Below are 72,089 nucleotides of genomic sequence, written 5' to 3' on the forward strand. Positions count from 1 at the left end.
TTAGGTATTAAAGAAAAGTATAGTGACTGCACCGATAAAGAGATTTATAAAATAGCAGCATCACTGTACAATTCGTCCATACATCAAGCTATTAAAGCGAAACCAATTGAAGTATTCTTTGGGATCAAGGATGGCGATGAACGGCCACTCAGTATTGATTCAATTATAAGAAATAGAGATGTATACGATGTTATCGTAAATCTTAAAAACTATCAAAATAAGTGCAGAGAAAAATCTAACGTTAACAAAGAGGATGAACCCGAATTAAAGGAAAATGAAACCGTGTACAATAAGATTCAAGGCATAAGAAATAAGAAAAGAACTAGGTACAAATAAGTTAAGGTAAAGGAAAACAAAAGAAAGACATTTATAGACCATAAGACTACATAAGATTAAAATTAAAAGAATAAGAAAGCGGCTGTGACTTAGGCAATTAGTTAGAATGATAAGATTAGTTTATCGAACGAGGACGTCCGATCTTTCGCCCCGGAGTAGTTATAGTACGATAGGATACAGCAGACCTATATTAACCTTGATTAATATAGCATCTCGCTGTCAGAAGGATCCGTCAATGGTTAGACGGAAACGATCGGTCTTCTTGTTCGAGCCGTGGAAGAATAAAGACGTGCACCGACAGACGAGACGTAACTTATACATAGATTTGTAGGTAAAATCCCAAATGAACACCCCCCAGCCGAAATCGCTGTTGTGGCTACACCATTTGTGAGCGGATGTACCTTAAAGGTATGCAATTGGTGAAACAAATGCCGTTGTGTGAACCGTTTGAATTGAATTCTCGTTAAATTAAAGATGATGATTATACTGGAAAGGATGTACAACATAAACTCCCTCATGCATTACTTACATGAGTGTATCAAAATTCGGCTACGCCATCAACCTAAGGGTGCGGTATGAGGGGGTCCCACGGGCCCCCCTTATTTCACAAATTTATAACAAACTCCCTTTTTCGGTAGACCTAGCGCAGTCCGCTCGCTGCGCTCGCTGCGGGCGCGCCGCCGTTTCAAACTCATTTCTTCAGTCCAACTCATTGGTTTATGATCTCCATCTTGCTCAGTTTAACCGATTATTTCAAGTCATTACAGCTTCTAACGGAAATTGAACTGTTCAAATATTCAAACTGAATTGATGTGCCTCCTATTGCATACTTTCAGGCGCACATGTGGAAAAAATGACGACGATGCGACGACGGGGGGGCTTCATTTGGGATTATACCAGATTTGTAATATTGCTGTGATTTGTAATATTGCTAGTCTGTTGAATTTCAAACTATCGAGCTCATTCCAAACCGGTTTGAAATTGTATCGAACATACCACGGTGTACTGTCAAGTTCGATGCATTTTTTAAGACAAAAATAAACCTTCAATTGGTTGTTTCTAGATGCATGCTCCGCTAGTAACAAACACTGATGAACAGCAATCCAATAGACCAATAGAATCTGCAATAACCCCGCCAAATTATAGTTTCTATTTGTCCCCTCATGTACGTTTCTCATACACACACACACACACACACACACACCCATACAACAGCATGCGGCCTTCTTCCTCAATCATCTTTTCGTATTTTTTCTAGAATAGTGAACCGTCATTTGACAGATCGCCAAATCGTTGTACTGCGACCGATGAAAAACAATAATTCAACTCCAGCGTCCGTCGGCGCGTTGCATATTCATGTGTAATTAACTACACAGCGGGTGAACGGAACCAATTCGCATTGGTTATCTGTTTTGAGTAATTTTGGATACCGAAAGTGTTAATATGAGTTTATCGTTGCGCGTTGAACTTCTTCAGATCCCGGACATCGTGCAATGGTCGCACCTTCGATTCTCGGTCTATATTGAGGTAATCGAGCCACTCTGTGCTGTTGGAGTGCCGCCATTTTAAAGAAAGGTTTAATGGCACGGAAGATGATAGAACACGTAAAACTCGGAATGCCTACCGTGGCATGTGGTGAATAGTTGGACTAGAAGCATCCAGTATAAAGAAGGTGTTGTAAATACAACCGGTAGAGTCATCGAAAGAAGAAGAGTCATAAATGCTTTGGACGTGATCGACTGATCAGTCAAAATATTAGTTTATTTCCTGCTTCTTACTATTGCGACTGGCGCTTATTTCTTCGGCGCAGCTTTTTGTATAAAGTCCCTCACTAGCGCCCTCTTTTGTCAACGATCCTCTACTTTTTGGGGAACGATCCTTTGCCCGCTGGTGCGCTTGACAAGTCCCCACAAACACTCCCACGCAGGTGTCTCCATACAGCCCAGTCGTTTCTGACAGAAGGTAATAGGGTCGCCGAAATGGTTTGTCATATTGGGAAACTTTTAGAAGTGTTGATACTGTTTGTCTGGGATAATTATTTAGATGAGAAGATCGGATCGTAAGCTTTGGAAAGAATTAGTTTTATCTTAACCACGATGAAATAGAATCGGCATTTTGGATAAACAGAGGGAACCGGGTGTGTTCATGGCTGCCATCTTGAGCGACGTAAATCCTTGCTTGTGTGCGGCTATGAACCGGAAATACCTAACCTAACATTTTCGCCTTTCGTTCAGTTACATGTCATCGCGTAAAGTTAGCCTTTTCGTTCAGTTGTGATCAATGTTATTTTGTGTGTTACACAGATAGTTCATTGTGAGTTTCACAGACAGTATTACAATGCGCCACCACGAATTTATTGGAACCGAATGGGTGTTATCAGTAAAAGGATTAGCTCATAAGATTTTATTATTGCGCAGCGATTGTTCACTTTCGTGATCGTTAAGTCAGCAATGTTGATCGAAAAAAACAAGATGGCGACTGAACGAAAGGAATGCAACACAGTATCTGATGTTTTACGACTCGTGAAAGCGGAAGGATGTCCAATTTGTTTGAGCTGCACTTAGCTACTCCAAGTGGATGTTTTTGTACTTAACTAGTAACAAATAACGGGTGAAAGAAGAAAACTGAGTTTTATATGTGAGTTTAGACAAAGTTTACATACTTTTCTTTACAACGCTGTTTGACGGTACAAGGAAGTGCGTCGAAGTTTGCTTTCATTGCCGGAGCAAACATATTTCTTATTAAACCTTGCCGACATCACACCATTTGGGTACCCGTCGTCCCATGGAAGCCGCCCTTCCGCATTCTGTTACCATTTACCTTCCTTCGAATTGTCAAACGTTTGGGCCATTTTTTGTTGAACGTAGAATTCTGACGTACTCTTCCGCTCGAATCGACCCAAGCGCGTCCGTCGCTGTCATCCTTTTGGTGTGCTGTTGTTTCGCTGGTTTCGCTTGTCTGTCGGGATATTTTCATTTGTGAAAACAGCAGCAAAATCATTTGCGCACCGTCTGAGGGAATTTGATGGTCAGGATTTCCTCCCTCTTACCGACGGCGGTGGTGTATCCAGGCGATTGTTGCTGGAGGAACGTTGACGAGATGTTGTCGCCGCGCGTTTTTTCTTGCTGCAAACCCTTGAGGAGGTGAAGGCATGGTTAGTGTGTTGAGGAGGGACACGACAAGCGTGTGGGCAAGTGGTGCGTGTGGGGTTCGGTGGTTTCATTTAACGGGTTGAATATGAATGGTGCATGGGAACATAAAAACTGAACCGAGCGCTACGATACGACATTACCACACTGTAACGTGATTGTAATCTGATAGTAGACACATTTGCTATTCTTTGCCTGCACTAACCATGCGATGCAGTGGAGGTAAAACAAATCTACAGTTTTCTATTCCTTTTGCTGCTCGTTTTCTTTGTTTTGTCTTTCTGTTGGTTTGCTGGCCATTTCTAAGCATGGAGAAAAAGTACGATTGTAAGCTAAGCAGCAGCTGTTAAGACTGGGGATACGCTTTTGAGGTATTTGACAGTCGGCCATCTTATTATTAATTTGCTTTTCCCTAGGCTCTATTGCCAACCGTACATGCGGAATGGTATCATTTAAGGTTTTTATTACTTTTGCTTTTGGCTTTCTACAGTTCTATTATGTCATGTAAGAACGGTCGAAAGGAATACAAAGCGGCAAATATTTAGAAAGTGAAAAACTTCGTGACAGTTCATGGTTGTTGGAAAAATTTTCATTTTGATCTGAGGGACCGCACCTAACGGTGTTGAGCAAAATAAGGTGATTAGTAATTCGGTATCATGCAGATTAATTCGATCGCAGTAATCCGCGACAGTAATTACCATTTTGCTTGTGTCATGGTTGCGAAAATGTAAATGTTATCGACTGTTGATATTATCAGGATGAATATCATCTCATTATTTGAAAAGAATCCTTTAATATGATTCTGTTGAGCAAAATAAGGTGATTAGTAATTCGGTATCATACAGATTAATTCGATCGCAGTAATCCGCGACAGTAATTACCATTTTGATTGTGTCATGGTTGCGAAAATGTAAATTTTATCGACTGTTGATATTATCAGGATGAATATCATCTCATTATTTGAAAAGAATCCTTTAATATGATTCTGTTTGAGCTACTTAAAATAATATTGGTAAAAATTTGTCGTTGATGCAAATTATTAAGTAAAACTTGTTCATCTTTTAAATTAACTTTTCCTCATAAAGTGTTCCGGCAATATTAGTAAAAAAAAGTATTCTAAAAACTGTTTGTTTTGTTTTTTCAATTCAGAGCGACGGCTCTACCAGCAATAGTTTTGTGAGGTTAGGTTTCAAAATCAACTGCTAGTGCCTGTTCTCTACGCGTGTTATCGAGTGTAGGTTCTATAGTTTAGTTCTTTTTTAAACGTGAATAATTTCTAACTTCAAGCTTTCCACTCCATAACATAGGGATTGCAGATTTTTCTATGGTTCACTCGAACTTATTGGGAGGGCACCCAAAAAGACGTAGTCTTTGCAGCTGCGGCGGATGTTGCTGGCTGATCGTGCCCCGGTTGATTGCTCCCTTTGTCGGTGGTGAGATATATTTCTCGCAATCTACGAGGTACGGAACCAGTTGCGGTGGTGCCCAAACACCACCATCACGGTTGCGGATTTGTCGCTTAATGCACAGGCAACAACCCGTAGTAGATAGCGACAAACTAGGTGTTCAGCATCATCAGCGAAATCGGCGTTTGGTACACCAAAAGGGATCCTGTTCCACAGTTCCAGACTACTTCCGGAAGCGCCAGCAGCGAAGGGTCGGTCACAAGTTTTCGTTAAAGCGAACGGCAACTCCTGAGGTAACGCAACATCTTAAACTCGTTGATTCATTTGAAGAAATACCAGAAAACATTGCCACAATCCAAAGTATCGACACATTATGCGAAATTACAAGGAATATTGTACGATACAGTGGACGATAGGACTGTGGTTTTCGATGTTTCAGGAACGGCTAGAAGAGTTGGAACAAGGTGCCGACTCAACCAAAGAAAGTGGTTACTACTATTCCCCAGAACCAACGCACGATAAGATGGAGGACAAGAAAAGTGGAGACAAAGGAACTCCGAAAAAGGCCTTTGAAGTGTCCGGTGAAAAATGTGTTGTTTCGCCATGTGAAGATGAGACAACCGCAACGAACGGTTCACTTCCGGGGCATAATGAAGAAAATGAAGTTCCTTTGGAGGATGCGTTGACTACTAACCGCACAACACCCCCCTCCACACTGGTTAAAGATACTACGATGGTTGAAGATATTGCTGGCGACGGAGCATTGGAGAAGATTGTGCCGATGGGAATGGTCACACCGCTTTCCACGCCGGGAAAAGAGAGCCAAAAGGATGAGAGTCCGAGGCCATCATACAGCTTACTTCATACATCCAAAAGCGGTGTCCTCGACCCATCCTACACCTGTGATATTGAGCTACAGCACAATATGAATCACAGAACACAATATGAAATGGGCAAATCCATTTTGGATAAACACTTTCACTTCGACTTACCTAACTATTTACGATCCGGTATCATGCATTCATGGATACACAAACGATGGCGATTCGAATCGATTGCTGCTCGGAAATATATCTGTCGTGAATGCAGTGCAACTGATGCAACCAAAACTAGTCATCACTAAACATGCACTTTGCTTTCGTAATGCTGGAAAAACAAAATACCATATCATAAATAATAAAACAATTCGGATGGAACACTTTCACTTCATTGCTTACCAGATTGTTTACATCTCGGCAGGTAGGATTCGTCACCATGATGTTTTTGCACACTCCGGTTAAAATACGTTGCAAATTGCTCTGGATCGTAGGTTGATCGTTTGAGGGTTGATTGAAGATAAGAAATATTGTCCTGTAGCAGCTGAAATGTAAAAACAACATGTAATTATCAGCGAAAAACTTTGGCGAACTTACCGTGCTGCGTTGTTTACTCCGATGTGTCAAAATCACTCTGCGTGTGAGATGCGCTGTGTGATCGGGAAAAAACACCCACACGCACATCGTCGCGCTCGTTCGATCGCACAAAAAGGACGCTCCTTTGCTATCGCGGCATCTGCGGCGGGCTATGTTCGACAGCGGGATCGAAAAATTTGGCTAAGTCCGCGAGTAAACAATCAGGTAAGCCGATGTTTAAGTGTTCTTTATCAGAAATGGATACCCCCATATCAAATTGTATTCCGTGATTTCATCGACAAATCCGGTATTTATCATTTCGGTGACCTGGTTACGTTTCAGACCACTTGTACATACTCCACACGGTATGTGTACTTGGACAAAGGTATCGTGGCATTGAATAACGTACCAAACCAACTTCTTGAAACATGCAGGTGAGTTGTGTTGTGTTTGTTCTTATAAAGTTGCTAATGTTTGATTATTATTGTGTTCTTACAGGTTAACTAATATCGCTGCGCGTCTTTATTCCTAGCAAAATAAAACAGTATTGCGTTAGTTGCCATCCAGCCGGATGTACGGTTGGTGACTAGAAGGAAAACTTAAGTTTGTGCGAGAATGTTTTGCTTCCTCCTTTATCGAAGAAGTAACAAAGAAGGTGAAGTATGAAACATCCTATATAATAATTTTCCTTCCGAGGGTCGACCATGGCCCAACAAACACGCGCGCGAAAAGTAACCCTTATTCGAATGATGCTTGATTCAATGTCGCTACTAATTCAAAATCAGAAAAATGGGCCTGTTAAGCAAAACCGACCCTTCTGTGCGTTGTTGTTGGAATTTTGTGCTGTTAGTGTGTGTAAGAGTGAGATAAAGAAATAGGGAGAGGTAGAACGATAAAATGAGAGAGAAAGAGAGAGACATACAGTAAAGATAGAAGCTGACATAGTGGGAAAAAGAGAGATAAAAATGGAATGTATGACAAGGCGAGAGAGAAAAATAGACAGAGAGAGAGATAATAAGAGAGAGAGAGAGAGAGAGAGAGAGAGAGAGATAAATAGACAGAGAGAGAGATAATGAGAGAGAGCGAGACAGTGTGAATGCGATGGTAGATGTGGTTGGCAAAGTGAGAAAGAGTGGATGGGAGATGGGAGATGGGAGATGAAAAATGGGAGATGGGAGATGGAAGATGGGAGATGGTTGATGGGCTGTTCATGGTGGTTGGTGAAAGGTTGGTCGTGGTTGGTGGGCAGTTGTTGGTGGTTGGTGGGCGGTTCGTGGCGGTTGGTGGGCGGTTCGTGGCGGTTGGTGGGCGGTTGGTGGTGGTTGATGGGCGGTTGGTGGTGGTTGATGGTGGTGGGTGGATGGTCATCAGTGGAGGTAGATGGGTGGTGGGAGGAGGGAGGTAGGAAATGGGCGGTGGAAGGTGAGAGGGTAGAGTTGGGTAAGTAAGGGACATAGAGTGGTGAACAAAGAAAGAGAGGTATTGGGTGAGAAAACGAGAATGAAAGAAAAAGAGAGTGAGAGTGAGAGGAGAGAGGGAGGGAGAGCGAGAATGCGAGCGGCATAGGACGATATGTCCGAGCTGTGCGAGCAGGTAGCTTTACCTTCCAAACGGGTGTATAATACTCCCGCGAATGTCAGTTTTGCTGTCATTTTTTTTGTTTTGTTTCGTATCGACGCTCCTATTCGTGAGCCGATCCAAATGAAAGCGCATTCAGTGTTGATTTGAATGTTTAACTGTAACAAATTACAGAGAGGTAATGTGTTCACCGAAATCTTTTGAACAAACATTAAATATCATCACAAACAACTATTTTCCATCGGCTTGCAAGCAATACCAGTTGCGCAAATTTTTGCAAATCTATTTGTCACTCGACGACCGAAAACACATTTGCGCAGATTTTGACAGTTTATTGACTATCTGACATTTTACCGTTTGCAAAGGTTGCAGTACCCGGTTGCATGTGCTGTGTGGCACAGAAACTGGTACAATATGCTGTACCCACACAACACGAAGTCGTATAAAGTTGAATAAATTGAATCTCATATTAGTATATTTCGAATCGGAATCGCATTATGCATAGACAATGTACGAGCAATGTATATTCTTTGTTGCATATGATGCCGATTAAGAATGTAATACGATTTTCTTTATGCATACGTACAGATATACGAACAATGTACGGCTGATGTATATCGTAAGTCGTATATGATGCCGACTTAGAAAATATACGACTAAACATATACATTTTGAACAATGTACGGTTAGCGCCTCCACTTTTGTACGTTTAGGCATTATTTTAGCATCATTTACGATTCAATCATATTGCATAGAAGTACGATTATTTCAAGTTGATATTCGATTTACATGCATATGTGTTGTGTGGGTAATTCGGTTCAAGTCCCTGTCTTCGAAAAACCTTCTACTAACCGAGCTGTTCGATAGACGCGTTTGGTTTTTTGGTTACATTTTGCGATATAACAGTGCTTTTGCATACATATCGATGGGGGCTTCAATTCAAGGGACACATCTTGCGCGTGAAGATCGGGCGCTGGTCGAACAGAGAGAGGGTCAGATTATTTCATAATTTTTTATCCCGCAATTCGTATTTGTATTTGAACCCACTTATCGCTCGGCAATTGTCAACACAATATACCTTCTGCGGAAAGACCTAGAAACTGTAACGGGGACGGCATGGAACCAACAATGGGACGGTAGGAGAGCCAGGGACTGCTGACGGGCCAGGTACCTGGTAATTGGCCATAATGCTAGACATGGGTGTATGAAATGTACAGTAGTTGGAATCTTTCATCAAACATCTCGGACCGTCACTTTTGTTGGCGTGAACGATCCTTTACCCAGGCAACATTTCGCTATGGAAAATGACCGCTGCTTTTCTGTGGAGTGTTCAGCTGCTTTTCCTTTTAAAGCAGCTCCGTTCATTCCGAAGCAGCACCGCAGTTCATGAAATAATTAAAGTGTCTCGACTGTAGAAAGCCGCTGTAAGCTTTGCCACGAGATGCCGCTGTAAGCTTTGTTTTGAAACTTTGCAAAAAAAAGCCTTTTCCACAACTCTTGTTCCGTTTGTTCTTTTTTCTTCTGTTCTGTTCTGCCTTTCTCGTTCTGCTGCCTCGCTCCCCTCGGCGGTCCTCTTGTAACCTCCTGATGTGTTCTGCTCGCCTGGTAGCAGGTGTTCCGCCGTTGCTTCGGCTTTAGGGGTTGATATGTTGCCTGAGGGTGAAAGATGTATATATTTGTCTTTGTTATTAAAGTTTTTACTTACCATTTGATTCTGCCAGTCCGAAGCGTGTGGGGTGTTAATCTCGAATTGTTCCAGTAGTCCACCGAGATTCTTGTACACTCTCGGGTTCAACTAGGGTTTTCTTTGATCGCTTTGGTGTTTGCGTGACAGTACACGCACGCGTCGCTTGGTACACACACGTGTACAACGCACGCGCGTTGACCTTGTAAATAGAACCGCTAACAAGAACCAGCTGATTCTTGTTTTGCCACACTGGTGTGGCGACAACCGATCGCACCGTATGACTATCTTTGTTTTATTTTTTTGCGCAGCATTAAATATACATATGCGCATGGAATTTATTTGTGTTTTCATTACAGTTGTTCCTCACTTTTTTAACATGTAATAAAAGGTACTAAAATATGACCGCAAAATGTTTGATTTAAATTTCAATACAAACTGGCGCTAGGCGCAGTGTACTGCCGGCGTCATTAACAGCGACCAAGTTGCATGTTTTTTGTGTAACATGTGCTTTATACGTTAAGAACATGCAAAACGAAAGTGGATGCGGAGCAAAGAACAATACGAATGATCAAAGATGTACTTTTTCCTCCACGAGGAACTTTGCTTCATACCTAGCTTGCAATATGTTACAGATAAGTAATCACTTTTACAAAGATAGGCCATGCCAAAATCTGGTTAAAAAGAATTGCACAGCCTACCCACATCCACTACATCCAAGTCACTGCTAGTTGCAATGATTTTTTCTTTCAGATTCCGATGTCGCATCGCATTTTTTCATTGCTTAGCATTTGATTGTTTCATGAGATTACGTCTTTTGGAAACTAGTAAAGATCTACACATAAATCTATAAACCAATTGGAGACAGCATTCGGAAGTAACGGATAAAAATCTAGCTCTTATCAAAAGCTACTTTTGTGTGCAAAATGCGCTCCAACATCTTCTTCTGCCGGAGACATAATCGTTTCCCAGCATAAGGTGAAATCATGTATTGACAGTTTAAAAGAGAGCAGGTTAATGGCACTCCTTAGTCAAAATGCATTCGTTTTTTTAATGCTGGTAACCCTAATATAAATACATAAACTCGTGTAGCAACTGCTCAGGTGGATAGAAAATTAACCACTGCCGGACAAAGATTACCGTTACTTTGTGATTAACCTTTGATCTGAGAAACACGGCCTTAACGTTTCCATTAAAAAATAGACAAATTTTCGTCGACGATCAGAAAAAAATCAACTACGTGTATTGAATAAAGTAAATTTTATTGTAAGATTAAGATTTTAGTACTTTCAAAATAACTTCCGACGGCCAGTTGGCCTTGGCCGAAACTTTGGCATAGCCAACCAAACCAACCATGTAGGAATGTTTTCAGTTGTTGTAAATGTTTTTTTTTCGATTGGTTGTAGTTGATAGGCTTGAGGAAGGTTAGCAGTGTGTGATATTTCAATTATATTTAACCCGTTCAACTCCTCCGATCCTCTTTACATATGATTTACTATGGCTAGGTATGTCCAAACCACTGAATCGTGCTCTTTATCGCGTTTTCTGATAAAGTTGATTTATTCCGGAAGACACTGCACACTATACTCTTCTCCATGCGCCGGAAGTCTAAACAGGAAGAACAGCGACTTTGGGCAAATCCTTCTCGCTGATTTTCATCCACGATATGCCGTTCTATGGGAGTTTAGGGACCACAAAACACTTTAAAAATACTGTAACAAGCTTCAAAAGTAATATAAAGTACTAGGCTTTTTTACCACTTGTCTTCTTCTGGTTTTAAATAATCGTTGGTCACGTGGTCCGCTATTAAGCTGGATGTTAAACACAAAATCAAACGTAGATGGTTGATGTCAAACTTGTTCTAAATTTAAACGAAATGCTACTCTTTAATTTGCTTTTAACAGAAAGTAGCTAACGTGTTCCGCTTTTTCATGAAAAGTCGTTAAAATTTGTCTCATTTTTTAAATGCAAACGTTATTGTAATATTCCCGAAATGCAAACGTTTGTCACTAATCAAGATTTGATCGGTATAAGGACAGTCTATGTCGATTATTAAAAAAATTAAATGCCCCACTTTTGGATATCTTTCACGCCCGAAGATAAAACTCGAAAAAGATTTCTATATTTCAACTATCAAATGGCGAACATGAAACCCTAGCGTCGAACACCTCGCAATAATTGGCGTTCGAGATCATTGATTCAAATGATCAATGTATCGCTGGGATATATTTTTTATGTTTTGAATATAATGGACACACTTTGTGAATAGCCGAACATTTGTTAGTTTGATATGCATTCGTTTATTCACAGGTGTAAAACGTACAGCGGTAGCAATGGTAGCAACTGCGGGAGAAGAGTAAAAATTGAATGCGGGAGGAAAACAATCTCATCCGCCCTTCTTAGAACACAGCTTGAACCGGCAACTAGAAAACTTGTGATTTGTTTTTCTAGCGCTGGAATTGCTAATATGCATGTGCATTTGCATGCGGTAACAGATCGTTCGAATTGAATAATATTTGTCTATTTTCTCGTTGTCATTATAAGTATGTAACACACACACACACGATTTTGTAATAACGTATTACATTCCCACATATAGAAATTCTGTCGAAGGATTCTTTAATCTATCGAGTGTTGCTTTGAAGAGACCGCACGAGAATGCTTCGAATGCTTTTGAAATCATACATCTTTGATCATCTAAAACACAATCATTTCCGAGGCGATTGGGAAGATATAAATATTACTGCATAGGTATTTAGTGAGACTATCTTTTGTCTGAATGATGCAATTGGCTAGGAATAAACATTAAGGAGCTATTTTTGTTTTATTTCTTATCTTGTGTGGGCATCGACAACAAATTTGAAAGCGTAAATGTTGTTTACGGTTAGAATGTTCTACCGTTGGTGGCAGCGCCGCTGCCATCCAAAGTTCAAAAATACGCTTTCCGTTCAAACTGTAACGGTTTATGCTTTCCATCCGTCGCTTTATTTCATTTTTCATGCAAAGTTTCACTCAAGAGCGGGATGAAAAATTTCGGCGCTGCAGCGCGAATGCGACGGAGCATAAGTCAGTCGCTGCGTCTCGCTCCGATCCACGGGGATAGGCCAGGGTTCATTCAAAATTGGTAGTAGGGTAAGAACCGATGCTGCATTTCGCGAGGGGGCGTATGAGCTTCATTACAAAGTTCGTTCGCCCTTGTTGGATTTACAAGGATTCAACATAGTAGAAGACGTCATTGTTGGTGACCGTCTTCACCTCATAGATTTAGGAGTGATGAGAAAATTGTTGTATGGATGGGCGTATGGAAAGTGGGGTGCTGAAAAATGGTCGGAGGGAACCTATGGGGTTATTTCCGATCATCTGACTCGCATAAACTTGCCATCGGAAATCCATCGCAAATTTAGAACTTTGGATGATTTGAAGCATTGGAAGGGTTCTGAATATGCATCTTTTCTTCATTATGGTAGTGTTGTTATTCTGAATGAAAAAATAAGTCCAGTTGCATATGAACACTTTATGCTTCTTTATTGTGCGGTTACTCTTTTATCATCAAGCGTGTACCAGTGCTATTGGGATGAAGCTAATGAAATGTTAAAGAAGTTTGTTTCCGATTATAAAGTAGTATATGGGGATGGTTACGTAAGCAGTAACATACATAACTTGTTACATGTTGCTGATGAGGTTCAAAGACTCGGTCCGTTGCATTCTTTAAATGCATACCCATTTGAAAATGAGCTGCAGCACATGAAAAAACTTTTGAGAAATGGACGATCAAACCTGGAGCAATTTATTAATCGCCTTTCTGAACTGGATAGCTTCAACATCCCCAAACAGCTTATGAGCCCTGCCAATGTATTTTTAAAAGAGAACCAAAACAATGTTAACCGCCGTTTAAACACGCCTGGAATTCCAGGTGGCGGGAACGGGAAAAAGTAGCCCAGATTCGACAAAATATCCAGCGGGAACGAGCTTATTCGCCCGATCTGTCAAAGTGAAGCTTTGTTTACGTTTTAGTTTGTTTACGTGATCTAAATTGGCGGCAGGTAAAAGTGGAATTGTGAGTCATTATCAAATATAAAGTTTATGAATGGTGTTGTTGAGTTCCTCCTCCAAAATTTTGCGTCGAAGACTACTCGCATTTTGGTTTCTCTCCAACAACATCGGCCGCATCCATATACGTTGCCCATACCGACGTTGTTGTAGCAAGCGAATGAAACTTTTCATGAAACGTTTCAATTAAGCAAATGCGTCCGTTCCCGCCGGGTCGTAGTTTCGCGTTTTTTAAACATAGCGGGAACGAAATCCGTTTTTTTCATATGGAGTTTCCCGTCGTCCAGCGGTATTCCCGCGGGACGGCGGGAATATTCGTGCGAATACCGCTGTGTCTAGCCGTCGCTTTACGTTGTATGTGAGAGATTTTATGTTGACTAAAGGTAATCGTGATGGTTGGTTTCGTAGCACACAAAATGATATTATTCAGTATTGGACAGCTACAAAACCATCACCTTCGGTAGTCTCAATCTATGGGAAAAAAATAAAACAACGTCAACCAGCTTATACAGCACCATTTGCGGCTGAACTAATGTTAAATTTTAAAGGGAATATAACAAATGTTTCGAATAATATGTCAGTATATCGTCCATGCCAGGTAAAATGCAAACTTGTGGTTGTTCCGTTTAACCAAACCGGAGACACATTATTTGTACCATTACTACACACATTGATAAATGGAGGAGTCTTATAATGAATTTATAAATTAAATAAAAAAAAAAAATATTTTTTACTGTTTTCCATAATCGATTTTACATCAATAAAATGTTCGGAATTAAATTTTAAAATCAACACACACGTGGTTAATTTAAGCTTCTTGCTTTGAATTCAAGTATATTTCATGATAACATAATCAAATAGCTTAGTCCTGCTTCGCCATATCTATTTCTACTGGGAGTATCTCCCTTGCTTTTGCCCGACTGACCGGCCGCCGTAGCCCTTGGAGGTTCAATCGCCATTTGGCAAATCGAAGCTTCCTCATAAAAAACTGCTCCATAAAACGATCGGTTAAAAAGCCGCTGTTTTCAGAACCCAACTCGCGGAACAGGTTTATAACATTGAGGCTTTTCATCAATGGTATCTTTGAAAACGGACGGCCTACACCTGTCCAGCTGCATTCAGCAAACAAATGCTTTGAAAATACAATATCTATTCCGTCATGCATTAGCATGTTTCCATGCACTGCACCGGAACAAACACGCATATAGTTCAGCATATTCAGCCGGAACTGCTCGTCGCTACCTAGGCGAGTGTCAAACGCCTCGAGTTCAGCCTGGGTTTGAAGAGGGCTGAATTTGAAAGGTACTTTCACACCTCTTGAGGGCCCAACACCAAGTACTTCAACTGCGAACTCAAAAGAGGTACGCATGCGCTTTTGTTCCGCTAGAACAGCGTCAAGCTTCTTTTCCAGCGCTTGCGTGTTACACGATCTTGAATGGTGGATGCTCGGTGGAGATGCCTCGCGATCTGTGGTTCGTACAGATGGTAAATCGGGTTGTATATCGGGTGTGTGGATAGCTGGTGTACATTCTTCTTCTGTGTCGAGTTCAAGGTGTGTAATTATTTATACCGGTGAGGTGGAAGAAGTGGGTGCTACTATGGCTGGTGTACTATTATCGGCATTGGCAATGTATCCTGTTGGTATCCTATTGGTATTAGCCGGGTGTATTATTGTGCTCACTGCGTTAAAATTGGAATTGGTATAAAGATCAATAACGATTGGAGCTGGTGTTTGAGAACAAGTAACTGTTATGCCTCGATTCTGCATATGTTCTTGAAGAGAGTGAAACTGAAAAGAAGTAGTATGTCATAAATATGCTATAAAAACTCTCTTGTTTCTTCTTCTTCTTACCGTATCCATCTTCTTGCTAAAAATAGTCAATATATGCAATAAGTATGTCCGAAAAAGTTGGTCGCAAAAGTAATACTTTAAATTTCACTGTCTGTGAACAAGCAGTAGCTACTCCAGTCACCTCTGCAAAACTGAGCCTTCAAGCAACCAAAAACGTTTGTGCCGCCAGTCTGGCTTGCATAATTATTTCAGAGAATTTCATATTATAGGAAAAATTCAAGGAAGTAAAACAGTGCAGAGAAACAGTGTTGTGTCAAGCTGCTTCTAAACCCCAACATGGCGTCATTGTCCATCAATCAATAAGTTTTAACGATCTCTTCATAGGAGACTCCGAATGATACGAGTTCGTGGTTGATAAAAAGTGACTTTTTAGCTACAGATCTCAGGAGGTGTCGGTGGCCGAGCATGATTTGTTCTATACTTTCAGTTTGACGAGACTCTACACGATCGTGGAATCGAATCCAAGCAGAACCACACCGGATTGCAGAAGTGTTACACGCATGAGAACGAAAAGGAGGGCAGAAACGTTCAACGGATAAGTAGGAAAAAACCTGACCCTGACCCTGACTGACCACAGACAAGACTTCAGTACGCCTTAGAACGGACAAACCCAATTGAACACGAGAACAGGTGCGAGCGAGCGAGAAGTAGAAGCATCAAGAAGATGGTGAGGGTTGAGGTGGTAACGAAGAGCGAAAGGTGAACAATAAAAAACAACTTTTTTCCATTCGAAAAAATGCGCGCTACTGGGTGAATTGATATTTTGCTGGAGTGAATTCTCGATGAATTTTCATGAACACCGGATGTGTATAGCAAAGGCTAGTGCAACTGCTACAGCAATTCTTATAGATACTTCGTTTTATGGGTGTATGCGGGTGAATTGCGTTCATTTTGGCTGGCTGGGATGGGCTATTCGAAAATATAAACCGTACTTACTAGGCAATGAATTTATATTGTATACGGATCACTAACCACTACCCCACCAACATTTCGCTATGGAAAATGACCGCTGCTTTTCTGTGAAGTGTTCGGCTACTTTTCCTATTAAAGCAGCTCCGTTCATTTCTGATGCAGCACCGGAGTTCATGAAATAATTGAAGCGTATGAAATAATTAATGAAATAATTCAACAAATTTAAGCATTGTTTTGAACCTTTGCAAAAAAATGTGAAAAAATTCAAAAAACATTTCACAACTCTTGTTCCGGTTGTTTCTCTTTCTTCTGTTCTGTTCTGCCTTTCTCGTTCTGCTGCCTCGCTCCCCTCTGCGGTCCTCTTGTAACCTCCTGATGTGTTCTGCTCGCCTGGTAGCAGGTGTTCCGCCGTTCCTTCGGCTTTGGGAGTTGATATGTTGCCTGAGGGTGAAAGATGTATATATTTGTCTTTGTTATTAAAGTTTTTACTTACCATTTGATTCTGCCAGTCCGAAGCGTGTGGGGTATTAATCTCGAATTGTTCCAGTAGTCCACCGAGATTCTTGTACACCCTCGGGTTTAACTAGGGTTTTCTTTGACTGCTTTGGTGTTTGCGTGACAGTACACGGACGCGTCGCTTGATACACACATGTGTATAACGCACGCGCGTTGACCTTGTAAATAGAACCGCTAACAAGAACCAGCTGATTCTTGTTTTGCCACACTCGTGTGGCGACAACCGATCGCACCGTATGATTATTTTTGTTATATTTTCGCGCAGCATTAAATATACATATGCGCATGGAATTTCTTTGTGTTATCATTACAGTTGTTCGTCACATTTTTAACATGTAATAAAAGGTACTAAAATATGACCGCAAAATGTTTGATTTAAATTTCAATACAAACTGACGCTAGGCCCAGTGTACTGCCGGCGTCATTAACAGTGACCAAGCGCTTAAGTTGCATGTTTTTTATGTAACATGTGCTTTATACGTTAAGAACATGCAAACCAAAAGTGGATGCGGAGCAAGAACAGTACGAATGATGAAAGATGTACTTTTTCCTCTACGAGGAACTTTGCTTCATGCTTGATCGCAAAATACGAGGAACTTTTTCCTCTACGAGGAACTGTGCTTCATATCTAGCTTGAAATATATTACAGATAAGAAATTACTTTTACAAAGATAGGCCATGCCAAAATCTGGTTAAAAACTAACTGCACAGCTTACCTACATCCACTACATCCAACTGCAAGTTGCAATGATTTTTTTTTTCAGATTTCGATGTCGCCTCGCATTTTTCATTGCTTAGCATTTGATTGTTTCATGAGATTACGTCTTTTGGAAACTAGTAAAGATCTACACATAAATCTATAAACCAATTGGAGACAGCATTCGGAAGTAACGGATAAAAATCTAGTTCTTATCAAAAGCTACTTTTGTGTGCAAAATGCGCTCCAACATCATCTTCTTCTGCCGGAGACATAATCGTTTCCCAGCATAAGGTGAAATCATGTATTGACAGTTTAAAAGAGAGCAGGTTGATGGCACTCCTTAGTCAAAATGCATTCGTTTTTTTAATGCTGGTAACCCTAATATAAATACATAAACTCGTGTAGCAACTGCTCAGCTGGATAGAAAATTAACCACTACCGGACAAAGATTACCGTTACTTTGTAATTAACCTTTGAACTGAGAAACACGGCCTTAACGTTTGCATAAAAAAATAGACAAATTTCGTCGACGATAAGAAAAAAGTCAACCCAGTATATGGAATAAAGTAAATTTTATTGTAAGATTAAGATTTTAGTACTTTCAAAATAACTTCCGACGGCCAGTTGGCCTTGGCCGAAACTTTGGCATAGCCAACCAAACCAACCATGTAGGAATGTTTTCAGTTGTTGTAAATGTTTTTTTTTCGATTGGTTGTAGTTGATAGGCTTGAGGAAGGTTAGCAGTGTGTGATATTTCAATTATATTTAACCCGTTCAACTCCTCCGATCCTCTTTACGCATGATTTACTGTGGCTATGTATGTCCAAACCACTGAATTGTCGTTATCGTGTTTTCTGATAAAGTGGATTTATTCCGGAAGACACTGCACACTATAACTTCTCCATACGCCGGAAGTCTTGACAGGAAGAACAGCGACTTTGGGCAAATCCTTCTCGCTGATTTTCAGCCACGATATGCCGTTCTATGGGAGTTTAGCGACCACAAAACACTTTTAATATACTGTAACAAGCTTCAAAAGTAATATAAAATACTAGGCTTTTTTACCACTTGTCGCCATCCGGATTTAAATAATCGTTTGTCACGTGGTCCGCTATTAAGCTGGATGTTTAACACACAATCAAACGTAGATGGTTGTTGTCAGACTTGTTTTAAATTTAAACGAAATGCTACTCTTTAATTTGCTTTTAACAGAAAGTAGCTAACGTGTTCCGTTTTTTCATGAAAAGTGGTTAAAATTTGTCTCATATTTTAAATGCCAACGTTATTGTAATATTCCCGAAATGCAAACGTTCGTCACTAATCAAGATTTAATCGGTATAAGGACAGTCTATGTCGATTATTTTAAAAATAAAACGCCCCACTGTTGGACCTCTTTCACGCCCGAAGATAAAACTCGAAAAAGAATTCTATATTTCAAATATCAAATTGCGAACATGAATCTTTAACATCAAACACCTAGCAATAGTTGGCGTTCGAGATCCATGATTCAAATGATCAATGTATCGCTGGGATATATTTTTGATGTTTTGAATATAATGGACACACTTTGTGAATAGCCGATCATATGTTAGTTTGATATGCATTCGTTTATTCACAGGTGTGAAACGTGCAGCGGTAGCAATGGTAGCAACTGCGGGAGAAGAGTAAAAATTGATTGCGGGAGAAAAAAATATCGCATCCACCCTCCTTAGAACATAACTTAAGCCAGCAACTAGCAAACTCGTAATATGTTTTTGTAGCGCAGGAATTGCTGATATGCATGTGCATGTGCATGCACAAACAGATCGTTCCAACAGATCTAACAGATAAATATCATCAATAAATTGAATAATATTTGTCTATTTTCTCGTTGTCATTATAGGTATGTAACACTTATACGATTTTGTAATAACGTAAATGAAAACATACCCACATATAGAAATTATGTAGAAGGATTCTTTATTCTATCGAGTGTTGCTTTGAAGAGACCGCACGAGAATGCTTCGAATGCTTTGGAAATCATACATTTTGGACTAAAACACAATCAATTCTGAGGCGATTGAGATTATATAAATATTATTGCATAGGTATTTAGTGGAACTATCTTTTGTCTGAATGATGCACTTGGCTAGGAATAACCATTAAGGAGCAATTTTGTTTTATTTCTTCTCTTTTTTGTGCATCGATAATAGATTTGAAAGCGTCAATGTTGTTTACATTGGAAAATGTTCTACCGTTGGTGGCAGCGCTGGTGCCGGTAAATAAACTTTCCGTTCAAACTGTAACGGTTTATGCTTTCCATCCGTCGCTTTATTTCATTTTTCATGCAAAGTTTCACTCAACAGCGGGTTGAAAAATTTCGGCACTGCAGCGCGAATGCGACAGAGCATAAGTCAGTCGCTGCGTCTCGCTCCGATCCACGGGGATAGGCCTGAGTTCATTCAAAATTGGTAGTAGGGTAACCTTTATAAAAAGTTCATCCTATATAATAATTTTCCTTCCGAGGGTCGACCATGGCCCAATAAACACGCGCGCGAAAAGTAACCCTTATTCGATCGAAGTCTGATTCGATGTCGCTACTAATTCAAAATCAGAAAACTGGGCCTGCTAAACAAAACCGACCCTTCTGTGCGCAATTGTTGGAATTTTGAGTTGTAAGTGTGTGTAAGAGTGAGAGAAAGAAATAGGGAAAGGTGGAACGAGAAAGTGAGAGAGAAAGAGAGAGACATACAGTAAAGATAGAGGCAGTCATAGTGGGATAAAGAGAGACAAAAATGGAAAGTATGACAAGGTGAAGCATAGGGATAGGGATAGATATAGCCAGAGAGCGAAAGAGAGAGAGAGAGATGAATAAAAAGGGAGAGAGATTATGAGAGAGAGACAGTGTGAATGCGATGGGAGATAGGAGATGGGACATGGGAGATGGGAGATGGGAGATGGGTGATTTGTGGCAGGAGGTTTGTGGTTTGTGATGGGAGATGGTAGGTATGTTGGTGGGAGGTGAAAGATGAGAGTTGGGAGGTGGGAGGTGGGAGGTGGGTGCTGGGTGGTGGGTGTTGGGTGGTGGAAGGTGGGAGGTGGTAGATGTTAGATGTGAAATGGGAAATGTAAGATGGAGATGGGGAGAGAGAGAGAGAGAAAAAGAGAGAGAGAGAGAGAGAGAGAGAGAGATAGAGGGAGAGAGAGAAAGACAGGGAAAGACAGACAGAGGGAAAGACAGAGAAAAAGAGAGAAAAGAGAGAGAGAGAGAAATTCAACGGCATTGGACGGTATGTCCGAGTTCACTTCGCGATTATGTGAGAGGAAGTGAGAACAATCACGCTCGCATACAGGATTAGCTTATAACGCAGCCAATCGATTCGTATTCTAATCTCAATGCTTGTGTTTGTGGATCTACGAATACAAGAAAACAAAAGAAGAATGCGAGAAGTGGGGACCGCTATCCACGGCAGAGTAGACGGACGACCGATCCGAGAGTACTGTTGTTCGGACAGGTAGCTTTACCTTCCGCGAAACGAACAAGGCAAGAGATGGGGGTCGTTCCTTCCGCGAAACACAGGAAATGCGGGATAGAAAGCGGCAGAGTGTGCCGAACTGCGCCTTTCGCGAATCGTCACACACATGGAAGGAATTCTTCATTACAAACGCAAGAAGGAGAAACTGATACGTGGGGAATAGTGAGCCCCAGAATTTGCAGCGAATGCGGCACGGATGGCATGGAGAGAGAAGGAGGTGCAAAGCAATTGACATCTCTGAATTGTTTTAATACTGTTTGAGAGGATTCTTACAATTGGCCGAAACAATGCGCAATTCACATCGCATATCGCATTTACGGATTATCATGCGTAGTAGGAGTGTTATGCTTAGTTTACACGAGACGCAAAAAACATTTTTTTGTAAACCTTTTTTTCACACGCTGGCCGAAAAACAAATGTGCGCAGATTTTGACCGTTGACTGACTCACTAACAACATTTTACCGTTTGCAAAGGTTGCTTTGCGGTTCATGTAAGCTAAGCATAAAAAGTGGTGCAACCACAGGGCATGCGCTGTGGAGCACAGAAACTGGTACAATATGCTGTAACTCGGTACAAGTATCTGTCTTTGAAAAATTTCCTATTAACCGAGCTGTTTGATAGACGCGTTTAGTTTTTTGGTAACATTTTGCGATATAACAGTGTGTCAAAACGACAGGGCTGCATGCGTGATAGCGTGAGAATTGGGGAGTGAGAACGGGAACGCTCACTCGGGACTAATATTAGTTTAGAACTATATAGTTCAAATGTTTGAACCGGAGCCCGGGACGGAATATAAAAGGGAAACCCGAAAGGGACTGGGGGTTAGGATCAGGAAAACGGATGAATTAACTTAATTTTGACGAGTCAGTTGACAAAGTCTAAAATAATTAATCGCTTCGAACTTCTTCGAAATCCGCAAGTTGTAGTTACAACACAGTGCTTTTACATTTATGTCGATGGGGGCTTAAGTTAAAGGGATAAATTCTGTGCGCCAAGACCAGGCACTGGTCGAACAGGGAGAGGGTCAGAACTGCTCGGCAATTGTCAATACAATATACCTTCGGCAGAAATACCTAGAAACTGTAACGGGGACGACATGGAACCTTTAATGGACCGGTAGATGAGCCAGGAACTGCTGACGGGCCAGGTACCTGGCCTAAAAAACCTAGTTGAAAAATAATAGAATTCTACATTGGAGATTAGAGTTAGAAAACTACCAGTATAAAGTAGAGTATAAGCAAGGTAAAGCTAATGTCGTAGCGGACGCGCTTAGCAGGAAAGCTGAAGGCGTCGAAGTAAACGTCCAAGAGTCTGACGAAACTGTCCACTCTGCAGACACGTCAGATGATTACTTTATAAAGTCTAGTGAACGACCTGTAAACTATTATCATAACCAACTAATCTATCAAATTTCGGAACAAACCGATGATGTCTCAGAGACACCTTTCCCAACTTACAATAGAATAATTATAAAAAGACCAAATTTTGACGAAACCGCAATAGTAGAGACCCTGAAAAAGTATCATAATGGAAAACAAACAGCAATATTAGCTCCAGAAAATTTACTGAATCTAATTCAAATTTATTTTAAGAATCATTTTAGCAGCTCGGGTTATTTTGTAATAACGCACTTCCAAGTCGAAGACGTGGCATCTGTCGAGGAACAAAACAGATTGGTCACGAAGGAACACGAAAGAGCTCATAGAGGAATTAACGAGGTCGAAAACCAGCTGAAGAGAGCGTATTTCTTTCCGAAGATGCGCTGCCAGATAAAAGCTGTGGTGAATACATGCACTGTGTGTAATTCACACAAATACGAACGGAGGCCGTATAACATCAAAATATCACCGAGACCGGCTACTGGGAAACCCATGGAGCGTCTACACATGGATATCTTCAGCATTGATTCACGAAGTTTTCTGTCAATGGTCGACTCGTTTTCTAAATTTACACAAATGATCCCAACAGACTCCAAGAATTTAGTAGATGTTAAAGCAGCACTAGTAAAGTATTTTAGTAATTTCGGAATCCCTCTTGAAATCGTTACCGATCACGAAACGACATTTACGTCGGTACAGTTAAAAACATTTTTAAGCAATTTAGGAACTTCGCTAAAATACGCGTCATCATCAGAAAGTAATGGACAGGTCGAAAAAACTCACTCCACTATAATCTTCTTCTTCTTGGCGTAACGACCTTGTTGGTCATGCCTGCCCGTGAAGGGCTTACGAGACTTTTTACCCTATGTGTACGTGGATAGTCAGTCCTCTCATACAGGGGAGGGGTCCGGTCTCAGTTGGGATTCGAACCCACACCGTCGAGGTGGTGAGCCCCGGCGCTCATGGGCCGATTTTCTAACCGGCGCTACCGCTCGGCTGTCGCGGACCCCCTCCACTATAATAGAAATTCTAAATACGAACAAACACAAATTCCAAAATTCAAACACTTCAGAACTTATACTAATATCAGTTTCATTATACAATGCTACAGTTCACTCATCAACGGGCTACAGTCCTAACGAAATAATTTTCAACCAGTTACACGTTAAAGATCCCAAAAAAATACATGAGCAGGCTGAGAAAATATTCTCATCAGTTAGAACCAGCCTAGAGCTCTCTCGACAAAAACAAAGGATTCTTTCGATAGGAAAGAACAACCACCCGTAATAATCGAAAAACGTCCGTTTTTCCCCCCCCGGGAGGAATTATAAACTGGTATAAGTAGCCTAAGGTTAGTAAACTAATTGTCGTTACTGGCAACACGGCCACGCGCGGCGAAGCTAGCTGGGACATCGAGAGACCACGATCGCCCCTTTTTGATTCGAACCTCCGAGGGAGCAGGTCCAGTTAAGCGATTTATTATTCAAAGTTGGATAAAGTTTAGTTAAGGTTGGGTTTAATGAGAGTATAATAAATTTATAACGTTTTTTGAAAACATAATTATGTAGATAATAAAGTTCTTTTAAGTGTATCATAAAACACAGCAGATATAACACAACAATTGAATTTGCAAAGCGGTTGAGGGATTTTTGAAGGAGTAAGAAGTCGGAAGGAGAGGATATGGGAAGCAATAATTTTACATCGTCATCATACAGCAAGTGCCCGTTATTAGGCACCACACCAAACACCCTCGCTGACCTCCAGCAGGTTGCAAGTGAGGATTTCACGGGGGGCAAGAGCAAGGCCCGTAGGGCTAGAGGCCGCCGACAGAACCTTGCCAACGAAAACCGCTTGGAAAGTGCGTGGCGAAAAGTTTACAGAAGCCTTGAGGAGAGAAAACGGTCTCTGCGGTGAGAGATATGGAATGGGAAATGCGGGAGGAACCGCACCGGGTGCCGGATGTTAAAGTACCCCCAAACAAGAAAACACATCGAGGGAATTAAATTGTTTCTAGAAGTTTTCCTTCCATCCTTTTCACCATTGTCAACATGGGAAAGTAAAACCGAAATAACAAACATTTATTATTGACATGAATTTTTTAAATAATAAACTACTAAAAATATCGCGAATAATGAAAACCATCTTAACATGAACAACAAATAATAACATGGTATCCTTTTTTTGAAAAATTAAGTTCATATCAATAATTTTAACTTCCCTTTTTTGAAATTGAAGGCATTTCTGGCGTTCAAAAAAGTGCTCGAATCAATTTTTTTGACACCGCGCTGCGTTGTCATTCCCATACAAAACGAAAAAACCCACCATTTCTGGATTGAATACTTGACGCGGTATAAAAAGCTCTGGATCGGTAGAGCTAGATATACTACCCGCTAGGCGATTTCGAGTACTTTCCTCCATCCGCAACCACCCCTGACCTATACTTTGGATGTTGTGTACAAGACTCGGTGCATGCTTTCTCCCTTACACGGCCAGGCTATTTTTTGCTATCTTCCTCTTCTGTGTTATGAACGTACCGCTTCGATCCAACATGGTGTGTGAAACATGGCAGCCCGTGTCTGTACACTTGTGTGTTTCCTTGTGTAGGTACTAGAATTGCTCGACGATTCGGTGAAAATTTGACAAGTCCAAAGCGCCATTTGTAGTCAAGAGCTAGCCGGGCTAACGCGGTTGCGCACCAACGGCGCGGACACAAAGTTTTAAGAGAAAAGGACCCAAAAAAGGCTAAAGTGATTGCCGCAAAAGCAGCAAAAGAAGCAGCATTTCAGGAAGTCGACGGAGTGACCGGGGAATCTTCATCTGAGGCAGTAAAGACGGAGTCGGATGTTTCGGTGCAACCGGTGTCGCCAATCCTGGTCTTACTAAAGAGGGTAAGCACAAGCATGTCGTTGTTCAGTCCGTAGCAGTTTTTGTGCAGTATAATGAAATATAAATACATTTTTAGATGATTCGCCGGACAGACGAAAGCTTTCTTACACTGTGCCCGGGATATTCCTACACCCGATGTGTTCCTAGAATTCCTACATCGTATCGTTGCCGACAAACGTAATTAACGGTAGAAAGAAATAAGGTAAAGCAAAACGCAACCGGGCAATCCGTTTTACACCTTTTCCTGTAAATTAACATGTACTTTTTTATCCTTCGATCCCTCTTCTAGCGAATCCATCACCTCGAAGCTCTTCAAAGTGCACAATGTGTTTGCTACTGGCTTGGTCGAAGACCGGCTAACAGTGGTTGGTGTTGGTGATTGTAATGAGTTGTGCCATCATTCTGGTAAGTCTATCTTTGCAAAGTGTGTATTTAATATATCCGATTGAATTTGTAAGTGTCCAGTGAATATTCAATAAATTTTCCATAATTTTTCGAATTGGAGTCTGACATGTTTATTTTGCGCCACCAACCCGAAAGAAAACACTTTTCACAACTACATACATAAACCTGGGCTGCTCGTTCTCACTCACACACTCTCAAATAGCACAAATTGATGCACGCACACATCCCAATTTGCTTTTTTATTCGACTGCTCGAACGTCCTCCATCGTTCAACCGCGTGCAAGCTCCCATATAAAAACGTCCTCCCTTTACCCAGGCCCGAGGCCTGATGACACAAGTGGAGGACAACTTGCATGCGACCTCGCCTAGCGGGTACGGCAACCGCAGTCTATGTGGCGTGCTCGATTGACTGCGTGTAACGCGGCCTTCAGTCTGTCAAAGTTTAAACTAACGAAAAACGCGACGTCCAGAAGGTTCTTCCCACTATTCCTACAGAACGATATCGTATGATACTGTTCCTCTATATTTCAGTTGTGTTTCTACCATCGTTGCTGCATTTTCTTTCAGTTGAGTGTATTGAAACCATAAGATTCATCAGCCCTCGAAATGGATTCATTTACCAACCAACGGATGGGAATTTGTGATTTACCAGAAGAAGTGAGTTTTGATGAATGACACGTGTGTTGCGGTTCAACATCCTTTTGGTTTTTTAGCTCCTCGAAATAATGTTCGACTACTTGGGCGTATGCGATCTCAAAAATGCATCTTTGGTGTGTCGTCAGTGGTCACGCTTGGCATTTTTTGGTCGCAGAATGGATCGCGTCTGGCTGAACGTAGATAACTGGAAAAAAACCCACACAGGACAAGTCAGCGACAGTTTCGCCATATTATGCTCGGCAAAACCTGTAGAACAAGCGACGGGACATTCATTAAATGTTTGCGAAGTATCAAAAACTTTGTAGCGAGTGTAGATGGTTCGAAGATAGAAAAACCCTCGCAACTCGAGCACATTCTACCGGAGCTTCCAAAGTTGAAGGCTATAATGTTGAATAGGGGTGACGGTTTAAAGCGATTCCCGGTGTTTCAACATTTTTCTAAACTGATTATACCGAATTTTAAGTCAAACACATTCGAAGCAGTTGATATCTGCAGCATCGCTCCAAACCTGCAGAAAATCGTCATGGACTGCAAATCAAAATATGCTCTTAAAGTGTACAGGCACTTCGGCCATCAACTCAAATCGATGAAAGTATATGTTGGATCTTTCTTCGTACGTCCGTTTTCTGAAATAGTTTTTCCGGAACTACGAGACATTACTATCTACTGGATTGGTGCGGGTGACGGCATAAATAGGGCGTTCTTAGCTGGATCAAAACATCTTCACCGAGCTTCACTTCACTGTTACGTTAGTCAACCGATGTTGAACTGTTTGATGGAAAATTGTCGCGGTATTACTTTCCTTGCGATCCATTCGCACAGGATCGAATCATTATTCCTGATGTCAAATCTGACTAAGTTGAAGGGAACTTTAAAGACAGATGAAACCATTCTAAAAAAGGCCTGTTGAAAGTTGCAATATGTTTCGCTCTTTTCTTGCAGACCCTTCATTTGTATGGCACTATTTATGATAACGTGTTCGAGAAATGTAAACCGATTCCCTCATAGCAAGAACTGAAATGCCCAAGATTTTGGGATTGCAACAGATTGGAGTTTTTCAAAGGATTAGCAACGATAATGCCAAATATCAACTAGATGATTCTGCAAATGGAACATCGGGACTGTATTCAATGGGGTTACTGTATTGTACGTGGGGACTGTATTCAATTTATCTGCAATAACTTCTTATTGCTCAGGTGTTTAGAGATGACATCTAGATTTGCGGTACGTTAACCTATGGTCACAGCTTTGCGCAAGCGCATGCGGTTTCGTTTTTGAACTGTCTGTTTGATTTTTTAGTACAGAAACCGCAAGATCTTTCGTCTTCGCAAGATCCCTATCTCTCCCATGCGAAAAAATGCCACCGCATGCGGTTGCGCAAAGCTGTGACCACAGGTTTACACTTGTTATGTTTATTTTTTCCAACTGCGTTATATTATTTAAATTGAAATTAACAAATTAAATTTGTTACTGTATTTCAGGATCATTATGGATGGCTCTGTGAGGACTGATCTGGCTATGTGTTTTGTTAACAAGTTTATTAACGCGTCGGCGGTCTGTGATCGAAGAGAGCCTGTGCTCTCGGACGCGGATCCTTATATACTATCCCTAACTTCCTGTGGGCTCCAACGCAGTTGGCAGCCGTGGCCTGTTTCAGTTCAGTGTCCTGTGAGTGAATCTAGCTCCAGTCGATCGAGATGTCAAACCAAGATCACTACAGCTCCAATATTTGGATCGTTTACCTAATCTTGTTCAGTTGAACTTGTTATTTGATTATTTTTCCGATAATTTCTTCCAAAGTGTTCCATCAAACAAAATCAATGAACTATCTACAGCATCCAAGACGGTAAGGAAACGACCATCGACTTCAAGATTGACAAGAAGACTGTATGCTAATATTACTTTTCTCTTTTTATTTCAATTGGATATACGTTCTGCTTGCGGTTCTTGGTATACCAGCTTAATGACCTCTTAGTGATTCCTGAAGTGTTTCCGTCGCTGCACAAGCTTAAAATCTATCATCTTGCATCCATAACAAATGCAGCCATGGATAAACTACGTTCCGCATTGCCAGGGTGCATGATCCTTTCGAGCCCCTTTTATCACAAACTAGCTGATTAACCCGATTTCATCCGGGTAGAAATAAATTCCAAACTGAAGAGTGTTGGCATTCAGTATCAGTTTTCAGTTTTACTATCTTAAATTTTGCTATGTGCTGAAAATTTTAGTATTACCTTTTTTTAGTCGACCAAGCCATGTAAATATACATTTTGCATTCATTACTTAAATGTGCTTCCAGCTTAGTGCAAGCATTTGAAATTAATCCATTAAAGCAAGTATGAGACAAACTGTGCCTAAACCACAGTTGGACCAAAACAACAGATAATCGACGATTATTTAAGAGCACTTCTATCATCACCCCGCGATATTTACGGTGTTAGATAGCGTCTTTTTTTTAATCCGTCGTATCTGTCGTAAGGTGGCATCATAGTTTTTTAGATATTTTCTATCGTTTAGGTCAGGGGTCTCCAAACTACGACCCTCGCCTCCTTGGGTAAATGTGGCCTAACGCTACGGTTATTCCACCCAATGCGGCCCGCGTTAAAAAAAGTTTGGAGAACCCTGGTTTGGGTGATTGAAAATTATAGGCAGGAAGGAAGCATTAGAATGTTGGACATTTCGCACTTGAAAAATTGGCTTTCTTATAATTATGTTTGGTTGATTTGATTTGACCGATTTTGTATGATTGAGAATATTTATTACGTAGGAGAGATGAGATTGAGCACTCAAACTGTGACCAGTCGATTTAGTGACCCCAAATTGTACAAGAATGATACCCATATTGCATTGTAACCATTGTTGAGCTAGAAGGCAGGATGGTAGCCCCCCTTACCCCTTCCGCCAAATGGATGAAATATTATCACAATATGGCTACATGTTAAAATAGTATGTGGTCCAATTTTTGTAAGAACCCATTCCATAAATGACGAATTATTATTATTTTTCATCATTTTAAGCGATAGGTGTTCGAAAGGGGGGCAGGGAAGGAGGGCATTCGAAAGAATAAAAAATTAGCAACATTCCAGTAAAGTTTGGTACAGATAGACTTAGTAGATTTTGCGTAACATGATATGATAAGAATGCACTTTTTTTTCGTTAGAGCATTGCTATTTTTTTACTGAAGAGGAGAAGCGTAAAGGGAGTCTGAGGTAAGATTGAACATTAAGAGTGAAGCTATTCGATTTAAAGACCATAAATAACTCGAAATTGATACCCATATTGCATTTTTACTACTTTTGTGGTAGGGGGTAATATGAGAGCCCCCCCTTTCCCCTTCCCCTAGATGGATGATATTTTAACCCATGATATGTCCATATGTCAGCAGTATTTGTACCAATTTTTGTGAAAATTCGTTCAATAATTGTGGAACTATAATTGTTTTTCATTAATTTTAGAGGGTAGGTGTTGGGGAGGGGTAGGGAGGTATGGGGATATCAACAAACGAAGTTCAGATCATTCAACCATGGAAAATTAGCTACCTTCCTGCCAAGTTTGGTGTAAATCGGCCCGGTAGATTTTGCGTGATGCGAGCACATACATATATATATATATATACAGACAACGGTGACTTTTATATATTAGATTTAAATATTGTGATAATTTTGATGCTTTATAGCAAAGACACACGTGAAAATGTTTTTATTAAAAGTCATGTGGCAGCCTTACAATTGCGCGCAGCACTGTATATTTTATAAAAATATGCGTTACGTCAAATCGAGACACTATTGAATTGTAGCTTTGAAGATGTAGTAGTGTGCTTAGTGTAATTTAGTAAGTAGGAATAAAATTCGATCTTTCCGATCTCAGACTTCATCGCGAACGGTTCGATTAATTGGTTGAGAAAAGAACACGCTAAAGTGGTGACCCCGACGAAAGTGACCCGACGACCCTGTGAATTGTTCAAGAATCTACAAAAAAGTGACATGGCAACCGAAGACAATAAAACTCCTGTCGCTGAAGGTGTCAGCGGGCACGCGGAACCGTTCGTCGAATCTATTAAAGTGCCAAGAATAAACCCGCCCAGCATGATAGATACCAATATCGAGACTTATTTCCTCTCGTTGGAATTTTGGTTTGCAGCATCGGGCATTAGCTCCTCGCATGACGCACGTCGGTACAATATCATAATGGTGCAAGTGCCGCCCAACAAGCTAACCGAGTTGCGCTCCATTATCGACGGAACACCGGCAAGTGATAAATATTCGTATATAAAACGCAAATTGATCGAATATTTTGCCGTTAGCCAACAACGCCGCCTCCAACGGGTACTATCAGAATTACCGTTAGGAGGTCAAAAGCCCAGCCAATTGTTCAACGGAATGAAGCGTGTGGCAGGCAATGCTTTAGGCGAAACGGTATTGCTGGATTTGTGGGCTGCTAGGCTGCCGCCGCATGCACAGGCAGCGGTCATTGCTTCTCGAGGCGATGCGTCGGACAAGATAACAATAGCCGATGCCATCGTTGATTCAATGTGCCTTCGCAGAGGGGACGCCATCGATCACGTGCAAACGCCGACACCAATGACACCTGTTCGAGACAAAGCGGTCATTGACCCAATTGAGAAGCTTACTCGTGAGATCGCATCGTTATCTAAGCGATTAGATAAAGTATTGCACACCAGAAAAAATACACGCGGGCGATCGCGTTCATATTCTCGTGCCGGGGAATGGAACAAAAGTCGTCACGAAAGAGATCCTTCGAACGGACCTTGTTGGTACCATAGAAAGTTCGGGAATGATGCCCGAAGCTGCCGAAACCCATGCACCGCTGGTGCACGTGGTCCAACAAGCCAAGAATGAGGTTGCTCAGCTGAAGCAGTGGGGGACATCGGCGAACAATCCACCACTGCCACAATCCTTCGCTTACGGGTAACGGATTCAACCACCAGGAAACAGTTTCTGATCGACACGGGAGCAGACGTATCCGTGGTGCCGCGAGGAATACATTCAGCGAAAGTGAAGCCCTCTTCTTTAAAATTGTTTGCCGCGTATGGGACACCCATAAAAGTTTACGGAGAAGTACTATTGAAAATAAATCTTGGTCTTCGTCGAGAGTTCTTATGGAACTTTATGATTGCGGACGTACAATCAGGAATAATAGGTGCAGATTTTTTAAGTCACTACGACCTATTAATCGACTTAAAACGCAATCGTCTCATCGATAACACCACCTATCGACACCAAGTGGATCACTCGACAAAACCATCACGCTTTCCGGAAAAACGTTTTGTGAGGTATCATCGTATGCAGATCTATTAGCCGAGTTCCCGACAATTACCCGTCCCTCTACCCCGGGAGCAGTCAACGGATCGTCGACTTGTCACCGCATCGAGACTGCTGGCCAACCTGTTTACGCTCGACCGCGACGCTTGTCACAGGACAAGTTAGAAGCAGCTCGTGCGGAGTTTAACACTAGAACCGCCGGACTTTTCAACCTTACTAGAACCGCCATATGGGACAATTTTGTCCCATTCGTTATGTATTCATATTTAGACATGTTTATTATTACCTAAGGGTTTCCTGTGGTTAAATAATTAATAAACATCATAATAAGGTATAATAAAGCTTTATAAGCAACTCAAAAAATAATAAAAAACATCGGATTGGGACCATATCAACCGCATTCTACGGATATCAAGGCCAGTTTTCTTTCCATTAATATAATATTATAGGGCTTTCAGTGATAAACACTTATAATTATTCCTTACATGGTTGAACGACAGTGAATCTAGGCTTACAGTTAGATATTATTTAAACAATCAACTGTAAAGTAGGGTTTTTATGATCATAAAACAATTCTTTTGTTCTAAGATGTTTGGGTCTACGCGAGCGTCTGGTGCAAAGAAGAGGGCAAAGCTTTTTTCAAAGGCAAAAGGAACACTTAGATTAATTATTTAAAACATCTATAAAACATCTTTAGGTTTCATGGCATCGGGACAAAATATTACTGTTGGAAACGTTTCGGTCCAACGAAGCTGGCCGAACATAAACGTCACCGCGACGGCGATGTTTTTAGAAAATATAAAAAGGATCGAAGGATGCGCCTTCGATCTCTTCGTCATACGTGAATTAGGAAGGCCAGACGATTTTTTGGCTATTGCTGTTAAAATAAAAGAGATTTTACGCACAGGCAAGAAAAGCTGGGTAATTTATATTTTCGGTCGACTTAGAGCCCCGTTAAAGACAATCTGTCTTTAACAATTACATTGCTGCATCAGAACCTGGCTCACATGAAACGCATATGTACGAAACTCTTTTAGTACATTTTTAACATACTTGTCTATTGCATGTGGTGCATTCGTTAGCACTTTTGCCCTCGGGATAAGAGATTTGAACCTGACAGCGCCGACGAGAACCTACAGCACCTGACACAGGCAATTTAGTGTTTGAGCTCTTATTTTCGACGTACTCTTTTGCAAGTTCTTCGCCTAGCTTCGCGAATATCTAGATATCTTTTCTTTTGTAAGTTCTTTGTACTAGACCCATGCATTCCCAAATCCAGAATATTGAAAAATGAATGAACAGGCCATCTTCTACTAGCACTTTTCACGAAGTACTATCTGTACATTTGGTCAACTACATCAACTCCGTACATGGTCGAGTTGTAAAAAGACACAGTTTCAGCCCTTGATTTTTTCTCCAGTTCTTACATCACGATGCATTGAGCTCAGTAAATCGAATTTTTTTTTAATGTTTTGCCTTGATAGACTGTAAGAGTTGCGTCGTCGCTATAACACGCTTTGGTAAGGTAAAGTTTCTCTTTGACTTTCTTTACGCAGATCGACACTTCCCTTCTAGCCTTGTTGACTGTGGCAACTAAGCTAGTTTTTTGGATTTCAAAAACTTCGCTAATTGTAAGGAGGTGAACAAATTATCACAATTTACGTCTCTTCCTCTGTTTAGGTACGGATCTACTTACTTTTTGACTACAAAATCTCCAAGTCTCTCTTCCGCGGAACGTTCATAATTTTTTGACAGCAGGGATACCAGCCCTCACAACGTATTTTGCCTATGGGACAAAAATGTCCCATATGGCGGTTCTAGGTTGGAAATGAGTTTATTAAAGTACCATATGGGATACACAATTTTTGAAGAGCGCATTCGAAAGATCGTTAAAAATAAATAAAAGTCAGAAAATTTCAATGGGTTGTCACGACGGCAAGCGGAATAACACACCTTTTTCGAGTGCGATGGGACAAAAAAGTCCCATCGGCGGTTCTAGTGTTAAAAACTTAATGAAGCTCGGGATTTGCAGACCGTCGAGTAGCAATTGGGCCAGCCCCCTCCACATGGTTAAAAAAGCAGATGGTTCTTGGCGACCATGCGGGGATTACCGCGCCTTAAACGCGCAGACCATTCCGGATCGGTACCCCCTACGGTACCTTCAGGATTTTACGTCGAACTTGCAAGGTAAAACCATTTTTTCAAAAGTTTTTTTTTTTTTTTTTTTTTTTATATAAAACAATACATTCTTTATTAACATTATTTGCGTTAACCTAGGAGTCTTATAATTAGTTATGTAATTAGTTCTAGTAAGGTTTTTTCGCTTGATATTGTGCTTAGTTCATTGTTGCATGCAAGAGTAATATAATTTATGAATAGTGACATAATTATTGGTCGATTTCGTGTTTTAACATTTGCTAGGAGTGGTCTTTGTAGTTCATTAAACGATAGAGGGGAGCTTGTATATGCTTTTAATATGTTGCGGAGCATAGTCCATTGATAATTTATCAAACCGCAAGTTTGAAATTTGTGTTCTAGTGTGTCTGTAATTCCACATGTAACGCAGTTTGGATGTGGAACCATGTTATATTTAAATTTGATTTCTTGAGTAATTATTTTTTTCATTTGTTAGTAGATAGTATGTGCTTCGTTGTGCTGATGTTAAATCTTTTGAGTTTATGTTCCGCCATATTTTTTTCCACGAGGTGGTATTTTTGTTTTTAGTTGTAATAGGTGGCGCGGGGAGAAAATTTAATAAATTTTTGTGTATTTGTTTAGAAGTGGGGTTATTTACAATAGCTTCCGGGAGGTAGGCACATTCCTTTATAATAATCTCCAAACATGGGTAGTTTTTTGGTAAGTCCAAAATGTTAGGGGGGTTTTCATTCTTTTTTAGTTTATTTTTTGTGAAAGGCATGTTGTTGATTTCTTTTAAATGTCTGTTGGTTAATAGTGAATTGAGTTTTGTGATTGGAACTAGCAGGTTTAGACCGCCTTTAGCTTTTGGTAGGGCGAGTTGGATCATGCTTACTCTTTGACCTCCTCTTGGCCACATGAATTCACCTAACGATGATGTCAGGGCTGCTATTTGATATTTGTAGGCAGATAAAACGGACCCTAAGTACCACAATTTAGATGTGAGGAAAGTGTTGGCGGAAATGGCTCTTTGATGTAGATTTAATTCTCTCATTTTGTGGTGTCTTACGATTTGGGCAAATTTTTTGGTGGTTGCATCCCAGTTTAGCTTTATGGTTAGCCTGAGAGAGTTCGTGAAGACAATGCCTAGAACTTTCAACCGATCTTCTGTTTTTATCCACCCTATGTCGATTTTGTTATTTTTTGTATGCAATCCTATATCTAGTCCTTTCGTTTTTTCTGTATTGAGTTTTGCTCCTGACGCTGACTCAAAAAGTTCAAATGTGTCTTTGATTTTGCTTAGTAGTTCATTCTTAGTGACGATTATGGAAATATCGTCTGCATAAGCGTTAACAACATTTTCTGGGGCTTTACAGATTTGTTCTAACTTTTCTAGTAAAGGATGGATATATATTACAAATAGGTGCATAGCGAGAGGATCTCCTTGTCGTATGGATCTTTGTATGCGTATTTTTCTGTTTAGACTTCCATTTACGTAAACTCTTGAGCTCGATTTTTCATTTGTCTTACGAACGAAATCTATGAAGCTTTGATTAATGCCCAGTCTGTTCATTGTAGCATACAGGAAATCATGGTCTACTCTGTCAAAAGCCTTGGATAAATCGAAGGAGACGAATTTTCCGATCTTCTTTGTTTCATTAATTTCTAATATTTTATCTTTTACTGACAAAAGTGCTTGAAATATGTTGTTATCCTTATTACTACATTTTTGAGATTTTGTCAATATATTATGGGTATCAATTAGTTTAGAGAGTCTAGATCTCATGATTCTATTTAATATTTTGAAATCAGCATTCAAAAGTGTTATTGGCCTGAATGATTCTATACAATTTTTAGTGCAATATTGTTTCCTTATCAGAACAATTATACCCTCTGCAAATTGTTCTGGTACGTTCAAGTACAAAGCTTCGTTTATGATTAAGTTTAGTTCTTTGTGTATTATATCAAAAAATATAAGGTAAAATTCATTTGACAAACCGTCTTTACCTGGACTGCGATTTGATGGAGCATTTTTCAAGGCCTCGTATATTTCGTTGGTGGATATTTGTTTCGTCAAGTGTTGATTAATTTCACAATTTTCAGGGACTTTTGGAGAACAAGTAAATGGAACACTATCCTTAGAGTTTTCTGCTGAGAATAGTTGCTTATAATGGTTAACAATATATTCGTGAATTTCGCTTGGTGTTTCTATTAACAGTCCGTTTTCGTTTTTGATATTGTTGATTATAGTGCGTTTTGTTCTACGCTCATTTAGGTGAAGTGTGGAAATATTTTCTCCTGCTATGAACGTGTTACTCTGTTTAATAAAGTTTGCAGTCATTCTTCTTTGTAGTGATAGCATTTCTGCTTTAATTTTGTTAATGCTAATACGTTCATTTGCGTTTCCTATGTAGTTACTGTATGCGGTATCAAGTTGCTGTTGTAATTTGAGGTAGTAATGATCGAATTCTTTAAAGTTTAAACTATTTTTCCAACGAAGGAATGCTTTTATTTTGGGTTTTGCAAGTTCTACCCACCAGTGTATCCAAGATGAATAATTTTTCCTTTGCCTTGTCCATTGGGTCCATTTGTTCTTGAATTCGTTGATAATGTTTTCATTTACGGTTTGTTTCCTGAATGACCAAAGTTTGTGTCTAATTATTGGTGGAGCATTGTGCTTGATGCTCATTCTTATGGCATAGGCTTTGTGATCGCTAAATGCTACGCTATGCATGGTTGCAGTACGCAGTTGTGTCCTTAAGTTTCTTGATACATAAATACGATCAATTCTAGAGGCAGAGTTGTGTGTTATGTACAGTCTGCTGCAAGTAAAATCGGACGCTCGAAAAATGAGACGGTCTGCTGTCTTTCCGCAAGCCTACAGCATTCTCGGAACCGAATATTGACCTTCAACGTATGCAAATCTTTTCATTAACTCTTTCACTACGTAAGAAAAATGAAAACGAAATCAAAATCGATTGTTTTACTGAGATTCGGCACAAAATGTGCGCGAAGACCCGAAAAGCGGACACGCAAGTAAAATCGGACAGGTAGGTTTCTTTGCCGTTTGGTGCACTTTAAGTGGCCGCATGTCGTTCTAGCACCACATTTATGAGTTGGCCACTATTGTTCTTTGTAGTTGCAAGGTAGACAGCAAAATGAAGAAACAAAAATACTCAAATTTTACACAGAAGCAACAAACTTAAACTTGTTAGTATCAGATGGGCTTATGCCCAGATTATGATCAGTAAGATGGTCCAAACAGGAAGGGAAACTGCTTACGAGGAAAGCAGAATAGGATTGGATAATCTTGTGAAATGAAAGTTTGTTAATTTCATTACTGAAGCCCTGAGTTTAACGAGATCATGAAGCATAACCCAGTAACCCACTTGGCTAACATGGGAAGAAGAGTTCTTAAAGTAAGAAAACAATGATTAAATGAAGAAAATTCATCATAAAAATTAACATAGTCAAAGTTATTAACCGTTAGCTTTAATATCATTTAAAAAAATCTTGAAGTTTGGACATGATTGATCAATCATATGGTATCGTAACTCCGTCGAAGTTCCTGGGAAGCTGCATGTGAAACACGGCATCATGAACAAGGTGTATTACATCAATATTCTCAAAATTAAATAAAAACCTAGCACCTAATAACTAACATTTGAAGTAATATTTTGTATTCTATCAAGATTATAATCCAAAACACACATTGCTGGATACTAGATTATGGGTATTATTCAACTGCCCAAACTGCTCACTACCGGCATCCAATAACAATACACTTGTGGGTAACAAAGCGCTTGTAGGAACTTATGGTGGCGATTGCACGACTACAAACCAATTTAAAACATCTTGAGATAATTGAAAGACGTAAATTAAAGAGTATATGTAAAGAAAATTCCAAAAATTAAGTTGGAAGCACGCCAAAACGGCTACAAGTTTTTTTAGCTACAAGTGAAAACTTGAGAAAATACTGAATTTCAAACACTTGTTTTGATTATTTGCATTGCATAAAGTGAATTGTGTTAGAAACTTATGATAAAAAATCATTTCCAGCTAAATTTTAACCAAAACATTACAAATAATCCCCAGTGAAATAGTAACAATCTTTGTTTGCATTCTCGTCAGCTTATCGTTATTTTTTATGGGTTTTTTGTATGATAATTTGGGTACCTATAAATCAAGTACAAAGAACAATAGTCGCCAACTAATAAATGTGCAGGTTCAACGACATGCGGCCACTTGAAGTGCACCAAACGGCAAAGAAACCTACCTGTCCGATTTTACTTGCGTGTCCGCTTTTCGGGTCTTCGCGCATATTTTGAGCCGTATCTCAGTAAAACAATCGATTTTGATTTCGTTTTCAATTTACTTACATAGTGAAAGAGTTAATGAATAGAAATGTACACGTTAAAGGTCAATATTCGGTTCTAGGAATGCTGTAGGCTTGCGGAAAGACAGCAGACCGTCTCATTTTTCGAGCGTCCGATTTTACTTGCAGCAGACTGTATGTGAATTCAACATTTTGTTTTAGCACGTTCCATGAATCGTACATTTGAAGGTGTTGGATAGCGTTTTTCAAAGCTGCGCTGTGATTGGAGAAGCCTGTCGCATCTCTGTCATTTATAATACTATTGAAATCTCCCGCTATTACTAAGTATTCGTATGGAGCTCTCAGGTAGTACGCTAATGTGTGTTGGAAGAAGTATTCACGTTTTTGTTTGTTTTGAGTTCCTGATGGTGCGTACAAATTCAAAATTTTAAGTTTGTTGTTAATGCATACAGAGATTATTCTACTATCGATGCTTCTTTCAATGTTTGAGTATTTTAAATCGGGGCTATCTCGTATTGCTATCGCAGTTCCACGTTTGTGATGATCTATGTTTGTGATGGTTGTATATCCGTGGATGGTTAGGTCGGATTGATATACTTCTTGCATGCACACAATGTCAGCGTCTAACTTTTTAATAGTGGATTGGAGACAGTCTATTTTTGTTTTGCTTGAAATGTTGGTTGTGTTTATGGAAATGATACGTAAACTTATATCTACACTATTCATTTTGATGCGTGCTTTCTATTTCTTGATGACGTACCTGCTGTTGGTGTTGTGATGTATCGAGTCCTTCCCCGTTTACTCTCGAAAGTTATCGTGTCTGTTATGAGCCTGTCCGCTTGTCTCTTTGCTGATAATGATCTAGTCAGTCCAGTGTGCTTGTTGTCGTTGGGAGAGTTGGATCTTGTATCGGTCATACGTGGTTTTTGCGTTTTTTCGTTGTCGGTGATTATTATCTGGTCTACTATCCCTGCGTTGGCGTGTGTGTCTCCATGAGCCTCTATGGCTGTGTGGTGTCTTTCTTTAGTTGTGTGAGTTTGTTGTGCGTTGTTCACATTTTGATGCTCTGGCCGGGAGGATGCGTTCGAGGTGCTAGCTACCTCGGCGTATGAAGTTTGCAGTCGAACGTTGACACTTTGTTTTTGTGTAACCAGTCTACGGTTTTGGTTACACGTTATTCCGTGGTGTACGTGTTGGGCACAGTACCTGCACGTCGGTTTCTGGCCTTTGTAAGTCGCCAGTGTGGTTGTGTTCCGAATGTCTACGAACGATGGTATGGGTTTTTCGACCACAATTCTCACAAAACGGTAGCCGTTTGAAGAACCAGCGTATAGTCCTTCCGTCCATTTTCCTTCGAAAATGTTCATTACTTTTCCGTGCTTAGAAAAGTACTCCTTTATATCCTCATCCGATATACGGGAAGGTAGATCGTGCAGCTTGACCAGCACGGAGCCGTCGTCCATGACGACAGGAATGGAATATTCGGATCCCTGACACATAAAATTGTGCTTTCCGTCATGATCCTCCACAATCTTCAGTGCCACATTTTGATCTTTCACGTCAATATGAACATTGACGGATGTTGTGCGTAGGTGAATTCTAGTCACCTGATCCTGTGCTATGCACAGCTTGGAGGCAATAAACTCCATGACCTCTTTAACCGGAGGTCTCACCGGCAGCTTGGAGAAGTCGAGCCTCAGCGTTGCTTCTCGAGTTGCCATCCTGTCGTGGCTCTTCTCTCTTACTTTCCTTTTTGTATTACAGCTCTCGCTTTGTACGTCTGTTCTCCTTGAGCTCTAGAACCGAACTATGGGGATTACCGCGCCTTAAACGCGCAGACCATTCCGGATCGGTACCCCCTACCGTACCTTCAGGATTTTACGTCGAACTTGCAAGGTAAAACCATTTTTTCAAAAGTTGACTTGCAGAAGGCGTTCCATCAGGTTCCTATCCATCCTGACGACATCCCGAAAACGGCCATCACGCTACCTTTTGGACTCTTTGAATTCTCTTTTATGACTTTTGGGCTAAGAAATGCAGCTCAAACCTTTCAACGTCTCATACACGAAGTTGTTCGCGGTTTTGATTTCATCTTTCCCTACATCGATGATCTGTTCATCGCGTCGTCATCACTAGAGGAGCACAGAGAACATTTACGCATGCTGTTTGAGAGGCTCAAGCAGCACAACTTAACGATAAACGTTGCTAAAAGCGAACTGGGACGAGAAAACCTAAACTTTCTGGGACATTCCGTTTCCACCGAAGGAATCCGTCCACTTGATTAACTTTTATCGACGATTCATACCGAACGCGAAACGCAAATACCGTTATTAGCAATGACACCCGGCAATAAGCGCAACGATCGTACGCCGTTGACGTGGACCGACGAAACAAAAGCTGCATTTGCAAAATGCAAAACTCAGCTCGCCGAAGCAACCCTACTGGCTCACCCCGTTAAAACAGGTGAATTGTCCCTCTGGGTTGACGCTTCCGATATCGCCGCAGGCGCGGTCCTTCACCAAATTGTCGACGATAAGGTTCAGCCGCTTGGATTTTTTTCGAAGAAGTTTAACCCCGCTCAACTACGCTACAGTACATACGATCGTGAACTCACTGCTATATTCCTCGCAGTGCGGCACTTCAAGTTTATGTTAGAAGGACGGAGTTGCCACATGTGGCATATATGCAGGTTATGATTAGTATTAATTATTAATAATAGTATCCGTGAGCTACCCTTGGTACCTCACGTGACTACGCTAGGTTAAGTAGTATTAGTAACCTCGCCTCACTTTGGTAATCGGCAGATGTACCAAACGCGTAGAGGCAGTCTGAGGTCAGCATCCAATGCGTTAAGTTGAATTATAATAAACGTATTCTTATAATTGGCGCAGTCGACGGTTCTTGCAAAAAAAAAGCCCACGTACGAGGCACCTGTTGTCCCGAGTGATCGATCGTTGAGTGTATATCAATAGATTTGCGGCAATAGTTACGTGCAAGTGAACCTACAAAGTATTTTTTTCAAACAAATTGTTTGTGACAAAAAGTAAAATAAAATGGAGCCCGATCTAAACCAACTTGTAGAGCAAGTCAAACTTTTGACTGCTCACCAACAATTGATAACGGACGCTTTATCTACAATGAACGGGAACCGTTCAATATTGTCCATCCCCGACCCAGTGAAGAGTATTGAAGTTTTCGATGGGAATAAACTATGTTGTGATGCATGGGTACAAGATACCGAAGAAACGTTAAATTTATACAAGGAATGGATTGGTCAACCAATTTTCGGACAAATCATACGCACAGTGAAGAGCAAGTTAAAAAGCGAAGCAAAAGAAGTTCTCATCGCCGCCGGAAATCCGAACACGTGGCCCGAAATAAAAGACGCTATCGTCAAGGCATTCGGTAACAAAAGAGACCTCGCTACACACATGTGCTCCTTATTCTACGCCCGACAAGGAAAAAATTCGATTCGTGAATTTTATAAAAAGTTGAAAAACATTGAAACAGCGATGAAATCGTCGGCTTCCACGATGGAAGAGTATAAAGATTCAATGCCGGCAATAAGTAATTTATTGAATCTCATCACACTCACGCGGTTCGTCGACGGCCTCGATGGAAATTTGGCAATACACGTGAGAAGCAGCAAGCCGAAATCGCTCGAGGAAGCTCTGGAAGTCACAGAGGAATATTCTAACGCTATCTATCGGCAGCGGCTGGGAGGAACAAAGGACGGATGTTCCAAATCACACGTTTACACCGGCCCGCCGAAGAACAAAAGCGACCGTCCAGCCGGACAATTTGAATCTCGTAAGCAGCACTACTACGACAAGCAGAGTACTCCAACACATCCGCCCCGGTACGCTGATGGTGATGTATCGATGAGGACACGCGTATCAAAAATGGAGGTCAATGCACACAACGAGTGTAGCACGTGCAACGATCGTTGCAGCATTACGGATAACCTTGCTGAAAAGAATACAAATAACGACACCAAATTATATGAGGTTAATTTATCTACTATCCCAAGGGACGAAGTAGAAAAAGCAGTCGAAATTAATAACTTTTTACCTTACTTATCCTTGTTTCTTAAAGGTCGTGAACTGAAGTTTTTAATTGACACAGGAGCGAATAAGAACTACATATCGCCTGAACAAGTTGATACGAAAAATTACGAAGCCGAAAATGAAATGGCAGTCAGAAATGTTAGCGGACTGCATACAGTTAAATATTCAACTTATATAGATTTATTCAATGTGAAGAAACCTTTAAAATTCTACTTATTCAAATTTCATGAATTTTTCGACGGGCTCATAGGGTACGAAAGTTTAAGAGAATTAAGCGCTCGTCTAAACATAAAAGAAAATACGATAGAAATTGGTGGACAAGTAATCGAACTAAAAAAAAAGTACGCAGAAAATAGCATTCATTTGAATGATCAATTTATTAAGATTCCAAGAAAGAGAAATGGCTCGTTTTTAATAGAAGATGAAATTGAATGTAGCAACTTCACAATATTACCAGGATTGTACGTTGCAAGCAATGGAAAATCAATCGTAGCTATCGAAAAAAAACACAACCTGGTAAAAACGGAAATCAACTTTAACGAAGTAGATATAGGCACAGAATTTGATAGCTTAAACAAAGTTCCTTCCAAAGAAAACTTTGAAGACTATCGTTTAAAATTCGATGAATTAAATGGAGAGGAAAAAGAAGCACTACAGAAAATTATCCAAAATAATAGGGAAATTATCTACTGTGAAAATGACAAACTCACTTTTACTCACAATATAAAACATAAAATCAGGACCACTGATAACATCCCAGTGCATACTAAGTCTTATCGTTACCCGCACGTATATGAAGAAGAGGTACAGAAACAAGTAAGGAAAATGCTAGACGACGGAATCGTTAAAGAATCAATTTCGCCATACACCTCTCCGGTGTGGGTAGTTCCAAAAAAAGCAGATAAATCTGGCAAAAAACAATTCCGTCTTGTAATAGACTATAGGAAGTTAAATGAAAAAACGATAAACGACAAGTATCCGATCCCTGAAATCTCAGACATCTTGGATAAATTAGGAAGAACGTCTTATTTTTCAACTATCGATCTAGTAGCGGGATTTCACCAAGTCCAAATGGCTGAAGAAGATTCAGAGAAAACCGCATTCGCTATCACATCAGGGAAATATGAATTTACACGCATGCCATTTGGCTTAAAAAACGCTCCAGCCACCTTTCAACGTGTCATGGACAGTATTCTGAGAGAAGAGCTAGGAAAATGTTGTTTCGTATATATGGACGACATTATTGTATTCTCGAGTTCTCTTCAAGAACATAAACAAGACTTATCAAAAATTTTTAAACGTCTGAAAGATGCTCACCTTAAGATACAATTAAGTAAGTGTAGCTTTTTCCGAAAAGAAGTAGACTTTCTCGGTCATACCGTAACGGAAGAAGGAGTTAAACCTAATAGCTCAAAAATCGACGTAATCAAAAATTGGCCTGTACCTAAGGATGAAAAACAAATAAGACAATTTCTGGGAACTATAGGGTATTATAGGAAATTTATCAAAGATTTCGCAAAATTAGTCAAACCACTGACAACAATGCTAAGGAAGGACTCTGATTTCAAGATAACACCTGATGTAATCAATTGCTTTGAAAAGTGTAAAAAACTTCTAACCATGGATCCCATTCTTATATACCCTGATTTTTCGAAAGATTTCATTCTGACCACTGATGCGAGCGATTTTGCGATAGGAGCAGTCCTATCGCAGGGAATAATTGGGAAAGATAGACCTGTTGCGTATGCGTCCCGCACGTTAAATAAGACCGAAGAAAAATACTCGACTACTGAAAAAGAGTTACTTGCTATGGTTTGGGGTGTGAAGCATTTTCGACCGTACCTTTATGGCAGGCGTTTCAAACTTGTAACGGATCACCAACCCCTAACGTATTCACTCACTAACTCTAATCAACGAATAGTTCGAGGAAAGTTAGTACTAGAAGAGTACGATTATGACTTAGTTTATAAACCAGGGCGGCAGAACGTTGTTGCAGATGCATTATCAAGGATAAATCTACAAGAACTAAACACTAGTGATCTTGCTACAAATTCAGCCGACACCAGCGATGATTTCTTTATTCCATGCACAGAAAAAGCTATTAATTGCTTCAAAACTCAGATAATATTAAATTTCAACGATACAGAAAGCTTTTCACTTCAAGAAATTTTTCCAAAATACTTTAGATACACCATACAAAAACCCAATTTCGCCGAGCAAGATAAACTTAATATCTTCAAAGATAATATGAACCCGAAGGGGATCTCTTGTTTAAAACTGCCGACATCGTTAATACAACTCGTACAAGAAACCTACAAAAAATATTCTATAAACCGAATATTTAATATAGTCATATCTAGCTTACTCTTAGAAGATGTGCAAGACGAAATTGTACAAGATGAAATTATTCGAGAAACGCACGAAACAGGCCATAGAGGTGTAAAAGAAAACCAACTTCAAATTCTTCAATCATATTTTTTCCCAAGATTAGAAACTAAATTAAAAACGCATATTAACTCTTGAAATACATGTAAACAGGCGAAGTACGACAGACACCCACCTAAACTTATAAAAAGAAGCATCTTTGGAATGACACCTTTCGAAAGAGTTCATATAGACATTTTCTTTTTAAAAAAATCTAAATGGCTCACAGTCGTAGATTCGTTTTCAAAATTCGCGAACACCATCCCTATTCAAACAAGAACCATAGTGGATTTGAAAACAGCTGTAACCGAACACATAAGACAATTTGGTCGCCCAAAAACTATTATTTGTGATCAAGAACCATCTTTCACATCCATAGATTTTGTAGGATTTCTAAATAATTTGGGCATCGAAGTTCATTATGCTAGTTGTTCAAGTTCAAACGGAACTGTAGAAAGATTCCATTCTACTCTAATTGAATTGTACAGAACCCTACAGTATAAATACGCTTCATTGGACTTAGAGCAACAAATTAATATAATAACAGACATTTACAACAACACATTCCATTCTGTGACAAAGAAAAAACCTCGCGAGGTAATATTTAATTCTCAAAGCACCACTAATACAGAAGAAATAACAGAAAACTTTATGAAGATCCAGAGTGGTATCCAACAGAGTCTTTCCAAGCAAAAAGAGAAATATGAAAGTATGCACAAACACCTATCTAAACCTAAGCAACTTATTCCCAATGATAATCTATACATAAAGTCTTCCCAGAGATTGAATAAGGATAAAAATCCGTATAAATTATCAACAGTCAAAGAAGATCACGATCTGACATTTAAAGATTCGTAGAATATCAAAATTCATAAACAAAGGATTAAAAACTGAACTGAAATACGAACGGACGAGGACGTCCTACTTTTAGCCCTGGAGGGGTTATGATTAGTATTAATTATTAATAATAGTATCCGTGAGCTACCCTTGGTACCTCACGTGACTACGCTAGGTTAAGTAGTATTAGTAACCTCGCCTCACTTTGGTAATCGGCAGATGTACCAAACGCGTAGAGGCAGTCTGAGGTCAGCATCCAATGCGTTAAGTTGAATTATAATAAACGTATTCTTATAATTTGCATATACACAGACCATAAACCGATCATCTACGCTTTCCAGCAGAAGCTTGATTAAGCATCCAACAGACAAGTTCGCCAATTGGACTTCATCGGGCAGTTAACGACAGACATCAGGCACATAGTGGGCAAGGACAACATCGTAGCAGACCTACTCTCTCGCATCGAAAGCATCCAAACTGTGCCAGAGCTTGATTTCGACGCGCTAGCTGAGGACCAAAAGACCGACGGCGAACTACAGGATATTCAGCAGGGTAAAATTAAATCTTCATTGATACTAAAATATTTTTCGGTTCCAGGCGGAAGGCATCAACTGCTGTGTGATTGTTCGACACCCAACTGCCTCTCGATAGGGTACATCTATCTTTCGTTCATCATCCGAACGAGCCGTGAGCTTTTGGGAGATGTCGCATGGTGAAGCGACAGCTTTACAGTCTCGCATCCCGAAACGCTCTAGTACTTCTTCGGCATATCTGGTTTGGTTAATGCTTATAAACTCCTTGTCGTAAGCAATAGTCATCCCGACACACGTTCGGGCTTTCCCCATGTCTTTCATCTGTAAAACGCTGGCTAACTTCAGCTTCAGGTTATCACGAACACTAGCATCCTTCCAAAAAATCAAGATGAAGTCTACACATATATATCTCTATATCTATAAAAATGGATGTTTGTATGTTCGTGATGCTAAAACTCAAAATCGGCTGGACCAATCTTGATGACGTCTTCGTATGATTTGTTCCTTTTTACCCAAGGAAGGTTTAGGAAAAAAGAGAATTTGAAAATTCCTAAAGAAAAGCCGGAAAATGAGAAAATTCGGTAAAAACGGCTTTTTCCATATAAAAAATAAAACAAAATTTACATCTTTAACGAAAATACAAAACGGCAGAACTTATTGTAACGAAATCTTTTGCCGATTTCTTCCTTTTGGTCATTTTAAGGTTTTAGAAAAATGAAAAGTTTGAAAGTTTTAAAGAACAAGCAAAAAAATCAGAAAAGTCGAAAAAAGGCTTTTTTTTCATAAAAGTAGTGTTCAAATTAATAATTTTGAAATACGAATCTTATCTTACATGCATTACCTACATCTTGAGTGAGATGAGATCAGCAAGTATCAAATGGGACGATACGTTAACTGCAATGAAACGCTATGGAGAATATTTTCTTTTGCAATTCATGAGCGAATTTCTACTGTTGTGCATCTCACAGTTCATTTGGAGAATGGTCAAAGAGTGTATTTCAACCTAAAAAATGCAGTACAACGAGCCGAAACACAACCAGCAACAACTTTGACGAGATTTTTACCTGCGCCAGCGATCCTTTTGCAACAACATTGGTTTATTCAGAAATGCTTCGATATTACACATGGAATGTCGAACATCGGACACCATTCGTCCTTTCGTTACAAAGCGGTTTCGCAACGCAGCACTCCAGGCAACGCATCATCTATCCCACCCTGGCACTCGTGCAACAGCCAAATTAATGACTGAGAGATTTGTTTGGCCGAACATTCGAAAGGACAGCATCGCCTTCGCCAGAAACTGCCTCCAATGTCAACGCTCGAAAGTGACCCGACATACGCAGTCGCCAATAGCGCGGTACCCAGCACCGGACAGCCGATTTTCGCATATTAATATCGACATCGTGGGACCCTTCCCTCCCGTGGGACATGACCGCTTCTACAATCGCCGAAGCTCTAGTCTCCGGATGGATATCCCGATTCGGTGTTCCCGCCTTCATTTCGTCTGATCAAGGACGACAATTCGAATCATCGCTCTTCACCGAATTGACTCGTTGGATCGGATCCAAACACCTGCGCACGACTGCCTACCACCCCCAGTCTAATGGAATCATCGAACGATAGCATAGGACCCTTAAGTCGTCGATCCTTTGCCACGATCCCAACTACTGGAGTCAACATTTACCGGTAATTTTACTTGGGTTACGGACAACCTACAAAGAGGACATCAAAACTTCGCCTGCTGAAATGGTATCGAATTTTTTGTTGACAACCTGCAGAGACCTTACGAAACAGAATTCGTCGCCAAACTCCGATCGACTATGCGTGATCTTCGCCCCCAAGAGACTGCCAGGCACGGGAAGCGAAACATTTTCATGCACCAGGACCTGCGAACATGTAAGAGCGTCTTCGTTCGCAACGATTCAATAAGACCATCGTTATCGTCTCCGTATGAAGGACCATTCGAGATTCTTAATCGAACGGAAAAGTTTTTCAAATTGAGCATACAGGGACTTGAAGTCAACATTTCGATCGACCGTTTGAAACCCGCGTACGTCTGCAGTGAACAGCCAACGTCAACAGAACCAGCAGCCACAACTCCTGCCGAGATTCCACCGACTAGAGTAACTCGCTCTGTCAGACGAGTTATTATCCCTTCCAGATACCAATAGCGGGATCCTAGTCTAGGAGGGGAGTATTGTGGCAGCCTTACAATTGCGCACAGCACTGTATATTTTATAAAAATGTGCGTTCCCTCAAATCGAGACACTATTGAAGTTAAGCTTTGAAGATGTAGTAGTGTGCTTAGTGTAATTTAGTAAGTAGGAATAAAATTCGATCTTTCCGATCTCAGACTTCATCGCGAACGGTTCGATTAATTTGTTGAGAAAAGAACACGCTAAAGTCATGACCTCTACTCAATATTTTTCTCTAAATCCAAGTAAATACATTGTCATCATGTTACCACCAGTCGAGTCATGATTTTCGGCAGTTCCTTGATGTTCGATTATTGTCTTCGGCGACGGGTCTCCATCGAAACGAATTTGCCTAACTGATGCTAAACGTATGATAATTATACTCCAATAAATTTAAACATGGCCATGTGTTGGGATTTTTAGTAAGAAACCCAAAACACGTGCTATTCGTTTCGTAGTCCAGCAGCAAGAGCGCGAGGGACTTTTATTTCCTGTCATATTGACAGCCAAAGAAAACAGTGCTGCCAATCTTAATTTAATTCTACAATTCACGATGGCAGTCACCAAGATGATTAGAACAATGGACTATTGGACGCAATAGTATCAACACCCCAACTCGGTCCATAGTCAGGATAACAAACAGCCCTAGGCTTTCTTCATACCAAATCCAACGGTAGAGCTCAACATTTTGGGGCCACATACTCCCTTGGTCAAACAATCCGCAAGATTGCTAGTAGTCGGCACGTTCTTCATCGTAAGCGATCCGCTCTTCACTAAATCCCGTACAAAATGGAAGCTTACGTCGATGTGCTTTGTCCTCGGACTGAAAGCTTCTCTTTCAGTCATAACCAGTACGCTCTGGTTATCGCAATGCAGCAAAACAGTTGTTAGCTCGTTGAACTGTCTGATAAAGCGATACAGCCACACTGCTTCCTTAGCTGCATGCGCAATAGCCACATATTCAGCTTCAGTATTGGAGACGGCTACACATTGTTGTCTTTTACATGACCAGGCGACAGCACCTTCAGCTAGTTTGAACACGTACCCAGAGAATAATCGACGCTCGTCTTGATCGTTTGCCCAATCTGCATCAACAAAACCGGTCACTGGCTCACCTCAGCCTCGTCGATAAACAATACCGAGATTGTTCGTTCCCCTCAAGTAGCGAAAAATCCTTTTTACAGCCGTCCAATGTGTTTCGTTATGTTTGCCGTTGAAGCGACTGACATTGCTGACAGCAAATGCCAGGTCCGGTCTGGTACCTTGTACCAGAAACAACAATGCCCCAACTGCCTCTCGATAGGGTACATCTATCTTTCGTTCATCATCCGAACGAGCCGTGAGCTTTTGGGAGATGTCGCATGGTGAAGCGACAGCTTTACAGTCTCGCATCCCGAAACGCTCTAGTACTTCTTCGGCATATCTGGTTTGGTTAATGCTTATAAACTCCTTGTCGTAAGCAATAGTCATCCCGACACACGTTCGGGCTTTCCCCATGTCTTTCATCTGTAAAACGCTGGCTAACTTCAGCTTCAGGTTATCACGAACACTAGCATCCTTCCAAAAAATCAAGATGAAGTCTACACATATATATCTCTATATCTATAAAAATGGATGTTTGTATGTTCGTGATGCTAAAACTCAAAATCGGCTGGACCAATCTTGATGACGTCTTCGTATGATTTGTTCCTTTTTACCCAAGGAAGGTTTAGGAAAAAAGAGAATTTGAAAATTCCTAAAGAAAAGCCGGAAAATGAGAAAATTCGGTAAAAACGGCTTTTTCCATATAAAAAATAAAACAAAATTTACATCTTTAACGAAAATACAAAACGGCAGAACTTATTGTAACGAAATCTTTTGCCGATTTCTTCCTTTTGGTCATTTTAAGGTTTTAGAAAAATGAAAAGTTTGAAAGTTTTAAAGAACAAGCAAAAAAATCAGAAAAGTCGAAAAAAGGCTTTTTTTTCATAAAAGTAGTGTTCAAATTAATAATTTTGAAATACGAATCTTATCTTACATGCATTACCTACATCTTGAGTGAGATGAGATCAGCAAGTATCAAATGGGACGATACGTTAACTGCAATGAAACGCTATGGAGAATATTTTCTTTTGCAATTCATGAGCGAATTTCTACTGTTGTGCATCTCACAGTTCATTTGGAGAATGGTCAAAGAGTGTATTTCAACCTAAAAAATGCAGTACAACGAGCCGAAACACAACCAGCAACAACTTTGACGAGATTTTTACCTGCGCCAGCGATCCTTTTGCAACAACATTGGTTTATTCAGAAATGCTTCGATATTACACATGGAATGCATCGTCAAAGAAATGGTTACGTAGAAAGCGAGGCCAACCAGTAGACGGACATCCAGTTGTGTTTTCAACTAATGCATTAGGACGAATATACACAATCCACCCAAAAAACGATGATTGCTTCTATCTTCGGTTGTTGTTGGTTAATGTACGCGGTCCAACATCGTTTGAGTCATTACGTACCGTAAATCGTATCGTGTGTTCAACTTTTCGAGAAGCATGCCAGCTGTTAGAATTATTGGAACATGATAATCAGTGGAATCAAACAATGGACGATGCCATAGCTGCTTCACATGCCACTGAAGTTCGTACACTTTTCGCGTTGATCATTTCGACATGTCAGCCTTCAAATCCACACTAACTATGGGAAACGTACAAAAATGACATCGCCGAAGACATTCTACATCGCATTCGAGTAACAACAGGAGATTTTACAAATGAACGATAAGATCTACAATGAAGCATAGGCGTTAATTGAAGATTTGTGTTTGCGTATGAGTGGCAAATTATTGACAGAAATTCATATGCCAGCGCCAAATCGCCAAATCCAAGATGTATCGAATTGAGAGTGCGCATACGACATAAAGGCGTTGGAACAACAAGTTCAAAGAAATGTCCCACTTTTGAACAAGCAGCAAAACGGTGGACTATACTTCCTGGATGCGCCCGGAGGAACTGGGAAAACATTCTTAATATCCTTGATTCTGGCGGCAATACGATCTCAAAATCGTATTGCGTTGGCTCTCGCATCTACGGGAATGGCTGCAACGCTACTGGAAGGTGGAAGAACGGCACACTCCGCACTAAAATTACCGTTAAACATGCAAGTCAGTGAAACTCCTGTTTGCAACATTTCAAAGCAATCAGCTATGGCCCAAGTATTGAAAAATTGTAAACTAATTGTGTGGGATGAGTGCACAATGGCTCACAAACGGTCCCTCAAAGCTCTTGACAGAACATTACAAGATCTGCGGAACAATAATGGTCGTTTTGGTGGCGCAACGGCTCTCCAAAGAGCTTCTAAGAATTGGAAACGGACAGATTCCGGTTAGTATATCCAGTGGATTAATATCAATTCCGACTTCCATTTGCCAATTCACTTGAACTAAAGAGGATCTCATAACTAATGTGTATCCAAATATCACCCAAAATTGACCTTAATGACCTCAACTGGACAATTCAAAACCGAATTCCGGGAGATTTGCGATCATACAAATCAATCGACCGTGTTGAAAATGAAGACGAAGCCGTGAATTATCCAGTGGAATTTCTGAATTTTTAGGATTTGCCTGGTATGCCGCCGCATGATTTGTAATTATTATGCTTCGAAACGTTTATGCGCCGAAACTTTGTAAAGCAACACGATTGATTGTGACGCAGCTTATGAACAATATCTTAGAGGCAAGAATTTTAAAAGGGGTTTATAAAGGGACCGAATGTTTAATTCCTAGAATTCCCTTGAGATCGAACGATATGCTATTTCAGTTCAAGCGAATTCAATTTCCAGTGTATCTTGCATTTGCGATGACAATCAACAAGTCACAAGGGCAGTCGCTGGAAGTGTGTGGCTTAAATCTAGAAATGCTTTGGTTTTCTCATGGCCAGCTATATGTTGGATGTGCACGCGTTGGAAAACCGGCATCATTGTACATTTACGCACCCGAACAAATGACTAAAAATGCAGTTCATCAAGGTGCGTTACAATAAAAGCAATAATAAAATGACAATAAAATGATTTCCAATATAATGAATTCAAATTTCTTCGCTATACAGTTTTTTAAAACAAAATTTAACATATCTCACAGGTAGTCAATTTCAAATTTTAGAATATCCAGAATTACTGCATAATTATTTGACGGGGCGAAGTTCGTCGGGTCAGCTTGTATATGTATATATTGCCATATGGCAATGAACCCTACCAGCCATAGCTTCGGGTACCACGGCTCGGCTCACGCTGTATCCCGAGCGCCACCGCGCCTTGTAAAACGCCGCTGGGTAAAAACTGGATTCTCGCCAGTATAGTCAGATTATATCCAGCTCGAGCCGAAGATAAAAACCGAAGTTGCGCACCTACCGCAAGACCGTCGCTCTTTGTTGAGAATGGTGTGCTAAAGGCCCAATATATAGTTATGTGAAACACAAGAAGGCAATGCGCCTCGCGCGAACTAGCAGCCACAACGCCACGCGCGAGCCAGCGGCCACAACACCACGCGCGAGCAACTGGACACCAGCATGGAATCGTGGGAACGGACGCTTCCGGACACCAGCAGCCAGACGCATCGTCAGCGCAATCGGCGCGGCCAACGTAGCCGTACTATTTCCAATAAAGCAGTCTTCAGTCTTTAGTCGTCCAAGCTCGGACCAACATCGTAAAATAAATAGTTCATTTTTTAAAAAATCCGAAAGGAAAGTTATCCTATAACTATATATCTACTGTGTAGTCGTTTGAATGGACTGTATGGGAATGCATCGGTATACGCTCAACCCGCTCTAGCCATTTAAACCTCTCGCGGAGCGAATTCATATGGCCACCGCGTTTCGGTTTTTGCTCTTCATATAGTGGTCGGCTGGATATATTATAGATCGGTGGTCAGCCGTTCGTAATACCGGAGGGTGCCAGACTCGAGCTTCGATCCCACACCTACGGTGTGTTGTTTCCTCGCGCTACCGCTGCGCCATGGGCACCCCCGCGTATTTAGGCTTATAATATTCAATTATGCATATGAATCATAGAAAGCTCGAATCATTTTGACCTTTCCTTTCCAGGCTCATGTTGTGATACCGAGATTATCAATGCACTTCCAAAACGATACGACATGTCTATTTAGAACGTGGCGCAACAAGTTGTTGAAACTGGTTTTCGGCTAGCAGTACGGCTGTCAACGTTACAAACGTTGCTGATTTTTATTTGTTTTTTCTAATAAAATTATTTATAACTTAATATATTAATATATTAGAATATTTGCTCACAATTGCACCAATGTAGATAGTTTTTGATGATGATTTTTATTATTCACAAAAATTTATCTGTCCGTGCAACGCATTGTACAGCACGTGAATGCGGATGTATAAACAGGTATCCATTCTAGTAGTTTTGAACTGCAATAAAAACGGGGCCGAGACCATTTTGACGCGCACCGCTCATTCTACCAAGTGAACTGGTTCCAAGTAGACGTGTTTAAAGATAGCTTGTGATTGTTATTTTTTTGATCATTTTGTGTTAAAAGTTTGTGAAAATGCAGGCCTCGTGTGTTTCGACGCTGTTGATATTAGAAGCAGGAAGTTTGGCTCCGTTGAAAAGTGTCGTTAACAAAAGCAAAGAGTTTACATTCGGCACACATCCGTTGAATACATTCCGGATTATGAATTCATGCGAAAGGCTACACTGCAAAGTAGTTGTGGCGCGAAAATCGAATGTGGTAAGCTACAGCGTATTCGTTTGTTAGATTTTAGACTTAATGATCGGTTTTATAGCTATCCTCAAAAGGCTTTAAGGATGTTAAAATAAATTAAATGAAAAAATTAATTTTCAAAACAAAAGTTTTTCCCTTAACGAACTAAAAAATAAAAAATAATGTATGTTAAATGACATATGCATTTATGTATCAGTTTTTCGTTTTTTTCGTTATTCGCATTACATCGAGATTGCTCTCAGTTCGATCGCCATCTACGATGCTATGCGAATAACGACAAAAACGAAAAACTGATACATAAATGCATATGTCATTTAACATACATTATTTTTTATTTTTTAGTTCGTTAAGGGAAAAACTTTTGTTTTGAAAATTAATTTTTTCATTTAATTTATTTTATACTTTTACGTATTACATGAACAGAGAAAACAGGAATGATTCTTTTATATGAAAATTGTCATTAAGTTAGTTGAGTCGGAGTGTTATAATTCATTAGCAAACTTAAGGAAGGAGTAGAAATCCACTGCCTGTTACTGCAGGATCTGGCGCAACTCGTTTTGCTTTGCTGTGAACAGGATCGCGATGTCCGAGTACCAATTATCAAGGAGTAAGAGTACCCCACCAACATTTCGCTATGGAAAATGACCGCTGCTTTTCTGTGAAGTGTTCGGCTACTTTTCCTATTAAAGCAGCTCCGTTCATTTCTGATGCAGCACCGGAGTTCATGAAATAATTGAAGCGTATGAAATAATTAATGAAATAATTCAACAAATTTAAGCATTGTTTTGAACCTTTGCAAAAAAATGTGAAAAAATTCAAAAAACATTTCACAACTCTTGTTCCGTTTGTTTCTCTTTCTTCTGTTCTGTTCTGCCTTTCTCGTTCTGCTGCCTCGCTCCCCTCTGCGGTCCTCTTGTAACCTCCTGATGTGTTCTGCTCGCCTGGTAGCAGGTGTTCCGCCGTTCCTTCGGCTTTGGGAGTTGATATGTTGCCTGAGGGTGAAAGATGTATATATTTGTCTTTGTTATTAAAGTTTTTACTTACCATTTGATTCTGCCAGTCCGAAGCGTGTGGGGTGTTAATCTCGAATTGTTCCAGTAGTCCACCAAGAATCTTGTACACCCTCGGGTTTAACTAGGGTTTTCTTTGACCGCTTTGGTGTTTGCTTGACAGTACACGGACGCGTCGCTTGCTACACACATGTGTATAACGCACGCGCGTTGACCTTGTAAATAGAACCGCTAATAAGAACCAGCTGATTCTTGTTTTGCCACACTCGTATGGCGACAACCGATCGCACCGTATGATTATCTTTGTTATATTTTCGCGCAGCATTAAATATACATATGCGCATGGAATTTCTTTGTGTTTTCATTACAGTTGTTCGTCACATTTTTAACATGTAATAAAAGGTACTAAAATATGACCGCAAAATGTTTGATTTAAATTTCAATACAAACTGGCGCTAGGCCCAGTGTACTGCCGGCGTCATTAACAGTGACCAAGCGCTTAAGTTGCATGTTTTTTATGTAACATGTGCTTTATACGTTAAGAACATGCAAACCAAAAGTGGATGCGGAGCAAGAACAGTACGAATGATGAAAGATGTACTTTTTCCTCTACGAGGAACTTTGCTTCATGCTTGATCGCAAAATACGAGGAACTTTGCTTCATACCTAGCTTGAAATATATTACAGATAAGAAATTACTTTTACAAAGATAGGCCATGTCAAAATCTGGTTAAAAACTAACTGCACAGCTTACCCACATCCACTACATCCAACTGCAAGTTTCAATGATTTTTTTTTCAGATTTGATGTCGCCTCGCATTTTTCATTGCTTAGCATTTGATTGTTTCATGAGATTACGTCTTTTGGAAACTAGTAAAGATCTACACATAAATCTATAAACCAATTGGAGACAGCATTCGGAAGTAACGGATAAAAATCTAGCTCTTATCAAAAGCTACTTTTGTGTGCAAAATGCGCTCCAACATCTTCTTCTGCCGGAGACATAATCGTTTCCCAGCATAAGGTGAAATCATGTATTGGCAGTTTAAAAGAGAGCAGGTTAATGACACTCCTTAGTCAAAATGCATTAGTTTTTTTAATGCTGGTAACCCTAATATAAATACATAAACTCGTGTAGCAACTGCTCAGGTGGATAGAAAATTAACCACTGCCGGACAAAGATTACCGTTACTTTGTAATTAACCTTTGATCTGAGAAACACGGCCTTAACGTTTGCATTTAGAATAGACAAATTTTCGTCGACGATCAGAAAAAAATCAAACACGTGTATTGAATAAAGTAAATTTTATTGTAAGATTAAGATTTTAGTACTTTCAAAATAACTTCCGACGGATAGTTGGCCTTGGCCGAAACTTTGGCATAGCCAACCAAACCAACCATGTAGGAATGTTTTCAGTTGTTGTAAATGTTTTTTTTTCGATTGGTTGTAGTTGATAGGCATGAGCGAGGTGAGCAGTGTGGGATATTTCAATTATATTTGACCCATTCAACTCCTCCGATCCTCTTTACGCATGATTTACTGTGGCTATGTATGTCCAAACCACTGAATCGTACTCTTTATCGTGTTTTCTGATAAAGTGGATTTATTCCGGAAAACACTGCACACTATACACTTCTCCATACGCCGGAAGTCTTGACAGGAAGAACAGCGACTTTGGGCAAATCCTTCTCGCTGATTTTCAGCCACGATATGCCGTTCTATGGGAGTTTAGCGACCACAAAACACTTTTAATATACTGTAACAAGCTTCAAAAGTAATTTTATCAAAAGGCTTTTTTACCACTTGTCGCCATCTGGTTTTAAATAATAGTTGTTCACGTGGTCCGCTATAACCTGGATGTTTAACACACAATCAAACGTAGATGGTTGTCATCAAACTTGTTTTAAATTTAAACGAAATGCTACTCTTTAATTTGCTTTTAACAGAAAGTAGCTAACGTGTTCCGTTTTTTCATGAAAAGTGGTTAAAATTTGTCTCATATTTTAAATGCCAACGTTATTGTAATATTCCCGAAATGCAAACGTTCGTCACTAATCAAGATTTAATCGGTATAAGGACAGTCTATGTCGATTATTTAAAAAATAAAACGCCCCACTTTTGGACCTCTTTCACGCCCGAAGATAAAACTCGAAAAAGAATTCTATATTTCAAATATCAAATGGCGAACATGAATCCTTAGCATCAAACACCTCGCAATAGTTGGCGTTCGAGATCATTGATTCAAATGATCAATGTATCGCTGGGATATATTTTTGATGTTTTGAATATAATGGACACACTTTGTGAATAGCCGATCATATGTTAGTTTGATATGCATTCGTTTATTCACAGGTGTGAAACGTGCAGCGGTAGCAATGGTAGCAACTGCGGGAGAAGAGTAAAAATTGAATGCGGGAGAAAAACATATCGCATCCACCCTTCTTAGAACATAACTTGAGCAAGCAACTAGCAAACTTGTAATATGTTTTTGTAGCGCAGGAATTGCTGATATGCATGTGCATGTGCATGCGCAAACAGATCGTTCCGAGCTAACAGATAAATATCATCAATAAATTGAATAATATTTGTCTATTTTCTCGTTATCATTATAAGTATGTAACACTTATACGGTTTTGTAATAACGTAAATGAAAACATACCCACATATAGAAATTCTGTCGAAGGATTCTTTATTCTATCGAGTGTTGCTTTGAAGAGACCGCACGAGAATGCTTCGAATGCTTTTGAAATCATACATTTTGGAAATCATACATTACATACTTACATCATCTAAAACACATTTCTGAGGCTATTGAGATGATATAAATATTATTGCATAGGTATTTAGTGGAACTATCTTTTGTCTGAACGATGCACTTGGCTAGGAATAACCATTAAGGAGCAATTTTGTTTTATTTCTTCTCTTTATTGTGCATCGATAATAGATTTGAAAGCGTCAATGTTGTTTACATTGGAAAATGTTCTACCGTTGGTGGCAGCGCTGGTGCCGGTAAATAAACTTTCCGTTCAAACTGTAACGGTTTATGCTTTCCATCCGTCGCTTTATTTCATTTTTCATGCAAAGTTTCACTCAAGAGCGGGTTGAAAAATTTCGGCGCTGCAGCGCGAATGCAACGGAGCATAAGTCAGTCTCTTCGTCTCGCTCCGATCCACGGTGATAGGCCTGAGTTCATTCAAAATTGGTAGTAGGGGTAGGACTGCATTCTGTTTTAACGTTTGCTATGAGTACTGAAGAAGTACTCTCGTTCTACTGCACTGCTGCGAGAGAACACAACATGCGATCTCTCAATGTCACACAGCGCTCTCCCGGGAGCGCTGCTAAAGGAGACCAGCACTTGAACTGATAAAGTCGGCCAGAACGGGATCGCCAACGCACAGTCATAATCTGGGAGCGAAAAATGCGGGTATTGCTAGCACACTCTTTCACTACTGATCTTCTATCGCTTATCTCTGTCCGATTCATATTTTGCGACATCCGGGAAGGTGAATGCATAAAAACTTTTTAATTATTAAGACTATTTTGCCTGCTGAGAAACCTCTATAAAACCAATTGGACTTAGTACACCCATGTTAAAACATTGATAAACTTGTTAAAGTCTATTAGGTCTTGGAAATGTTACTTGGGATCTCACTTAGCGCATTCAGCTGTGGACCTGTCGAGCATGAACATCCCCATCACTGAAGAAATCGTTGCTAAGGCTATACGTCGTATTAAATTTTCATATGTTCCCGGACTGGATGGAATCCCTTCATCAGTGATTATTAACTGTGCGAGCGCTATCACTGCTCCTGTGTCGTCGCTCTTCAACCTGTCGCTTAGCTGAAGTCAGTTTCCCAGCGCATGGAAATATTCGTGGATGACACCCATTTTCAAAAAGGGTAACATTGGTCAGGTCGAAAACTACCGTGGTGAAACGTACCGAGTAGCCAAGCAGAATGGCTTCCTACCGATTTCCTTAAACTTTAACTGTTCAGAACGAAGAGGACTGCAAACGGCGGAGCAACGGACTGACGACGTGAGGACCTGTAGATAAAAGTCGACAAATTTCGGATTCTACTGTTCCCTGGCACTTCCAGGTCAAAACTGCTTTTTTTTTAATTTGTTTAAGAGATTTTGCGCCTTAAAGGTCAAAACTGCGAGCTTTTATTATAATGCTTTGGTTCCTTATATACTATTTGGCTAACCCCGCTGTGCCGATACCCTTCTTCCATCTCCCGTTTATCAACCCTCCCGGCTTCGCCCAAACCTAACTGATGTGCACAACCGTCCACCGCAGCACTTCCCACGTTTCGAAAGGAAACCAGCTACCGCAGCGTTTCCATCATTTTGTTTGCATTGATTGCCGATCAGAACATGTCGCGACAGGAATTATCTTGTCCAGTTGTTTACTCATTCAAGCGACGTACTCATGATGTACATAAGTTAAGAATCAAATCGCTACACCACCAACAAGCGCAGATGCACCTTCTGCAAACGCAGCTAACAGATCAGATGTCTTCGCCAACGTTCCCAAAACAAGCTCAACGGAACGTTGGGCTTCGTCAGCAGTCTCCACGATTCTCCCAACCACGATGCCGATGCCACGTCAGCAATACTCCTCGACGACAGCAGCGACCAACGCGAACGCGAACTCAACGGCAGTTAGTTACAGTTTTAGTTTTTAAAAACTTTAATGTTACAATAAAAATTATAATTCATATATATATATATATTTTAATGTGTTGTGTGTTTCGCGGACTACGTTTTATTTATTGAACTGGTGTTTTAACGTGGACCGTGATTGTGAATAAAGAAAAAAAATTCGTTCGTCTAGCCGAAAACGCCGAAGGATGAAGACTAACGACATGAATCCCTCGGAAGCCTTCGAAGAAGCCGAGCTGCGCCGATTATTGCAAAATCGCGCAAATGTTCCTGGCCCAACGATCCAGCCAGGCGTCCCACGGCAGCCAATATATGGATCGCACGACTTTCCGGCACAGGGACGCCACAACGACGCTTCCTCGTGGCGTCCCTGTGCCGGAAAGTATATTGGCTTCAACGACCGACATTTGGTCAGCCGCCATCGCAGTCATCAGCGCCGCCATCGCATTCGTTTGCACCGCCATCGCTGCACTCCAGCGCATCACCAGAAAGCGCAGCGATGCTACAAATGCTGAGCGTGCTCCAGCAACAAATGGCCCACCAGCAGCAGCAAATGGCCCAACAGCAGCAGCTAATCAACGAGTTTTTCAAGCAGGGAACGCTCAATCAGAGTACCGCGACTTCCGTCGTCCAACCAGAGCAAATCATTAACTATCTTTCTCATACCATTTCAGAGTTCCGGTATGAGATAGAAATTGGAATCACTTTCAAGAACTGGTACTCGCGCTACACCGATCTCTTTCAGAAGGACGCTGCAAGGATCGACGACCCTGCCAAAGTTCGGTTGCTATTAAGAAAGCACGCACGACCGGTACCTTTCGTTCATAATGCCCAGTCGTCCGTCAGATTTCTCATTGGAGGACACCGTGGCAAAGTTGACGGCGCTTTTCGACACAGAGGAATCACTGCTCAGCCGAAGATTCAAATGCTTGCAACTAACTAAAAAACCAACCGAGGATCACCTCAGCTACGCATGCCGCATCAACAAAGCGTGCGTAGAGTTTGAGCTCGACAAGCTTAACGAAGACGATTTCAAAACACTACTATTCGTCTGTGGCCTGAAGGACGAAGCCGATTCTCATTTACGGACACGCCTTTTGGCCCGCATCGAGGATCGAGTGTGCACAACGCTGCAGCAAGTGTCCACAGAATGCCACCGGCTTGCAAACCTTAAAAAGGACAGCGCCATGATAGAGGCCCCCGCATCGGAGCGCGTGTTGGCAGTCAACACTAGAGGGGATCGCCAAAGACGACAACATTCTACCGACACAGCTGTTCCTAAAAATCCTTGTTGGCTGTGCGGAGGCCGTCATTGGATGCGAGAATGTGCTTATCGTACACACCGATGCGAAACGTGTTCGAGTATTGGGCATAAAGAGGGCCATTGCGAAACAGTAGCTCGATGCAGATCAAAAAACCGTTTCACCCGGCGCAGAAGAACGCAAATGCTATCTTTAAACGTCCACAATGTTCAACAACGGCGACAATTTGTGCCTGTTTTGATAAACCGCTCGCCTGTCCGATTGCAGCTTGACACCGCATCGGATATCACCGTGATCGATCGGAAAACTAGCATCTTCTTCGATAATAGCCCACACAGCATCGGGTGCTAACCTGGCACTGGACGGGAGTTTTATGGGTAATGTTAGCGCGGCCGACCAAACCAAGAAGGTTCAGATTTTTGTTACTCCAGCACGCCTGCTTCTTCTAGGGCTTGATCTAATCGACGCATTTTCGTTGTGGTCAACTCCCATTGATAAATTCTGCTTCCAGCTGAAGAAATCGAACGACGCGCAGCAATCATGGCAAGAGAGGTTCCGCCAAGTATTCCAAGGTACTGGTTGATGTACAAAAGCGAGTGTCTCGTTTACACTCGAGGATAATTATCATCCGGTATTCCGGCCCAAGCGTCCAGTAGCTTACGCGGTACGAGAAGCAGTTGACCGGGAACTAGACCGTTTGGAAACGCTAGGTGTCATCACACCAGTAAAAGTAAAAGTTGTCATTGTAAAAAGGCAAATGGCTCTTTGCGCTTATGTGGAGACTATTCCACTGGACTAAACGATGCCCTAGAACCAAATGAATACCCGCTACCGCTACCGGATGATAAATTTGCAAAACTGGCTAACTCCACAGTCTTTAGCAAAATCGACCTCTCCGACGCGTTCCTCCAAGTTGAAATCGAGCCTCAGTTCCGTCCGTTGCTGACCATAAACACGCATCGCGGTCTCTATCATTACAACCGCCTCCCTCCAGGTATAAAGATAGCTCCAGCAGCATTTCAAATGGTCATGGATAAAATGCTAGCCGGCCTTAACAACGTGTCAGGTTATCTCGACGATATTATTGTGGGTGGATCTACGGAAGCAGAGCACGACGAGTTACTCGCAAACGTGCTTGCCAGGATTCAAGAGTATGGGTTCACCATTCGGGTCGATAAATGTGCATTTAAAATGCAACAGATAACATACCTAGGACACGTTATCGATTGCCGCGGACTGCATCCAGATCCAACAAAAATCGCGGAGCCGACGGACGTTACCGAAGAATCTTCCGGAGCCGACGGACGTTACCAGTGTGCGGTCGTTCTTAGGGGCGATCAATTGTTATGGCCAATTTATTCCCAACATACGTAACCTGCGATACCCCCTGGACACGCTTCTGAAGGAAAACACTCCATTCCAGTGGACTTCGGAGTGCAAGCGGGTTTTCCTTGAGTTCAAGGCCCTCCTTGCATCGGACTTACAACTCGCCCACTATGATCCGCATCTCAAAATAGTGGTTTCGGCAGATGCATCGTCAATCGGTCTCGGGGCAACCATTAGCCATGTATACACCAACGGTTTCAGAAGAGTTATCCAACATGCCTCACGTGCCCTCACTGAAACAGAGCAACGATACAGCCAAATTGACAGGGAAGGCTTGGCCATTATATTTGCTGTTAAAAAGTTTCACAAAATGATTTTTGGTAGGCACTTCACCCTGCAGACGGATCATCGCCCGCTTCTACACATCTTCGGTTCAAAGAAAGGCATACCGACATTCACGGCAAACCGTCTTCAGCGTTTCGCGCTCACCTTGCTAGCATACGACTTTGACATCGAGTATGTTCGCACCGAAGATTTCGGAAATGCCGATTTGCTATCGCGTGTGATAAGCATACACACCAAGCCTGATGAAGATCAAATAATTGCCAGCTTAGAAGCGGACGTCAAATCATTAGTTTCGCGGACCTAGCAAGAGAAACAAAGCAAGATCCATTATTACAAAAAGTCACACGCTTCATTCGTGACGGCTGGCCAACAAATTCCACGTTTACGGGTGACCTGTCGCGTCTTCACGCCAGAAGGGAGGCGCTATCAATCGTGGACGAGTGCATTCTTTTCGGAGAGAGGGTGGTGATCCCTCAAACGCTGCATCAGCGATGCCTCCGTCAGGTTCCCCAAGGTCATCCTGGAATTCATCGTATGAAAGCTTTGGCTCGAAGTTTTTTCTACTGGCCATCGCTAGACTCAGACATCGCGGAGTGGGTGAAAACCTGCCATGCATGCCAGATGGCTGCAAAATCCCCTCCGCACGCAAGCCCGGTGCCTTGGCCAGATGCTACAAGACCTTGGGAACGAATGCACGTGGACTATGCGGGTCCGTTAGATGGAGATCACTGTCTTGTGGTAGTTGATTCGTTTTCAAAATGGCCCGAAATCGTTCGCACAAGCAGTATCAGTGCATCTACAACAATTGGATTACTACGCGCACTATTTTTTTTTTTTTGTAAAATATGATTTATTTGTACAGTTTATACACGGGTTTACATTATATTAGGTAAAGGTTGTATATTAGGTAACAAGTAAAATCCCTGGGATTTGGTATGGTGGCCCTTATAGGGGCAAGGAACACGCGAGCTATTCGCACGTTTCGGAGTTCCAAACCTTCTCGTGTCGGATAACGGAACCCAATTTACGAGCGCGGAATTCACCGAATACTGTGCCCAGAATGCCATACAACATATAACGACGGGTCCCTATCATCCACAATCCAATGGGCAGGCAGAAAGGTTCGTCGATACTTTTAAAAGAGCCATTCGGAAAATCTCAGCAGACGGTACCACACTTCAAGAAGCGTTAGATATCTTTTTACTCGCCTACCGAAGCACACCGAACTCTGTTCTGGAATTGTCCAAATCGCCAGCGGAAAAGATGCTAGGATTTGCTACGTCCGGCACATTCCAACGATCCTACAACGGTGCCTACTACCGGACATAACAGAGAGTTCAAGCCGTCGGACCAAATTTATGCTAAGCGCTATTCGCGAAATGGATGGAGTTGGGTCGCAGGTACTATCATTGAGCGACTTGGAGCGGTTCTCTACAAGGTCAAGACCTTTGACCAAAAGATCATGAAGAGTCACGTGAATCAGCTACGCGAACGACACACACCTTCTCAACGAGGCACAGTGGGTCCTCATCAGTGACGTTTACCTTTAGAGGTTTTGTTGGACCCGTGGCACCTGGCAACGTCGCAGAAACCGTCAGCGCCTCAGGCGCAAACGCCAGCCGTGCTTACCATGGATCCAGGATTCAATTCGGTACTACCGCAGCTGATGTTGACGGAAGAAACTCAACCATGCGCATCATCATCAGCATCCGGCACGCACTGCAGGAACGAGTGGCACATTCCCTCCGAGTGCCCCGTCTACCGCAAGCTGCAAAAGGAGCAGAAAAAGACCGTCATAGAGAGGGCCCGGGGAACCTACGCCCAAGCGCTACAAAAGGCTCCTGACGCACTCTCTGATACCCTGCTAAACCAATTTAACATCTTAGAACAGGGTCTAGAGAATGACTACCAAGCTCCCCCGGGCAGGTAATAACAGGAAACAATTAAGCTTTGCGGTATGGTACAAGCTAGCGAAAAATAAGTCATTTCAAAGAAGAAGGTTGCACAGAAGAAGCAAAACAAACCCCCAAAGCCCGTAGCTTCCAGACTTGCGCCAGCTCAACAGGCAGAACCTCGCACTCCCCGATCCACACCTATTAAGACCATCCCACCGGCAGCCTCTAGCACCTCAGCGTATACCGCCAAACCTGGCTCCTCTGCTAGAGAACCTGGCTCATTCTCCAATATTCCTCCCCCATCCCTTTCTGACATCCTTCAGTCGTTGCTGGACGCTCTCAACTTCCCTCCTCCCCTGTCGAGTCTGGTAGCCTGCACGTTGCCCTTCATACGGGGTGTGTTACATCGATGGCTGACACAATGGCCATGCATTAGCAAGATTGTACGGACCGCTGTTTGATATGACACACATTGTCCAATGGAACTATCAAATAATTGCCAGCTTAGAAGCGGACGTCAAATCATTAGTTTCGCGGACCTAGCAAGAGAAACAAAGCAAGATCCATTATTACAAAAAGTCACACGCTTCATTCGTGACGGCTGGCCAACAAATTCCACGTTTACGGGTGACCTGTCGCGTCTTCACGCCAGAAGGGAGGCGCTATCAATCGTGGACGAGTGCATTCTTTTCGGAGAGAGGGTGGTGATCCCTCAAACGCTGCATCAGCGATGCCTCCGTCAGGTTCCCCAAGGTCATCCTGGAATTCATCGTATGAAAGCTTTGGCTCGAAGTTTTTTCTACTGGCCATCGCTAGACTCAGACATCGCGGAGTGGGTGAAAACCTGCCATGCATGCCAGATGGCTGCAAAATCCCCTCCGCACGCAAGCCCGGTGCCTTGGCCAGATGCTACAAGACCTTGGGAACGAATGCACGTGGACTATGCGGGTCCGTTAGATGGAGATCACTGTCTTGTGGTAGTTGATTCGTTTTCAAAATGGCCCGAAATCGTTCGCACAAGCAGTATCAGTGCATCTACAACAATTGGATTACTACGCGCACTATTTTTTTTTTTTTGTAAAATATGATTTATTTGTACAGTTTATACACGGGTTTACATTATATTAGGTAAAGGTTGTATATTAGGTAACAAGTAAAATCCCTGGGATTTGGTATGGTGGCCCTTATAGGGGCAAGGAACACGCGAGCTATTCGCACGTTTCGGAGTTCCAAACCTTCTCGTGTCGGATAACGGAACCCAATTTACGAGCGCGGAATTCACCGAATACTGTGCCCAGAATGCCATACAACATATAACGACGGGTCCCTATCATCCACAATCCAATGGGCAGGCAGAAAGGTTCGTCGATACTTTTAAAAGAGCCATTCGGAAAATCTCAGCAGACGGTACCACACTTCAAGAAGCGTTAGATATCTTTTTACTCGCCTACCGAAGCACACCGAACTCTGTTCTGGAATTGTCCAAATCGCCAGCGGAAAAGATGCTAGGATTTGCTACGTCCGGCACATTCCAACGATCCTACAACGGTGCCTACTACCGGACATAACAGAGAGTTCAAGCCGTCGGACCAAATTTATGCTAAGCGCTATTCGCGAAATGGATGGAGTTGGGTCGCAGGTACTATCATTGAGCGACTTGGAGCGGTTCTCTACAAGGTCAAGACCTTTGACCAAAAGATCATGAAGAGTCACGTGAATCAGCTACGCGAACGACACACACCTTCTCAACGAGGCACAGTGGGTCCTCATCAGTGACGTTTACCTTTAGAGGTTTTGTTGGACCCGTGGCACCTGGCAACGTCGCAGAAACCGTCAGCGCCTCAGGCGCAAACGCCAGCCGTGCTTACCATGGATCCAGGATTCAATTCGGTACTACCGCAGCTGATGTTGACGGAAGAAACTCAACCATGCGCATCATCATCAGCATCCGGCACGCACTGCAGGAACGAGTGGCACATTCCCTCCGAGTGCCCCGTCTACCGCAAGCTGCAAAAGGAGCAGAAAAAGACCGTCATAGAGAGGGCCCGGGGAACCTACGCCCAAGCGCTACAAAAGGCTCCTGACGCACTCTCTGATACCCTGCTAAACCAATTTAACATCTTAGAACAGGGTCTAGAGAATGACTACCAAGCTCCCCCGGGCAGGTAATAACAGGAAACAATTAAGCTTTGCGGTATGGTACAAGCTAGCGAAAAATAAGTCATTTCAAAGAAGAAGGTTGCACAGAAGAAGCAAAACAAACCCCCAAAGCCCGTAGCTTCCAGACTTGCGCCAGCTCAACAGGCAGAACCTCGCACTCCCCGATCCACACCTATTAAGACCATCCCACCGGCAGCCTCTAGCACCTCAGCGTATACCGCCAAACCTGGCTCCTCTGCTAGAGAACCTGGCTCATTCTCCAATATTCCTCCCCCATCCCTTTCTGACATCCTTCAGTCGTTGCTGGACGCTCTCAACTTCCCTCCTCCCCTGTCGAGTCTGGTAGCCTGCACGTTGCCCTTCATACGGGGTGTGTTACATCGATGGCTGACACAATGGCCATGCATTAGCAAGATTGTACGGACCGCTGTTTGATATGACACACATTGTCCAATGGAACTAGAGGAGCCTTCTGGGGAAGATAGACCTCTTCAAGGCCCTGCTGAATGAGCACCAGGTCGATGCATTCGCACTTTGTGAGACATTGCTAACCCCGGAGACTACACTCAGATTCCCAGGCAACAATATTATTCGTCAGGACCGAGACTCACGGGGAGGAGGAGTACTGATAGGAATAAAACTAAGCCAGACCTTTTCCCGTATCCACATTAATAACAATGGAACAATAGAAGCAGTAGCCGTTAGAACTAGAATAGGAGAGCAAGACATTGCTATGCCTCGGTCTATGTCCCGCCGTTTTCTACAGTTAGCCGAACCAGACTGGAATTGATAGAAAGAGAGCTTGTTGTAACTACAACCGGTGGAGCCACCGAAATTAAAAGGAGTCGGATAAATACTTTAGACTTGATCCACTGATCAGACAAAATTTTAATTTATTTTCTCCTTCTCACTATTGCGACTGGCGCATATTTCTTCGACGCTGCTTTTTATACTAAAGTCCCTCACTAGTGCCCTCTTTTGTCAACGATCTACTGCTTTTTGAGGAACGATCCTTTGCCCGCCGGTGCGCTTGACAAGTCCCCACGAACACTCCCACGCAGGTGTTCCCATACGGCCCTGTCATTTCTGACAGAGCTACTTAATCTGTCAAGATTCCTCCCTTACCGGTTCTCATATTAGGGGATTTTAACTCACACAGCTATGATTGGAGGGGAAATAGGGATGACGCCCTGTCGCACATCATTAGAGACTTCGTAGATAACCAGGGATTGACTATTTTGAACTCTGGAGAAGCGACAAAAATTCAAACTCCCATGTTTAGTCCAAGTGCTCTAGACCTCTCGTTGTGTACGTCAACTTTGCGACAAAACATTAAATGGAAGGTAATAGCCGACCCTCTGGATAGCGACCATTTGCCTATCCTTATTACACTATCGGAACCAACGGGAACAACGGCAAGAGGAGTTTTTAAAGGTGACCTTACCCTAAACATTGACTGGGGAAAATATGCTGAGCTTGTTACCGCTTGGTTCACCCGAGCACCGGACCATGAGTCGTCTCTGGAGGAATTACGACTGGTCGGTGCTAGATATGGAGGATTCATGTAACGCGGCTAGTCTTAAGTTCACTAATGTATTATGTTCAATGTTCCCCTCATGTTGTCCTCCTGCTCGCCCTCCTCCTAACCCCGTTTGGACAGACAGGCATCTCCGTGTGTTGAAGGCAGACATGAAACGCGCAATTCGTATGTATGGTCGGTATCGCTCTCCTTTCTGGAGGCATATCTATAAGCTCGCATCCTCTGCCTACAGAGGCTACAATCGGGTTCGTTACCAGGCACACGTTCTACGTATTCAGTCTCGACTGTCTACTAATCCAAGATCTTTTTGGCGATTGATGAACGCCCGGCGCGGTTCCTCACGCATTCCCCATTCCATGTCTCTCAATGGAGAGACCGCTTCCACTCCTCATGGTGTCTGCAAACTTTTCGCAAAGCACTTCTCGAGCGTTTTCGTTGACCCGGCTCAGTCGGCTGCCCCTGGCACCGCGGGCCTTGCTCATACCCCCCTTGACGTCCTCACTTGCGACCTGGTGGAGATCAGCGAGGGTGATGTTTGTGGTGCACTAGCTAGGTTAAAGCCTTCCTTCTCTCCTGGCCCTGATGGCATTCCTGCGTCTGTTCTACGCGGATGCAGGACTTCCCTAGCTCCTATCCTGGCGCGTCTTTTTTCGCGCTGCCTCCACGAAGGAGAGGTTCCTGGGCTGTGAAAATCGGCCTGGGTTGTCCCGATCCACAAGAAAGGATGCCTCTCTTCCCCCGCCAACTATCGAGGCATCTCCCTCCTCTGTGCCACTTCCAAAGTCCTCGAATCCATCCTACACTCCTCCATCCTCCCCTGCGTGCGCCCGTATATTTCTCCGAATCAACACGGTTTCATGCCTCACCGCTCGACTGTGACCAATTTGATGACCCTACTGTCCGTGGTTTACCCCAATCTGGACTCTGGGCGTCAGGTTGACGTCATTTACACCGATCTGAAGGCCGCATTTGATAGCATACCGCATGGTTTGCTGCTGGCTAAACTCGAGCGGATGGGGTTGAGGGGGCCTCTTTACTCCTGGATCAGATCGTTCCTTAGCGGACGATCTTACTCTGTGCGGGTGAGGGGGGTCCTCTCTGATCCGTACTTCGGTGTATCGGGTGTGCCGCAGGGCAGCATCCTCAGCCCTCTCCTGTTCTCTCTATTCCTTAATGACTGTGTCAGTGCATTGCCCCCTAACGGGCACTTACTGTATGCTGACGATGTCAAATTATTCCGCCCCATTTCCTCTCCTTCCGACTTCTTACTCCTTCAAGAATCCCTCCAAGGCTTCTCCGACTGGTGCTCCGCGAATGGATTGACTCTCTGTACATCCAAGTGTTGTGTCATATCCTTCAGTCGCTCCACTGGGATGACTCACTACGACTACTGTATTAGTAGTGTTGCTTTGTCGCGGGTGTCGGTTGTCGAGGACCTAGGGGTGTGGCTTGACGCCGCCTTGTCCTTCAGTGTGCAGATTGACAAGGTGGTATCCAAGCCCAACAGTATGTTGGGGCTTATTTCTCGCATGGCATCGGAGGTGCGGACCCGCGCAGCCTAACAGCGCTGTACTGTTGCTGGGTCAGACCGATCCTCGAGTATGCTTCCGTGGTATGGACCCCAACAGGTGTCACCGCCTTGGGAAGGTTGGAGGGGGTTCAGAGACGCTTCACGCGCCTGGCGGTGAGGCGTCTTCTCGGCTACAGTGCCTCCTCCCTCCCGCCTTACGAGTCGCGGTGTCAATTGTTGGGGCTATCCACGATTCAGACTCGCCACCGGAACGCTCAGGCTATTTTCATCGCCCAACTTCTCCTACACTCCATTGACGCTCCGGATCTCCTCTCTCATATCCCTCTATATGTCCCTTCTCATAACCTTCGAGAAAGGCCTCCTCTCCTTATTCCCACGCGCCGTACGCGTTTCTCCCAGAATGATCCATTTATCCGCGCCATGCCTTCTTTCAATAGTGTTAGCCACCTGTTTGACTACAACGTCTCCATCCCTGTCTTTCGTTCGCGTCTTAACAACTCTCTCTTGTAATCTATCCCTCTCCTCCTCTCGTGTTCTGTCTTGTTGTTTTAAGTTTAACTATAGATTTAAGATACTTTGTATAGCCCGCGTGGCAAACATTGTGTAAAAATAAATGTAATGTAATGTAATGTAATTCTCAAACTTTGCTGTAGGTGTATACGAGTGTGCCCTTAAGGCACAAAAAAGCCACACACATATCCCGAAATCCTTCAAGAGGACGCCTAATCCCTGGTGGAATAGGGACTGCCAAGCGGCTAGCATAGGAAAACGCAAAGCCTACAAGTACTACTGCAACACTGGCTCCAGATCTCTATTTGAGAGCTATAAAGATCTGGAGAAAAAGTGTAAAAACCTGTGTAAGGCTTAAAAAAAGGGACACTGGCGAAGCTACGTGAATTCCCTTAATCCGGCAACAGCTCTCCGCTCGCTATGGAGGAAGCCTAAAAGGATGAGGGGGCACTGCCCAGGAAACAAAAGTGAACGTTTCACTGCGGACTGGCTGAAACCGTTTTCTCACCGGATTTGTCCAGACTTCGTCCCTGAACAGTGCTTCAAACAGTTGGGGGCTGAAGGAGACCTAGCACTGGATAAATCATTCACAATGGTGGAGTTCTCCTAAGCCCTGCTCTCGAGCAAAAATTCCGCCCCAGGATTAGACAACATAAAAATAAAGCTTATCCAACAGCTCCCGGACCTAGCCAAGAAACGGTTACTGTGCATATTAAATAATCTTTTCACGCTAAACATCGTTCCCCCCTCCTGGCGCGAAGTAAGGGTAGTGGCCAGTTTGAAAAATGGTAAACCCCCTTCAGAGCATACTTCGTATCGTCCCATTGCAATGCTGACATGCTCACGCAAAACAATAGGCATCATCGGGAAAGAATGGTAAGCTTCTTCGGTCTACCACAAGGCTCATGCCTAAGTCCTATTCTTTATAACTTCTATGTGAACGGTATTGACGCTTGCTTTGAACCGAGTTGTACCCTGAGGCAGTTCGTGGATGATATAGTTCTCTCAGTTGCCCGTAGGGACCCCGCCGAAGCAAAAACATTCCTACAAGCCATTGGTCTAGCGAAATGGGAATAAGGTTCTCCCCAGAAAAAACTGAACAAATAACTTTCTGTTTCTTCAGCAACACGGCGGGAAATAAACAAAACGGCCTATTCGAACCCGAAATTAATTTGTTTCTCCAGAGGAAACAGATTCAAAAAGTTGACACAGTGAAATATCTGGGAATTTGGTTCGACAGAAAACTCAAGTGGAGTAAACATGTGGCAGAACCACGAAAATGCTCTCGCCGTATTAACTTCCTCCGCACAATAACAGGCTTCTGGTGGGGGTCTCACCCAACGGACGTACTGCGACTCTATAAGACTACGGTTCTCTCGGTATTGGAGTACGGCAGCTTTTGTTCCCAATGGGCAGCAAAGGCTCCTATGCTGGTGCTAGAGAGAATCCAATACCGATGCCTGCGAATTGCCTTGGGGTGCATGAAGTCAACGCACAACATGTCACTGGAAGTTATGGCCGGTGTAATGCCACTTAGACTGCCCCTGAAACAACTAGCACTACGGTACATCATTCGGGCCTCAATCTCGAAACCGTAAGTGATAAACAATTTTGAAATGCTGCAATAATTAGGGTGCAGCAGCAGAATTTTGCAAATTTATCAGGACTTCTTGTCTTTACATATTATTGCTGACAAAGTCCCGAGATTTAACCTTGCTGCGCTTCCTGACAAGTTTGATAAAATTCTAAAGATTGACACATCCTATAAAAAGGAGTTAAATTCCATCTCCAAGGAAGGGCGAGAGACGACAGTCCCTGCCATCTTTAGGAAAAAGTTTGGCCATATAAAGCCGGAGAAGCAGTTTTATACGGATGGATCTGCGTCCGCCGAG

The 72,089-nt window shown here is 41.8% G+C and overlaps 2 protein-coding genes across 2 annotated transcripts; one reads left to right on the top strand and one right to left on the bottom strand.

The window, feature by feature from the left end:
- Window positions 1–9,064: 9,064 nt before the first annotated feature.
- LOC131292361 (uncharacterized) lies at window positions 9,065–26,169 on the top strand. The gene is made up of 4 exons (XM_058320816.1): window positions 9,065–9,144; window positions 12,682–13,476; window positions 13,934–14,054; window positions 26,077–26,169. Exons 1-4 carry the CDS (start codon window positions 9,065–9,067, stop codon window positions 26,167–26,169), a joined length of 1,089 nt encoding a protein of 362 aa, XP_058176799.1.
- Window positions 26,170–37,314: 11,145 nt separating this feature from the next.
- On the bottom strand, window positions 37,315–39,892 carry LOC131292362 (uncharacterized). The gene is made up of 2 exons (XM_058320817.1): window positions 39,378–39,892; window positions 37,315–37,411 (listed from the first exon to the last, which is right to left on the bottom strand). The coding sequence occupies exons 1-2, from the start codon at window positions 39,890–39,892 to the stop codon at window positions 37,315–37,317; spliced, it is 612 nt and encodes a 203-aa protein (XP_058176800.1).
- Between the last annotated feature and the right edge of the window lie 32,197 nt (window positions 39,893–72,089).

Source organism: Anopheles ziemanni (genome assembly GCF_943734765.1).
Source record: "Anopheles ziemanni chromosome X unlocalized genomic scaffold, idAnoZiCoDA_A2_x.2 X_unloc_5, whole genome shotgun sequence".
Lineage (NCBI taxonomy): Eukaryota > Metazoa > Arthropoda > Insecta > Diptera > Culicidae > Anopheles > Anopheles ziemanni.

Bases quoted from the DNA above. Each gene is read 5' to 3' on its own strand.
- LOC131292361 (XM_058320816.1), top strand. From the start codon at position 9,065: ATGAAATGTACAGTAGTTGGAATCTTTCATCAAACATCTCGGACCGTC. The intron at 9,145-12,681 runs GCAACATTTCGC...TAGTAGGGTAAG, and splicing joins GTGAACGATCCTTTACCCAG to AACCGATGCTGCATTTCGCG. The intron at 14,055-26,076 runs GTAGTCTCAATC...CCCTTTACCCAG, and splicing joins CTACAAAACCATCACCTTCG to GCCCGAGGCCTGATGACACA.
- LOC131292362 (XM_058320817.1), bottom strand. From the start codon at position 39,892: ATGGCAACTCGAGAAGCAACGCTGAGGCTCGACTTCTCCAAGCTGCCG. The intron at 37,412-39,377 runs GTACTGTGCCCA...TTTCACATGCAG, and splicing joins GGCCAGAAACCGACGTGCAG to CTTCCCAGGAACTTCGACGG.